The following is a 72,089-nucleotide window of genomic DNA, read 5'->3' on the forward strand; positions in this document are numbered from 1 at the left end:
GCAGCAACAGGACGCACAGGACTCGGGGAACACACAGGAGGCTTGGTGCGTGGTGTAGGCACTGGTGGTACTGGGCTGGAGCGGAGAGGTGGCGCCGGAAATACCGGACCGTGCAGGCTTACTGGCCCCCTTGAGCACTGAGCCTGCCCAACCTTACCCGGGTTGATGCTCCCCGTCGCCCGACCAGTACGGGGAGGTGGAATAACCCGCACCGGCCTATGTGGGCGAACCGGGAACACCATGCGTAAGGCTGGTGCCATGTACGCCGGCCCGAGAAGACGCACTGGTAGCCGGATGCGTTGGGCCGGCTTCATGACATCTGGCTCAACGCTCACTCTAACCCGGCCGATACGTGGAGCTGGAATGTACCGAACCGGGCTATGCCTGCGTACAGGAGACACCATGCGCTCTACTGCGTAACACGGTGTCTGCCCGTACTCTCGCTCTCCACGGTAAGTCCAGGGAGTAGGCGCAGGTCTCCTACCTGACTTCGCCACACTCCCTTTAAGCCCCCCCCAAGAAATTTTTGGGTAGTACCCACGGGCTTCCAGCCTCGACTCCGTGCTGCCTCCTCATACCACCTCCTCTCGGCTTTAGCTGCCTCCAGCTCTTCACGAGGGCGGCGATATTCTCCCGGTTGTGCCCAAGGACCCTTTCCAGCCAGTATCTCCTCCCATGTCCATGAATCCTTTGGAGCTGGGTCCTGTTGCCGCTTGACACGCTGCTTGGTCCTATTATGGTGGGTTTTTCTGTCACGGTCGTCTATGTCGTCCAAGTATGACCAAGGCGCAGCGTGTCCAAGAAACATGACTTTATTAAATAAACGTTATCGAACTACAAACAAAAGACGACTCAATGAAGTCCACGGTACACTGACCAAAAGGAACAAAAACCCACCACTCCCACAGGAAAACATACAAATAAATATGGCTCCCAATCAGAGATAACGAGCCGACAGCTGCCACTCGTTACCTCCGATTGGGAGTCATTGACCAAACCTAGAAATGAACGTGACAGAAATGCAAACATAGAAATACACCCAAAACCCAACAAAACAAAATACACCCTGGCTCAAATACAAAAGTCCCGGAGCCAGAGTGTCACACTGATGTTTCCTTTCTTTTAGTTTGCTCCTTTTCGAGCTGACCGTTTTCTTGCAGAAGTTCATGGCAAATGTTTTATGGGCTACACATTCCCCACTTCTCTCTCTCTCTCATCTGCACACGCTCACACACACACACACACACACACACACACTCACTCAAACAGGTCCCATAAGCTAGCTAGGTTAATGGGCACACATCCCCCACTTCTCTCTCTCTACCATGCCACATATCCACTCATTCTCTTACACACACTTGGCTTTAGTACACTAGCTAGCTACAGTACCATTCAAAAGTTTGGACACACCTACTCATTCACGAGCAATGGACATTAGACCGGTGGAATTTTGTCCTTTGGTCTGGAGTCCAAATTTGAGATTTTTGGTTCCAACCGCTGTGTCTTTGTGAGACGCGGTGTGGGTGAACGGATGATCTCCGTATGTGTATTTCCCACCGTAAAGCATGGAGGAGGAGGTGTGATGGTGTGGGGGTGCTTTGCTGGTGACACTGTCTGTGATTTATTTAGAATTCAAGGCACACTTAACCAGCATGGTTACAACAGCATTCTGCAGCTATACTCCTTCCCATCTGGTTTGGGCTTAGTGGGACTATAATTTATTTTTCAACAATGAGCCAACACACCTCCAGGCTGTATAAGGGCTATTTTACCAAGAAGTAGAGTGATGGAGTGCTGCATCAGATGACCTGGCCTCCACAATCCCCCAACTTCAACCAAATTGAGATGGTTTGGGATGAGTCGGACCGCAGAGTGAAGGAAAAGCAGCCAGCAAGTGCTCAGCATATGTGGGAATTCCTTCAAGACTGTTGGAAAAGCATTCCAGGTGAAGCTTGTTGAGAGAATGCCAAGAGTGTTCAAAGCTGTCATCAAGGCAAAGGGTGGCTATTTGAAGAATCTCAAATATAAAATATATTTTGATTTGTTTAAAGTTTTTTTGGTTACTACATGATTCCATATGTTTTATTTAATAATTTTGATGTCTTCACTATTATTCTACAATGTAGAAAATAGTTTTTTAAAAATAAGAAAAACCCTTGAATGAGTAGGTGTTCTAAAACTTTTGACCGGTAGTGTATATATTTCTTAATTCCATTATTTAACTTTTAAATGTGTGTATTGTTGTGAATTGTTCGAAACTACTGCATTGTTGGAGGTAGGAACACAAGCATTTCGCTACACCCGCAATAACATCTGCTAAATAAATTATGTGTATGTGACCAATACAATTTGATTTGATTTAATATCCACCTGAATTTCCCTAGATGCTCCAACTCCACCAACTGTAAGGAGTTTTTTTTTTTAGATCATTCCACACGAGATGCGCAAAAAAACAGATTTACCTAACTCGGTGGAGATTGAAGGGATCTCCAGGAATAGCCATCCCTGAGTCCGGGTCTTGTAACTTACACAGTGGGGAGAACAAGTATTTGATACTCTGCCAATTTTGCAGGTTTTCCTACCTACAAAGCATGTAGAGGTCTGTAATTTTTATCATAGGTACACTTCAACTGTGAGAGACAGAATCTAAAACAAAAATCCAGAAAATCACATTGTATGATTTTTAAGTAATTAATTTGCATTTTATTGCATGACATAAGTATTTGATACATCAGAAAAGCAGAACTTAATATTTAGTACAGAAACCTTTGTTTGTAATTACAGAAATCATAAGTTTCCTGTAGGTCTTGACCAGGTTTGCACACACTGCAGCAGGGATTTTGGCCCACTCCTCCATACAGACCTTCTCCAGATCCTTCAGGTTTCGGGGCTGTCGCTGGCCAATACGGACTTTCAGCTCCCTCCAAAGATTTTCTATTGGGTTCAGGTCTGGAGACTTGCTAGGCCACTCCAGGACCTTGAGATGCTTCTTACGGAGCCACTCCTTAGTTGCCCTGGCTGTGTGTTTCGGGTCATTGTCATGCTGGAAGACCCAGCCACGACCCATCTTCAATGCTCTTACTGAGGGAAGGAGGTTGTTGGCCAAGATCTCGCGATACATGGCCCCATCCATCCTCCCCTCAATACAGTGCAGTCGTCCTGTCCCCTTTGCAGAAAAGCATCCCCAAAGAATGATGTTTCCACCTCCATGCTTCACGGTTGGGATGGTGTTCTTGGGGTTGTACTCAACCTTCTTCTTCCTCCAAACACGGCGAGTGGAGTTTAGACCAAAAAGCTCTATTTTTGTCTCATCAGACCACATGACCTTCTCCCATTCCTCCTCTGGATCATCCAGATGGTCATTGGCAAACTTCAGACGGGCCTGGACATGCGCTGGCTTGAGCAGGGGGACCTTGCGTGCGCTGCAGGATTTTAATCCATGACGGCGTAGTGTGTTACTAATGGTTTTCTTTGAGACTGTGGTCCCAGCTCTCTTCAGGTCATTGACCAGGTCCTGCCGTGTAGTTCTGGGCTGATCCCTCACCTTCCTCATGATCATTGATGCCCCACGAGGTGAGATCTTGCATGGAGCCCCAGACCGAGGGTGATTGACCGTCATCTTGAACTTCTTCCATTTTCTAATAATTGCGCCAACAGTTGTTGCCTTCTCACCAAGCTGCTTGCCTATTGTCCTGTAGCCCATCCCAGCCTTGTGCAGGTCTACAATTTTATCCCTGATGTCCTTACACAGCTCTCTGGTCTTGGCCATTGTGGAGAGATTGGAGTCTGTTTGATTGAGTTTATACAGGTAACGAGTTCAAACAGGTGCAGTTAATACAGGTAATGAGTGGAGAACAGGAGGGCTTCTTAAAGAAAAACTAACAGTTCTGTGAGAGCCGGAATTCTTACTGGTTGGTAGGTGATCAAATATTTATGTCATGCAGTAAAATGCAAATGAATTACTTAAAAATCATACAATGTGATTTTCTGGATTGTTGTTTTAGATTCCGTCTCTCACAGTTGAAGTGTACCTATGATAAAAATTACAGACCTCTACATGCTTTGTAAGTAGGAAAACCTGCAAAATCGGCAGTGTATCAAATACTTGTTCTCCCCACTGTACGTCTGAAGGTTTACAGTAAGGTAAGGTATGGCTGAAGTTTATGCAAGAGGGTTTTATAGACAAAAAGAGCGCAATGCATCGATCTACTAGACTTCAAAGAGGGCCACCCTGCTTTCTGTTAGAAAATGTAGATTAAGTACCAATTTCAGTTCAACAAAGGCTTTCTGCAAGGCATCTGCTACGTCGTCGTCGGGTGAGGTTGTGTCTCTCTCTGGCGGGAGGTAAGCTTGGCTTATATGGCTTATATGGTGTCGAGTAAAGCTTAAACCTATGTATTTAGATTGTAGTTAGGTATTGTAGGTAGTTATCGTGGGTTATTGTATGTAATTATTATGTAATTATTGTAGGTAAGTATTGTATTCGGCTGAGCCCGGTGAAGCACGAAGCTAGCTAACCCACTACCTGGACTAGCTAGCGGGTAGCTACTGGTAACTATTAGCACCTGTGGATAGTTGTTTCACGCCTGAGAGTACCTGTAATTACGCCAGCTAGCTGCCTACAATAATTACATACAATAATGCCTACCATTCAGCTGTTTTTCTAACCTCATTCTCTGAAGCGTTAACGTTACGTAGTAAGTAGCTACTGTGCTCGAAATGTAGCTAGCTTGTTGCTACCTGGATAGCTACTAAACAATAGCTGGAACGACCTAGCGAACAGACACAAACTGGCTGAGTCAATTCAGTGGCTAGCTTTGCACTTGGCTAGCTAACAGTAGCTGCTAGGGGTAAGTTATAACCTACATTTGTGTTTTGTTTTTACATACTGGTAGCCAGAGTCGTTCAAGGGAATTCGGGACATGGGTGACTAGTTAACGTTAGCTTGGCTCTCTCTGTGTGTTCGTGCCGTGGGAGGACGGGTTTCTTCGTTGGCAGAAAGCAATGGCTAGCTAGTATGCTAACTATTGTAGCTAACTAACTGGCTGAATAAGTTGACGACGGACTCGCTCAAGCTGTTGGGACTAACCCACAACGTTAGACACGGACACGAATGATCTGCTTGGCGTGTTGACACACTGGTGGTTTGTTGTGGCCGAGTATTGGTGCTAAACCGTGTTGTTGGAGGCCGACATGCTAGTTGGCTGTGGCGTCATATGACTAGGTGCCCTGGACGGTTTTCACGGAAGAATACTGTACCAAGTTAGCTAACTGAATAAACTAAGTTAGTCTATTCCTAGAAAACATTGAACCGCTGTAGTTTACAACAATTATACAGTAGTTTCTGAGGTGGAAGTTGGGAGAGTTATATTTGGGTGTTTCAGTGAAATGTAAGTGAGGGAGGCCCCGCTCTCTCGCTTTCCCAGATGTTTAGTTCATTTCATTTCGAACTCCTTTGCATTATTGTAGCCATTTTCTGTAGCCTGTCAACTATGCCTCTGTCTATCCCTGTTCTCTCCTCTCCGCACAGGCTATACAAACGCCTCACACCGCGTGGCTGCTGCCTCTCTAACCTGGTGGTCCCTGCACGCACGACCCACTTGGAGTTCCAGGACTCCGGCAGCCTCTGGAACTGCCGTTCTGCGGCCAACAAGGCAGAGTTCATCTCAGCCTATGCTACCCTCCAGTCCCTCGACTTCTTGGCGCTGACGGAAACATGGATTACCACTGAAAACACTGCTACTCCTACTGCTCTCTCCTCGTCTGACCATGTGTTCTCACATACCCCGAGAGTATCTGGTCAGCGGGGTGGTGGCACAGGAATCCTCATCTCTCCCAAGTGGACATTCTCTCTTTTTCCCCTGACCCATCTGTCTATCTCCTCATTTGAATTCCATGCTGTCACAGTCACTAGCCCATTCAAGCTTAACATCCTTGTCATTTATCGCCCTCCAGGTTCCCTTGGAGAGTTCATCAATGAGCTTGACGCCTTGATAAGTTCCTTTCCTGAGGATGGCTCACCCCTCACAGTTCTGGGTGACTTTAACCTCCCTACGTCTAACTTTGACTCATTTCTCTCTGCCTCCTTCTTTCCACTCCTCTCCTCTTTTGACCTCACCCTCTCACCGTCCCCCCCTACTCACAAGGCAGGCAATACGCTTGACCTCATCTTTACTAGATGCTGTTCTTCTACTAATCTCACTGCAACTCCCCTCCATGTCTCTGACCACTACTTTGTATCCTTTTCTCTCTCACTCTCCTCCAACACTACTCACTCTGCCCCTACTCAGATGGTAATGCACCGTCGCAACCTTCGCTCTCTCTCTCCCGCTACTCTCTCCTCTTCCATCCTATCATCTCTTCCCTCTGCTCAATCCTTCTCCCTCCAATCTCCTGATTCTGCCTCCTCAACCCTCCTCTCCTCCCTTTCTGCATCCTTTGACTCTCTATGTCCACTATCCTCCCGGCCGGCTCGGTCCTCCCCTCCTGCTCCGTGGCTTGACAACTCATTGCGAGCTCACAGGGCTCCGGGCAGCCGAACGGAAATGGAGGAAAACTAGACTCCCAGCGGACCTGGCATCTTTTCACTCCCTCCTCTCTACATTTTCTTCCTCTGTTTCTGCTGCTAAAGCCACTTTCTACCACTCTAAATTCCAAGCATCTGCCTCTAACCCTAGGAAGCTCTTTGCCACCTTCTCCTCCCTGTTGAATCCCCCCCCCCCCCCCCCTCCCTCTCTGTGGATGACTTCGTCAACCATTTTGAAAAGAAGGTTGACGACAGCTGATCCTCGTTTGTTAAGTCAAATGACACTGCTGGTCCTGCTCACACTGCCCTACCCTATGCTTTAACTTCTTTCTCCCCTCTCTCTCCAGAGGAAATCTTGCGACCTGTGACGGCCGGCCGCCCAACAACCTGCCCGCTTGACCCTATCCCCTCCTCTCTTCTCCAGACCATCTCCGGTGACCTTCTCCCTTACCTCACCTCGCTCATCAACTCATCATTGACCGCTGGCTATGTCCCTTCCGTCTTCAAGAGAGCGAGAGTTGCACCCCTTATCAAAAAACCTACACTCGATCCCTCTGATGTCAACAACTACAGACCAGTATCCCTTCTTTCTTTTCTCTCCAAAACTCTTGAGCGTGCCGTCTTTAGCCAACTCTCTTGCTATCTCTCTCAGAATGACCTTCCTGATCCAAACCAGTCAGGTTTCAAGACTGGTCATTTAACTGAGACTGCTCTTCTCTGTGTCACGGAGGCTCTCCGCACTGCTAAAGCTAACTCTCTCTCCTCTGCTCTTGTCCTTCTAGACATCTTGTCCTTGATGTTCCAAGATGGCGTAGCAGTGCGGTCGCTTTTATTTCATCGTCCTGTGTAAATATCCCGGGTTTTTTTTGTTTGTTTTTTGTCTATTTTGTATATATTTCTCAATTTTTTTACTTTCATTCTTTAACTAAATATACTTTCCTGCAACCCGCCTCACCCAACGTGGAAAGGATTCTATTATTTCTTTATAACTTTCATCAATAACCGTAAGCTGAAACGAGTGTAGCCGCAATCTGAATGGCTACCTGCTATTAGTCAACGTTAGCGTCTTCACCACTGTCCGTGGCCTACACTATCCACCAGCCAGCTCTAGCTCTAGTCTGGACAATTCGTCGGCCAGTCTGCACAGCGTGCTATCGACCCAGCGTGCTATCGACCCAGAGCTTATTGGACTTTCTGCCGGAATCACTGGACCCTAGCGCCGGATCATCACAACCAGCTAGCTAGCTGCAACCTGTTGTTGGCTGATTACCATTGCCCTATAGCAAGCACCAGTTAGCCTTGAGCTAGCCTCAGGCCCATCTCCCGGCTATCTACCTCTCTGTCAACCGGACGGGACCTCCTAGTGTTGACACTGAGCCCCGCCGACCCAACACGACTGGTTTGCCGACGAAATAGTCTGATGTGGTTTCAACAGGCTTCCCGTTGCGACGACCACGAAGATCCATCTGCCAGCCCCGGCCCGCTAGCACACGCAAACTACAACTGTGCTCCCTGCTAGCTGTGCTGAAGCACCAATTTGAACTGCTCTCGGACTCACATATTGCTGTTCACTGGACCTTATGATCACTCAGCTGCACAGCTGATGCCTGCTGGACTGTTCCTTTACACGGTACCCTGTCCTGTTTATTCTGTTTAGTCTTAGCCCAAACGTTATCGCTATTTCCAGTTGTGTCTTAGCTCTCTCTAATAACACCTGTGACTGCTTTATGCCTCTCTCCCATGTCAATTATGCCTTGCCTATTGCTGTTTGGGTTAGTTCTTATTATACAATTTCACTGTAGAACCCCTAGTCCCTCTCAAACTGCCTCATATAGTTCCTTTGTTCCACCCCCTATACACGCCGAGACCGGCTCAATCGATGCCTCCAATGACGCTATCTCTTTCATTGTTACCCAACGCTTAGGGTTACCTGAACTGTACTCATATCCTTCCATATCCTTTTCTGTACATAATGCCCTGAATCTTTTCTACAACGCCCGGAGAACTGCCCCCTTTATTCTATGTACCCAACGCACTAGAAGACCAGTTCTTAAAGCCTTTAGTCGTATCCTTATTCTAGTCCTCCTCTGTTCCTCTGGTGATGTAAAGGCTAACCCGGGCCCTGCAGCCCCCAGTATCACTCCTACTCCCCAGGAGCTATCATTTGTTGACTTCTGTAACCGTAAAAGTCTTGGTTTTCTGCACATAAATATCAGAAGCCTCCTTCCTAAGTTTGAGTTATTCACTGCGTTAGCACACTCCGCCAACCCTGATGTTCTAGCAGTGTCTGAATCCTGGCTTAGGAAGGCCACCAAAAATTCTGAAATTTCCATCCCCAACTATAACATTTTCCGTCTAGATAGAACTGCCAAAGGGGGTGGAGTTGCAATCTACTGTAGAGTTAGCCTGCAGAGCTCCATCATACTATCCAGGTCTGTGCCCAAACAGTTTGAGCTTCTACTTCTAAAAATCCACCTTTCCAGAAATAAATCTCTCACTGTTGCCGCTTGCTACAGACCCCCCTCAGCCCCCAGCTGTGCCCTGGACACCATATGTGAATTGATTGCCCCCCATCTATCCTCGGAGTTCGTACTGCTTGGTGACCTAAATTGGGATATGCTTAACACCCCGGCCATCCTACAATCTAAACTAGATGCCCTCAATCTCACACAAATTATCAACAAACCTACCAGGTACAACCCTAAATCCGTAAACATGGGTACCCTCATAGACATCATCCTGACTAACTTACCCTCTAAATACACCTCTGTCTTCAACCAGGATCTCAGCGATCACTGCCTTATTGCCTGCGTCCGTAACGGGTCCGCGGTCAAACGACCACCCCTCATCACTGTCAAACGCTCCCAAAAACACTTCAGCGAGCAGGCCTTCCTAATTGACCTGGCCCAGGTATCCTGGATGGATATAGATCTCATTCCGTCAGTAGAGGATGCCTGGTTGTTCTTTAAAAGTAATTTCCTCTCAATCTTAAATAGACATGCCCCATTCAAAAAATACAGAACTAAGAACAGATATAGCCCCTGGTTCTCCTCAGACTTGACTGCCCTTGACCAGCACAAAAACATCCTGTGGCGTACTGCATTAGCATCAAATAGCCCCCGCGATATGCAACTTTTTAGGGAAGTTAGGAACCAATATACACAAGCAGTTAGGAAAGCAAAGGCTAACTTTTTCAAACAAAAATTTGCATCCTGTAGCACTAACTCCAAACAGTTTTGGGACACTGTAAAGTCCATGGAAAATAAGAGCACTTCCTCCCAGCTGCCCACTGCACTGAGGCTAGGAATCACTATCACCACCGATAAATCTACAATAATCGAGAATTTCAACAAGCATTTTGCTACGGCTGGCCATGCTTTCCACCTGGCTACCACTACCCCGGCCACCAGCTCTGCACCCTCCGCTGCAACTTGCCCATGCCCCCCCCGCTTCTCCTTCACACAAATCCAGACAGCTGATGTTCTAAAAGAGCTGCAAAATCTGGACCCCTACAAATCATCTGGGCTAGACAATCTGGACCCTTTCTTTCTAAAACTAGCCGCCGAAATTGTCGCAACCCCTATTACTAGCCTGTTCAACCTCTCTTTCGTAACGTCTGAGATCCCCAGAGATTGGAAAGCTGCCGCGGTCATCCCCCTCTTCAAAGGGGGTAACACTCTAGATCCAAACTGTTACAGACCCATATCCATCCTGCCCTGCCTTTCAAAAGTTTTTGAAAGCCAAGTCAACAAACAGATCACCGACCATTTCGAATCCCACCGTACCTTCTCCGCTATGCAATCCGGTTTCCGAGCTGGTCATGGGTGCACTTCAGCCACGCTCAAGGTCCTAAACGATATTATAACCGCGATCGATAATAGACAGTACTGTGCAGCCGTTTTCATTGACCTGGCCAAGGCTTTCGACTCTGTCAACCACCGCATTCTTATTGGCAGACTAAATAGCCTTGGTTTCTCAAATGACTGCCTCGCCTGGTTCACCAACTACTTCTCAGATAGAGTTCAATGTGTCAAATCGGAGGGCCTGTTGTCTGGACCTATGGCAGTCTCTATGGGGGTGCCACAGGGTTCAATTCTTGGGCCGACTCTTTTCTCTGTGTATATCAATGACGTCGCTCTTGCTGCTGGTGACTCTCAGATCCACCTCTACGCAGACAACACCATTTTGTATACATCTGGCCCTTCATTGGACACTGTGTTAACAAACCTCCAAACGAGCTTCAATTCCATACAACATTCCTTCAGTAGCCTCCAACTGCTCTTAAACACTAGTGAAACTAAATGCATGCTCTTCAACCGAACGCTGCTTGCACCCGCCCACCCGACTAGAATCACTACTCTCGACGGGTCTGACCTAGAGTACGTGGACAACTACAAATATCTAGGTGTCTGGTTAGACTGTAAACTCTCCTTCCAGACTCACATTAAGAATCTCCAATCCAAAATTAAATCTAGAATCGGTTTCCTATTTCGCAACAAAGCCTCCTTCACTCATGCTGCCAAACATGCCCTCGTAAAACTGACTATCCTACCGATCCTTGACTTCGGCGATGTCATTTGCAAAATAGTCTCCAACACTCTACTCAGCAAATTGGATGTAGTCTATCACAGTGCCATCCGTTTTGTCTCCAAAGCCCCATATAATACCCACCACTGTGACCTGTACGCTCTTGTTGGCTGGTCCTCACTACATATTCGTCGCCAAACCCACTGGCTCCAAGCCATCTATAAATCACTGCTAGGCAAATCCCCGCCTTATCTTAGCTCATTGGTCACCATAGCAACACCCACCCGTAGTCTGCGCTCCAGCGGGTATATCTCACTGGTCATCCCCAAAGCCAACACCTCCTTTGGCCGCAATTCCTTCCAGTTCTCTGCTGCCAATGACTGGAACAAATTGCAAAAATCTCTGAAGCTGGAGACACTTATCTCCCTCACTAACTTTAAGCATCAGTTGTCAGAGCACCTTACCGATCACTGCACCTGTACACAGCCCATCTGAAATTAGCCCGCCCAACTACCTCATCCCTATATTGTTATTTATTTTGCTCATTTGTACCCCAGTATCTCTATTTGCACATCATCTCTTGCACATCTATCATTCCAGTGTTAATACTAATTGTAATTATTTTGCACTATAGCCTATTTTATTGCCTTACCTCCATAACTTGCTAAATTTGCACACTGTATATTATATGTATTTCTGTTGTATTTTTGACTTTGTTTTGTTTTACCCCATATGTAACTCTGTGTTGTTGTTTTTATCGCACTGCTTTGCTTTATCTTGGCCAGGTCGCAGTTGTAAATGAGAAATTGTTCTCCACTGGTTTACCTGGTTAAATAAAGGTGAAATAAAATAAAAATAAAATAGACCTGTCTGCTGCCTTTGGTACTGTGAACCATCAGATCCTCCTCTCCACCCTCTCCGAGTTGGGCATCTCCGGCGCGGCTCACTCTTGGATTGCGTCCTACTTGACCGGTCGCTCCTACCAAGTGGCGTGGCGAGAATCTGTCTCCGCACCACCTGCTCTCACCACTGGTGTCCCCCAGGGCTCAGTTCTAGGCCCTCTCCTATTCTCGCTATACACCAAGTCACTTGGCTCTGTCATATCCTCACATGGCCTCTCCTATCATTGCTACGCAGACGACACACAACTAATCTTCTCCTTTCCCCCTTCTGATAAGCAGGTGGCGAATCGCATCTCTGCATGTCTGGCAGACATATCAGTGTGGATGACGGATCACCACCTCAAGCTGAACCTCGGCAAGACGGAGCTGCTCTTCCTCCCGGGGAAGGACTGCCCGTTCCATGATCTCGCCATCACGGTTGACAACTCTGTTGTGTCCTCCTCCCAGAGTGCGAAGAGCCTTGGCGTGACCCTGGACAACACCCTGTCGTTCTCCGCTAACATCAAGGCGGTGACCCGATCCTGTAGGTTCATGCTCTACAACATTTGGAGAGTACGACCATGCCTTACACAGGAAGCGGCACAGGTCCTAATCCAGGCACTTGTCATCTCCCGTCTGGATTACTGCAACTCGCTGTTGGCTGGGCTCCCTGCCTGTGCCATTAAACCCCTACAACTCATCCAGAATGCCGAAGCCCGTCTGGTGTTCAACCTTCCCAAATTCTCTCACATCACCCCGCTCCTCCGCACACTCCACTGGCTTCCAGTTGAAGCTCGCATCTGCTACAAGACCATGGTGCTTGCCTACGGAGCTGTGAGGGGAACGGCACCTCCGTACCTTCAGGCTCTGATCAGTCCCTACACCCAAACGAGGGCATTGCGTTCATCCACCTCTGGCCTGCTGGCCCCCCTACCTCTGCGGAAGCACAGTTCCTGCTCAGCCCAGTCAAAACTGTTCGCTGCTCTGGCACCCAAATGGTGGAACAAGCTCCCTCACGACGCCAGGACAGCGCAGTCACTCACCACCTTCCGGAGACACTTGAAACCCCACCTCTTTAAGGAATACCTGGGATAGGATAAAGTAATCCTTCTACCCCCCCTTACCCCACCCCAAAGAAAGAAAAAAAAAATTGTAAAGTGGTTATCCCACTGGCTATAAGGTGAATGTACCAATTTGTAAGTCAGTCTGGATAAGAGACGTAAATGTAAATGTAAATGCAATAAAGGCAGACTGAAGCTCTGATAGAGCCTGGTCAGATGTGGGGGCAATAACATACACCACAGTGTCATCTGCATACAAGTGAAAGTTACATTTAACACCATCTGTCCTTTAAATAATCTCCAAACCAGTTACACACAGCCTGGTCCAGACCAATTGATGAAAGCCTCTGAAAAAGTAATGAGTTGTCCACAGTGTCAAATGCTGTAGACAGGTCAATAAAAAGGACCACACAGTGATCCTTCTTATCCAAACAATTAAGAACATTTTAAAACCAAAGAAATAGCAGAGATGGTGCTATGACTTGGTCTAAAATCCCTGCAACAGATAAATTAGTATTTTGGCTTATGGCCACATCTATAACCAAAAGCTCTAAGTTTGGGGGGATAGTGATATTCAGAGAACATGATGCCACACGAGTTGATTTCACATACATGATGCCACCCCTCCCCCCTTTTTCAGTCTGTCACACCTGAATATGTTGTAATCACCCATGTCAATTTCCTCATCTGGGATTAAGCCATTTAGCCAGGTCTTTGTGAGAACCAAAATATCAGGTCTTGTGTCATGCACCCAGATAAAGAAAGTCCATCTTTGACATCAAACTCCAGACGCTGACATGTAACAGACCAAGCCCTGGCAGGGTCGTGTTTCAGAGGACGCATGGCTCTCGACCTTCGCCTCTCCTGAGTCCGTAGGGGAGTTGCAGTGATGGGACAAGACTGTAACTACCAATTGGATATCACGAAAAAGGGGTAAAAGTACAATATATATATAACAGTCCAAGCCCACTACGCAATTAGAAAACAGCTGGGGTATCCATATTTATGTTTTTTAAAATAATAACATTGGACGAGCTTACCACAGTGGGCTGCCCAATTGGGCTAACAGTAACAGAGCTAACAGTGGAATTATACTTTATCGTCACAAGATTATTACTGACACTAACCCTGGGAATATGGTTATCTGTAGCAGTACGATGATAACGCTGTGAAATAGTGGGAATGGGAGGAATTACTTGTGCAGGGGTTGAGTTGTTTTTGAGTCAATGTTTTATAAGAGCCTCCTCTATGTTGGCCTATAACTTTTGCCCCTTTCCTATTTGGATGCAAACCATCCCTCTTGTAGAATTGGGGCCTCTCCCAAAAGTGGTCAAAATTGTCAATGTACTCCAAATCCATTGAGTACCGAGTCAGGTACACGTGACAAGATGTGTATTGAACGCACAGCGGTGCGAGTCACCTCAAGATAAAAACGTCATATTTAATATCAGTAAGTTAGACTAAATATTAGCACTTCATATACTCGTGAATAATAACATTCAATCTGGATAATAACACAAAACCAATCATAAGGCTAGAAAAAAAAATCATTGACAAATATTACAACAACAAGCAACACTCAAACATGACAGAGGGTAAACAAGGAGAATCAATCTCCAAGAGAAAACACGACTCCTCAACGGATACAGATGATTTATGCTTTTCCCCACTGGGACTGGTAAGTGTGGAAAGCGATCTGTTGAAGTCGATAAATGACAAACTGGGCATACTAGAGTTGGTCAGTAAGGATGTAAAGGAGTTGAAGGCAAGTCTTGAAATGAGTGACGAAAAAGCTGCGATAATGGAGAAAGATACAAAAAAGCTAAAAGGGACAGTCACTAAGATAGAAACGGACATTAAGGAATTTAAAAGGGAGAACAACTTTCTGAGAGAAGCCTTACTAGACATACAGACTAGATCGATGAGAGAAAATCTAGTACTTACGGGTATCCAAGAAAAAGAAGGAGAGGTTACCGAAAAAATTGTGAAGGACTTCAAACTTACAGCGCTTCAAATCCCACTCGATGCTGTCGATAAAATCCAACTCGAACGTGTACACCGTTTTGGACAAAGAGGATAGAGATATGAGTGTCCAATCATTTCCAAATTTGCTTTCTTTAAGGATAAAGTAATGGTTAAAAGCCTAGGTAAAAGACTTGCTGGCACGAAAATAGGCATGAACTATCAGTGTCCGAGGGAGATTGCAGAACGGTGCAAAGTTCTGTACCCAATCTTCATTTACAAAATAGCTTCCAACACTCTACTCAGCAAATTGGATGTAGTCTATCACAGTGCCATCCGTTTTGTCACCAAAGCCCCATATACTACGCACCATTGTGACCTGTAAGCTCTCTTTGGCTGGCCCTCACTACATATTCGTCGCCAAACCCACTGGCTCCAGGTCATCTATAAATCACTCATCTCTCTCCCTCTCCTTCCTCTCTCTCCTCCATCCCTCCTTCACCCTCTCCCCTCTCTCCCCATTTCCTTCCCTCCCCCTCCTTCCTCTCTCCCACAGACCGACAGGCCGGAAGGCAGGCAGACAGGCAGTTAGGCAGACAGACACAGGCAGTTTCAAGTCAATTAAAACAAAATTACTAATATCCTCATCAGACTTCATTCAAGAATTCATAACAAGGCTCTTAGTTTCTAGAACTTCAAATTTCATATGCTGGGTCATGACGGTCCCCCGGTGACCAAAATGTATAATTGAGGAAGATTAAACCTTTTTGACCCTTCAAAACAGCCCCTATGACCCCCAATTAAGTAACTTCCTGTTATCAGACAGAGGCCGACAGACAAACAGACACAGACAGGCAGACAGGCAGGCAGTTAGGCAGGCAAGCAGGCCGACAGGCAGAAAGGCAGACAGACAGGCAGGCAGAGAGATACAGATGTGACCAATATCCTCTTCAGAAATCGTTCAAGAATTCATAAAAAGGCTCTTAGTTTATAGAACTGCAAAACCATTGTGTCCAATGAATGTCAAAAATGCTTTTGGGTTGATTGACTTCAAATTTCATATGCCGGGTCATTTGTATTTGTATTTATTATGGATACCCTTCCTGGGGTCCAGCAAAATTAAGGCAGTTATACAATTTAAAAAACATGACAATACATTCACAGGTTTCACAACACACTGTGTGCTCTCAGGCCCCTACTCCACCACTACCACATATCTACAATACAAAATCCATGTGTACGTGTGTGTATAGTGTCAATACCACTCATAAATACAAGTAGTGATGAAGTCAATCTCTCCTCCACTTTGAGCCAGGAGAGATTGACATGCATATTATTAATGTTAGCTCTCTGTGTACATCCAAGGGCCAGCTGTGCTGCCCTGTTCTGAGCCAATTACAATTTTCCTAAGTCCCTCTTTGTGGCACCTGACCAAACGACTGAACAGTAGTCCAGGTGCGACAAAAGTAGAAAATGTAGGACCTGCCTTGTTGATAGTACTGTTAAGAAGGTAGAGCAGCACTTTATAATGGACAGACTTCTCCCCATCTTAGCTACTGTTGTATCAATATGTTTTGACCATGACGGTTTACAATCCAGGGTTACTCCAAGCAGTTTAGTCACCTCAACTTGCTCAATTTCCACATGATTTATTACGAGATTTAGTTGAGGTTTAGGGTTCAGTGAATGATGTGTCCCAAATACAATGCTTTTAGTTTTAGAAATATTTAGGACTAACTTATTCCTTGCCACCCACTCTGAAACTAACTTTGTTAAGTGTTGCAGTCATTTCAGTCGCTGTAGTAGCTGACGTGTACAGTTTTGAGTCATCTGCATACATAGACACACTGGCTTTACTCAAAGCCAGTGTAATTTCATTAGTAAAGATTGAAAAGGGTAAGGGGCATAGACAGCTGCCCTTCGGAATTCCTGATTCTACCTGGATTATGTTGGAGAGGCTTCCATTAAAGAACACCCTCTGTGTTCTGTTAGACAGGTAACTCTTCATCCACAATATAGCAGGGGGTGTAAAAGCCATAACACATATGTTTTTCCAGCGGCAGACTATGATCGATAATGTCAAAAGCCGCACTGAAGTCTAACAAATCAGCCCCCACAGTCTTTATATCATCAATTTCTCTCAGCCAATCATCAGTCATTTGTGTAAGTGCTGTGCTTGTTGAATGTCCTTCCCTATAAGCGTGCTGAAAGTCTGTTGTCAATTTGTTTACTGTAAAACAGCATTGTACCTGGTCAAACACAATTTTTCAAAAAGTTTACTAAGGGTTGGTAACAGGCTGATTGGTTGGCTATTTGAGCCAGTAAGGGGGCTTTACTATTCTTAGGTAGCGGAATGGCTTTTGCTTCCCTCCAGGCCTGTGGGCACACACTTTCTAGTAGGCTTAAATTGAAAATACGGGAAATAGGAGTGGCAATATCGTCCGCTATTATTATTGTCAGACCCCGGTGGCTTATCATTGTTGATAGACAACAATAATTTTTTCACGTCTTCCACACTCACTTTATGGAATTTAAAATTACAATGCTTGTCTTTCATAATTTGGTCAGATATACTTGGATGTGTAGTGTCAGCGTTTGTTGCTGGCATGTCCTGCCTAAGTTTGCTAATCTTGCCAATGAAAAAAATCATTAAAGTAGTTGGAAATATCAGTTGGTTTTGTGATGAATGAGCCATCTGATTCAATGAATGATGGAGCTGAGTTTCCCCTTTTTCCCAAAATGTCATTTAAGGTGCTCCAAAGCTTTTTACTATCATTGTCTAAGTCATTTATCTTTGTTTCATAGTGTAGTTTGTTCTTCTTTTTATTCAGTTTAGTCACATGATTTCTCAATTTGCAATACGTTTGCCAATCGGTTGTGCAGCCAGACTTATTTGCCATTCCTTTTGCCTCATCCCTCTCAACCTTACACATTTTCAATTCCTCATCAATCCACAGTTATTTAACAGTTTTTACAATCAGTGTTTCTTAATGGGTGCATGCTTATTAGTGACTGGAATAAGCAATTTCATAAATGTGTCAAGTGCAGCGTCTGTTTGCTCCTCATTACACACCACGGACCAACATACATTCTTTACATCAACAACACAGGAATCACTACAAAACGTATTGAATGACCTCTTATACACTATAATAGGCCCAGCCATAATATAGTAGATATGACTACTATATTATGATCACTACATCCGATGGATCTGGATACTGCTTTCAAGCTAATTTCTGCAGCATTAGTAAATAAGTGATCAATACATGTTGATTTCATTCCTGTGCTGTTTGTAACTACCCTGGTAGGTTGACTGATAACCTGAACCAGGTTGCAGGCACTGGTTACAGATTGAAGCTTTTTCTTGAGTGGGCAGCTTGATGAAAGCCAGTCAATATTTAAATCACCCAGAAAATATACCTCTCTGTTGATATCACATATATTATCAAGCATTTCACACATGTTATCCAGATACTGACTGTTAGCACTTGGTGGTCAATAGCAGCTTCCCAGAAGAATGGGCTTTAGGTGAGGCAGATTAACCTGTAGCCATATTACTTCAACAGTATTTAACATGGGATCCTCTCTAAGCTTTACAGGAATGTGGTTCTGAATATAAACAGCAACACCTCCACCATTGGCATTTCTGTATTTTCTGTAAATGTTATAACCTTGTATTGCTACCACTGTATCATCAAATGTATTATCTAAGTGAGTTTCAGAGAGTCAGAATATGAATGTCATCTGTTACTAGCAAATTATTGATTTCATTAACCTTGTTTCATATGTTAACGTGGGCTATTTTGAGCACTTTTCTTCTGGGATGCTTACTTGTTTTCATTGCTTTACTGGGAAGCTTAGCAGAAGTAGATATGCTCATGTTATTTATGTTTGTGCAGGGTGAGCTGCACACAGACGACTTCCTACTAGGGCACACCGCCTCAGTGCTAACAGTATACATCTGGTTCATAGGCCCATGATTATTTAATACAAGATCTGTAGGATCAGCAGAGGCATTCAGGGCAGTTAGAGGGACATAAATTAGGTTACTTACATTGTGTCTACCAATGCCCCTGGTATAATGTACATATGTTGAAGCATCATGACAACTCAGCTTCACAATGGTAGGAATTAACTGACCTGGGCTTGGGTCATTGATTGTCTCAACGCAGCCTTATAATGCTGTGAAAGGATCCAGGAACCCAAATGATTTGGGTGGATCCCATCCTCCTTATAAAACGTGTTTTGTTTCCAAAAGGTATCAAAATTGTCAACCAAAGTTACTCCCATTGAGCTGCATTAATCACGTAGCCAGTTGTGAAGAGCAATAATCCTGCTAAAGCGTTCAATGCCACGATTCAGAGAGGGCACAGGGCCAGATATGATGTGTCTTTTATTAGTGTCTAGCAGAGAGTCAATCAGCTCTTTAAAATCCAGAGCTGCCCTTCATAATGTAATTAAAACATGGACTACGATAGAATAGATTTTTATATCCTGACGAAGTACATTCGGGAGCAGCTTAGTAATGTCATTACTCGAGCTCCGGGAAAGGACATTGTTTATGCACCAGGAACACTCACATTTCTTACCACGGAGCTGCCCAAAGTCATGGCTGGCGAGAAGGATGAGGAAATCCACCCACTCCCACGCTTCACAGGATTCAGAGAACCCTTTATGGACGGGCGAGAGGCATAATAAATTGAGCCCGTTGCTCCCAGCGCCTGTTGCAGGCCTCCGACAGATGGAGAAGCCCCGCTCGATCCAGAGCAGGGACGGATGGTTGCCGACGTCGACTTTGAGATCGTAGGAGTAGGCATGCGGCCGCAGCCCCAGCGACGAAGGTGCAGAAAGGTCAGGCTCCAGGACGGCAAAAATATTCGTTGTTTGTATCTCCGGGCCTCTCGTTGGGAGTGTAGACTGCTTTGCGGGAGGCCGCTGTTTTCGGCTCGTGACATGTGAGCATTGTTGATTGTCATTCTCCTCTTGATGTGCTCCTTCGACTCCGCTATCAGATGTGGGAGCTCCGGGCAACACCGGCCAGTTGGATAACTACAAATGAGAAGGCGGAGATGCATCCAACAAGCGCGAATGCCGTCCAGCCACCGGTGTGGAAAAGGTAAACATTCCACTCTGCGTTTTCCCCAGTTTCTTACGTATGCTGGCGACCTGCGTGATCAAGGAAGCCACCTCAAGCCTATAATCCTTGGCAAGCAAACAATTGCCACATTGGAACTCTGAGTGATCCGGTTTGTCCCAAAACAAAGCGTAGTAGATACAGCTCCGACAGTGCTGGAACAGTTCATTTATTTCTCCAGATAAAGAAGGCTCCATTGTAAAACTCATCTGGGACTATCTTCATTATTTTGATGGCTAGCAGCTTAGCAGCTCTGTCAAGCAGGCTTCAACCTGTCTGTTAAGCGGGATGCCGGGACAAGAAATAGCGGTCCTAGCTGTTAAAGGCTAACCGTGTCGCGGAATCCACGCAAAAACAAGTTTGGTATTTATATTTAACAATAACAAACCGATTGTTCCCATTATACAATGTTCAGCTGCGCACTCTGATGACGTCCCCCGGTCACAAATATGTCAAATCTGGGAAGATTTAAACTTTTGTAACTCTTTGAAACCAGTCCTATGACCATGTGTGCTGACTTTCTGGATAAGTTGCAAAACAACTAGACACCTGGCAACAGGGGAGCGCCAAGAGGCTGGGACCAGCCTGAGCGCCAGCGATAGGTTGGGCAAGTCTAAACCACGCTCAACCTCTACCCTGATAGGCCCAGCAGAGAGCGGGAACTAAAACTGTCAGGGTATTTAAGGAAGAATTTGTAATGAGGAAGCCAGTTCTCTCTCTGCCCTGCGTGGTATTTCAGTGAGCCCGTATACGAACCATCATACTTATCATACATACATTTTGCATATAATAAATTTAGCTTGGATTGAATATCTCTTGATTATGTTTTCTCTTATTCCAATACCAGATTGGAATTACGCAATTTCTAACAATTGGTGACCTCCGACTGTGATCTGGTAGCGGAACTTCGCTGGAATTAATCCAGCCCATTGGACATCGCTGTCGTCGAACGGTGTGTTTCACAAAGTGCCCGGGCTTCTAAAAACAGGTAAGCAGACACCTATTGTTATGTAACTAAAGTTCTGCACATTGGCTTTATCCAAATTAATTTTGTGAAGCACCTGTTTGATGTTAGTGAACTCTATTACGCTATAAATAACGATTATAGAATAATAATTCTATTTTATAAAATTACCTTGCAAATGTTTGATAATTATGATGGTTAAACCCATGGGATAAGTGAATTAACTGTGTAATAGAGGAGGCTGTGTGCCCATAGACGAGGCTGTGTGCCCATATAGAGGAGGCTGTGTGCCCATATAGAGGAGGCTGTGTGCCCATATAGAGGAGGCTGTGTGCCCATATAGAGGAGGCTGTGTGCCCATATAGAGGAGGCTGTGTGCCCATATAGAGGAGGCTGTGTGCCCATAAAGAAGAGGCTGTGTGCCCATAGACGAGGCTGTGTGCCCATAAAGAAGAGGCTGTGTGCCCATAGACGAGGCTGTGTGCCCATATAGAGGAGGCTGTGTGCCCATAGATGAGGCTGTGTGCCCATAAAGAAGAGGCTGTGTGCCCATAGAGGATGCTGTGTGCCCATATAGACGAGGCTGTGTGCCCATATAGAGGAGGCTGTGTGCCCATAGACGAGGCTGTGTGCCCATAAAGAAGAGGCTGTGTGCCCAGAGAGGAGGCTGTGGGCCCATAGACGAGGCTGTGTGCCCATAAAGAAGAGGCTGTGTGCCCATAGAGGAGGCTGTGTGCCCATAGAGGAGGCTGTGTGCCCCATTGTATGCCGTTGTTGATTGTGTGTTACAAGACATTTTAGTTGTGAAGACGTAGAATTACGATTGTGTATCGAGGGCAAGTGAGCCATTTGTGACTATGTGACATGTTTGTCTGTATGACAGGATTATGACTGAGTGTTGTGAGTGAGTGTGTTAACTGTGTAATAATTCTGATTGTGAGGTAATTGTATATTACTTTTGCTGTGCGATAAGTTGTGTAACAATTGCATATTACTCTCTATTGTGTGATAATTGACCACCATTTTTGGCTTAAAACACCAAAGAGTAATTGTATGGAAACAAATAATGACCAATATAGATAGGAGATAAAAGTTTAATGTTGGACAAACGTTGACAAACACACACCCATAGACATAATAAATACTCAAAAATTGTTTCTAGAATCTAAAATACAACTGTAATCCTGTATTATAAATAAAATAACGTTTTGGAGTCAGTGAGGTTTTAATTAAAGTTAACAATAAAATACTAAGATCCCAAAACCATCAAATAGACATGACAGATAAAGTAATTAAAGTGTTGAAATCCACCCTCGAGATAAATGGGGGAAAAGACGGGAAGGAATGGAAGAGGAGAGGAGAAAAATTATACCGAGAATGGATAGAAGATGGATGCATAATGGCAAAGGATGGAATCCCAGAAGAAGGATAGTAGGCGATGTTGAATTTGACAATGTAAAGGTAAAGATAATGAATAACTAGTATGACTAAACTGAAACGTTTGAACTGATATTACTGAACTGTAACGTTTGATGTTTAACATAGCATAATACTGGTTTTAAATAATTATGTTGAGGCAATTTGGTTTATTATTTGATTTAACGTTTGATGTTTGACCCTGCAAAATACTGGTTAAACAATTAGACTGAAATAATTCGGTTTATCGTTGAAATATAAATATGCACCGACTTTAACTAATTAGGTGGGAATAATTTGATTTAAATAAATAGACTAAAGTACTTTAAATAACGGCAGAATATTGGAAACGCTAAAACGAAAAACAGACAAAGCCTGTTCCCACTGGACACAGAAGGGAGAGCCGCGAGGGGAGGGGCTGGAGACAGCGAGAGTGTGGCTTTTGGAGTCAGGAAAGAATGGGAGTTGGCTAAAAACACCACGAAGCGATTGTTTGAGAGGTGCCTGTGGGTTTCTGACGATATATACGTATGAACTTGCTCACCCGAACGTAGACGTACATCATGGATGAGAAAGTAGAGAATATTTACATTTGCATTTTTGGTAATTTGGCAGACGCTCTGGTCCAGAGCGACTTATGGGAGCAATTGGGGTTGAGTGCCTTGCTCAGGGGCACATCGGTAGATTTTTCGCCTGGTCGGCTCGGGGATTGGAACCGGCGACCTCTCGGTTGTTGGCGCGGCACTATTGGTCACTAAGCTGCCTGCTGCCCCATATGAGTTTAAGGTTGTGCCGTTGTTTGATCATGTGATAAGGTTTAATGGGTAATCGGACCATAACTAATGTGGTTATGGAAGTAATGTATAAATAGTGGAGAGCCAATAGGGGGCTCCATTGAGCTATTATGGTTTATTTGGCATTTCAATGGCATAAGGTGAAATCTGTATGTATGAGGGGAATTCGATTATGTATTATTATAGTATTATGGACACTCGTAATAAATAAACTGAACCAAACAAGACGTTACTACACCAATAGAGGATGGTTAATGTTGTTACGTTAGTTTTTAAACCCGATGATAGAGGTAAATGCAGAACGCTGTTTGAGAGTGTGTTTTATTTGTATTTTTGAGACGAAAGGGCTGGCTAGACGGCGAGTGATGACGTGGCTGGTTGTGCGACATGGAAGTGGTTGTTTGGCGTACTTTGAAAGCATCGCGGAATGTGTGGAGTGACTGGTGATGTATGTAGAGGGTCCCTGGTTCGAACACAGGTAGGGACAGTGGGTAAAGCTTTCGCATTGGGGCTATAGACCTAGATTACTACGTGGATTGAGAGATGTGGAAGGTTGAATAAGATGGCTTGAGTGGAAGTGTTCTAGAAGGGTCTGAGGATGTGTTGCAGGGTCCCCGCGCCTCCCCCGTTGTGTAGGAAGGAGCAAGGGGGGGGGGAAGGGGTGAGAGACAGTACATAGTTCAAAAATGATAGGGATGTGAATTAAATGTGTGCTGGTAAATTATAGCCAGTGTTGTTTTATTAATTAGGGCCTAATCAGAGAGAACAGGAATTAGATTGAAACAAACAATTATTGATGGGTTAGGACTGGGGATATCTGTATCATGTTTTGTGTGTACTACCATCTTTAGATTATAACCAGGAGAAAGAGATTGGCTCATCTCATTGGAATGCTGCCCAGGGCTAGGGGGAGCAGTAGTGAAGTTAGGCAGTATTTAGGTCATAAAAGTGAGCTACCAAATTAAGTGAGGCCTGGCTATTTGTGGTTGTTGTTTTTCAAATTGGGTTTTTCAAACAAAAAACAACACACCTAGTATGATGCTTATAAAGCCTTGTTGTTTACATTTTGGGGTTTTCAGCAGGTCAAGGGTGATAGGTCTTAGAGGAGCACGCACAGTGAATTTTATGGAGTTTTTTAGGTTTTGGCTGAGTTTGGGGTATATATGATTTCTTATGAGAATGAATGTCATGAGGACTTAATGAACACTTGGGATAACTAACATTTATGAAATATTTAGAATAATGGTAATGTTTAGTATACTATGGGATGGAACAGTTCGTTGAATGATTTCAATGGCCTCTGAACTCTGTTTTAACTTTCTGGTGTTAATTAATCATCCACACTAGTAAATTCTAAAGGCATGAGAGGAGGACTTTAAGATAGTTTATTTTACTAAGTTGAGGGTAATTTATAATACTGTGAAAAGTGTGAAGAAGATTATAATTTGGTAATAATATATATGATTTGAACCATAAAATAACAGAAGAGAGAGTGGAGGGATGGCAATTGGATAATGAATTACCAATAGTATCTAAGTGATTGTTTAGGTAGGTGGTAATATTGACACATGGGCAAATCATGTGTCAAAAGGGGGATGGTAGGGGATGGAAGGATTAAATAATAAATATATACGAAGGAGAGGACAAAATACTTAAAACAACCCCAACAAGAATAGAAATTGAGAGCTGAACATGTATGTGTGAAGATAGTTTATTAACCACACCCGTATGTCAGAGGTTTTGTGCCCCACAGGTGAACTAAAGGAGAAGGTGACCCACTCTATCTAACCAGGAGACTGGTGAGCATCCAGTCCCTAAAGAAGAACAACTGGAAGCAGGCCTGTTGGGAAGGGCCCTACCAAGTCCTATTGGTCACTGCCTTTGCCAGCAGAATAGCAGAGAGATCCACCTGGGTGCATGTCACACACTGCAAAAAGGTAAACCCAGCTACACCTGACGAACAAACACAGAGTTAGGAGAAAGAACCGATCACCACTAGGGCTCGGGGGTTGGCTCCTTAACGAAGATTCCCTTACCCTGTCTGATCATCCCTGTGTGAGTTCGATAGAAGGTGAAGCAATGGGTTGGCCTCTGGCGTCTGACATGTTCTCAGGGCGAGGGTGGGGATTCACAGGTCTCCTGACGGTAGGTAGCTGTCTGATTGTGGGGGCCATATTCCTAACACACTCAAACCCTCCTGATCCGCCAGAAGTAGTTAACCTAACACAAGTTGATAAAATAATACCTGAGCACAGTCTACGAAGGCATAGGAGACAGCTAGATGTAGGGAAAGGGGAAGTACTAGGGACTTTAGGGAAGGACATCACCTTTAAAGGTCTTTACGGACGAGTTGGGGACTACTGGCTGGTAGTATCGTAAAGGATGGGAGATATATACAGTGGGGAGAAGAAGTATTTGATACACTGCCGATTTTGCAGGTTTTCCTACTTACAAAGCATGTAGAGGTCTGTAATTTTTATCATAGATACACTTCAACTGTGAGAGACGGAATCTAAAACAAAAATCCAGAAAATCACGTTGTATGATTTTTAAGTAATTAATTTGCATTTTATTGCATGACATAAGTATTTGATACATCAGAAAAGCAAAACTCAATATTTGGTACAGAAACCTTTGTTTGCAATTACAGAGATCATACGTTTCCTGTAGGTCTTGACCAGGTTTGCAAACACTGCAGCAGGGATTTTGGCCCACTCCTCCATACATACCTTCTCCAGATCCTTCAGGTTTCGGGGCTGTCGTTGGGCAATACGGACCTTCAGCTCCCTCCAAAGATGTTCTATTGGGTTCAGGCCTGGAGACTGGCTAGGCCACTCCAGGACCTTGAGATGCTTCTTATGGAGCCACGCCTTAGTTGCCCTGGCTGTGTGTTTCGGGTCGTTGTCATGCTGGAAGACCCAGCCAAAACCCATCTTCAATGCTCTTACTGAGGGAAGGAGGTTGTTGGCCAAGATCTCGCGATACATGGCCCCATCCATCCTCCCCTCAATACGGTGCAGTCATCCTGTCCCCTTTGCAGAAAAGCATCCCCAAAGAATGATGTTTCCACCTCCATGCTTCACGGTTGGGATGGTGTTCTTGGGGTTGTACTCATCCTTCTTCTTCCTCCAAACACGGCGAGTGGAGTTTAGACCAAAAAGCTCTATTTTAGTCTCATCAGACCACATGACCTTCTCCCATTCCTCCTCTGGATCATCCAGATGGTCATTGGCAAAGTTCAGACGGGCCTGGACATGCGCTGGCTTGAGCAGGGGGACCTTGCGTGCGCTGCAGGATTTTAATCCATGACGGCGTAGTGTGTTACTAATGGTTTTCTTTGAGACTGTGGTCCCAGCTCTCTTCAGGTCATTGACCAGGTCCTGCCGTGTAGTTCTGGGCTGATCCCTCACCTTCCTCATGATCATTGATGCCCCACGAGGTGAGATCTTGCATGGAGCCCCAGACCGAGGGTGATTGACCGTCATCTTGAACTTCTTCCATTTTCTAATAATTGCGCCAACAGTTGTTGCCTTCTCACCAAGCTGCTTGCCTACTGTCCTGTAGCCCATCCCAGCCTTGTGCAGGTCTACAATTTTCTCCCTGATGTCCTTACACAGCTCTCTGGTCTTGGCCATTGTGGAGAGGTTGGAGTCTGTTTGATTGAGTGTGTGGACAGGTGTCTTTTATACAGGTAACGAGTTCAAACAGGTGCAGTTAATACAGGTAATGAGTGGAGAACAGGAGGGCGTCTTCAAGAAAAACTAACAGGTCTGTGAGAGCCGGAATTCTTACTGGTTGGTAGGTGATCAAATACTTATGTCATGCAATAACATGCAAATGAATTACTTAAAACTAATACAATGTGATTTTCTGGATTTTTGTTTTAGATTCCGTCTCTCACAGTTGAAGTGTACCTATGGTAAAAATTACAGACCTCTACATGCTTTGTAAGTAGGAAAACCTGCAAAGTCGGCAGTGTATCAAATACTTGTTCTCCCCACTGTATGTATGTCACCATGTACATCCTGGGACTATGTAGTTGCTCATACCAAGCGGGGGGGGGGGGGGGGGGGGATATGTAAATCTCCGTACACAGTTTAAGGACAGGTGTAGTATTGTGAAAGTAGGGAATTACCAGAAATCGCAGTGCGACCCATATAAGGGTAGGTACTGTCTGAAAGTCTGAATTACACTAAAACAGGTTACAGACCTGACAAGTGAGATATCCTCTTCAACTGGGGCACCCTATAGAGTAAACCTCTTTGAGGGAGGTAGTGAGACCGGGGCTGTGGTGAAGATAGTGCAAACTATAGACCTGAAGGAAGTAGTACAGGTGGAGACGGGGTATAGAAATCTTAACCTGTGGTTGGAATGGATTCAGTATACGGCAAGAACTATGTCTAAAGAGGACTGTTATGCCCGTGGGACAGCCAAACCAAGGTTAACAACTACTCTGTGCCCCTTGACAGGCTTTAACTCTCTGTCAGGTTTATCCTCCATGATTAAATTGTTCAAGCCACCTGGGAATGTGGTGAAGGAGTCTTGTAGTAACTTGCACTATCTGTATCCCCCGATAACAAAGTCACCCCGACCTAGGTTGCCTTCGTTTGAAGTGTCAGGGGATTCTTATTATTGTTTTTCTAGGACTAATAAGATAGGATACAGGGTAGGACATCTTAGCTCCTGCTCCCACACAGAGAATGTCACAACTAAAGAGACCATGACTAATCTCTCCTCTTTGTTGCAGCCAGAGGATTTTAGGAACCAAAACCAGGCCTGTGCTGACATCTGATGGTTGTGTGGTGATAACTGATTGTGAACTCACCTACATACGCAAACAATCAAACGTGTCAGAGACTGGTGAGTTGTCACGTAGAAAGTGGGACCTCCTCCCGGGATGAAAGGATATATATATTGATGGGATAGGAGTACCTCGAGGGGTTCCAGAATAATTCAAAGCTAGGAATCAGATCACAGCTGGGTTTGAATCAAGTATTTTCTGGTGGTCAACAATTAATAAAAACGCAGATCGGATAAATTATATTTACTATAACCAGCAAAGATTTATAAACCACACTCGTGATGCAATAAAGGGATTAGCTGAGCAGACAGCGGCAACTAGCTTAATGGCATGGCAGAATATAATAGCTTTAGATATGCTTTTGGCTGAGCAGGGCGGAGTTTGTGTTCTGTTTGGATCTATGTGCTGTACTTTCATCTCCAACAATACAGCACCGGACGGGTCCATGACCAAAGCGCTTCAGGGACTCACCACGCTGGCGAACGAACTGGCTGAGAACTCTGGTATTGATAGCTCCCTAAACGGTTGGTTTGATAACATATTTGGTAAATGGAAAACTATTGTTATAACTATTCTGGGTGAAGTTATAGCTTCTATGGGTATACTTGTTCTTTGTGGATGTTGTCTTATTCCCTGTGTCCGAGGGTTGGTGAGAAAAGGAGATGGAGAAGGCGGTTTCCCAACAGATGGTGAGATACGGCCCAATCCCGGACTCCAACCTAAGGAATGAAGGATATGACCTACCAGGCTTGGTGGAGTGACACCCTAGAGGGTGTCTAAAGGGGGCCAACATTCACTTCCCTGTTTGTGTTTTATGTTTTAATAATCTTGTGTTTTGTGTTCTATTAATCCTGTGTTTTATGCTTTATTAATCAAGTTAACCATTGTGATTGTTTATTCCTCCTGATGTAAAGGTAAAGGATTCCTGGGTGGCTGGTAGCCAACTCAGTACATGTTAGGTGTAGGGGAGGATGGAAGGTTTTTAACATTTATTTTCTTTTATAATAAAATTTTAGTGTGAATCAATTTGTGTTATGCTGTTATCCTCATGCTTACTTATGTGTTGTTCAACTATGTTATTTGGAGTGACACCATAATGGGTGTCAAAAGGGGGAATCCTAAATTCCCTGAAATTTTTTATATTGGGTTTTCTTATTTTGGGTTCACACCCAGTGGGTGTGAAAAGGGGGATTGTGGGGTTCTATTTTCTTGTAACTACATGTGATGACTAGCTTAGAAAGAATGCATTAATGATTAAACATAAAAGGTTTGTACTGTACTGATATAAATTGTTTCACATAACAAGCTGTGATTCATGTGAGGAACGTTAGGGGGTAGGATGAGATAAGAACTTGTATTTCTCACAGACACATACACACTGCCTCTTTGTTGTCTGTGAACGGTCCAAGGACGTGTACTGCAAAAAAGTGCTGACTTTCTGGATAAGTTGCAAAACAACTTGACACCTGGCAACAGGGGAGCGCCAAGAGGCTGGGACCAGCCTGAGCGCCAGCGATAGGTTGGGCAAGTATAAACCACGCTCAACCTCTACCCTGATAGGCCCAGCAGAGAGCGGGAACTAAAACTGTCAGGGTATTTAAGGAAGAATTTGTAATGAGGAAGCCAGTTCTCTGTCTGCCCTGCGTGGTATTTCAGTGAGCCTGTATACGAACCGTCATACTTATCATACATACATTTTGCATATAATAAATTTAGCTTGGATTGAATATCTCTTGATTATGTTTTCTCTTATTCCAATACCATATTTGAATTACGCAATTTCTAACACTAGCTCAATCGCAGTCAACGGGGGCATCATGGTTATGTGAGGGCTGTAGGTAATGTTTTTCTGTGGCACAAGGTTTTCACTCTGAAGAGTTAATTTCACGTGGTCAGATGTGTTCATCGGGAGCCACTGTTCCGTTCTAGCCTCTGTTCCGTTCTAGCCTCAACCGTTCTGCCGATGTCACTCAAAAGCACATTAACTCTAGGTCATGCTTCAGGTGAGGCCTAGCTTTCTGCCATGTAGTGGGGGAGGGACAATTAATTGTTAATTGGATTAAGGTTAGGGTTATGTCTCCCAGCTAAACCCTATCCCTAGTTTCATGTCCACATCCTGGCGCAACCCTAAACCTCAAACCTAGATTCATATCAACTCCCGGCTCAACCCTAAACCTAGCCCGCAACCCTAACCCTAGCTTCATATCAACTCCTGGCACAACACTAACCTTAACCCTCGCTTCAACCTACACATCTAGAAATAACACTAACTTCTTGTCCACATCCCGGCTCAATCCTAACTCCAATAGCTGAGCCAAGATGTGGATGGCTATGGTTAATGTTGAGCCTGGATGCGGACATGAAACTAGGGTTAGGTTTAGGCTTGAGTTTAGAGTTTGTCTTTCTGTCTTTCTGTCTGCCTGCCTGTCTGTCTGTGAGTTTATATGTCTGTCTGCCTGCCTTTCTGTGGATAGACTGTTCTCTCTGCTACCGCACGGCAAGCGGAATCGGAGTGCCAAGTCTAGGTCCAAAAGGCTCCTAACAGCTTCTACCCCCAAGCAATAAGACTGCTGAACAATTAATCAAACGGCCACCCGGACTATTTACATGACACCCCCCCACCCCTTTTTGATTTTACACTGCTTCTACTCACTGTTTACCCCTACCTACATGTACAAATACCTCGACTAACCTGTACCCCTGCAGATTGACTTGGTACTGGTACCCCCTGTATATAGCCTCGGTATTGTTATTGTATTGTGTTACTTTTTACTTTAGTTTATTCAGTAAATATTTTCTTAACTCTATTTCTTGAACTGCATTGTTGGTTAAGGGCTTGTAAGTAAGCATTTCACGGTAACCTGTTGTATTCGGCGCATGTGACAAATAAAATTTGATTTGATTTGATATGTCTGTCTGCCTGCCTGTCTGTCTGTATGTCTGACTCTCTGTCTGTCTGAGTGGATATGTCTGTCTGTCTGACTCTTGCACCAATTTACCAATTGCAGCTCTATGACCAACTTTTTTTGTTGCCTTGAATGCAATGTATTGACTTATGCACCAACACCCTTGATGCATATCTATGCATCAATATCCTGTCTGTGGAGGTGGGAATGTGGAGGTGGGAGAGAGAGGGAGATACATAGATTAGAGAGAGGGGGAAAGAAGGAGGGTGATAGAATGGAGGGGGAGAAGGGAGAGAGAGGGAGTGGGTGAAGGAGGGAGGAGGAAAATGAGAGGGAGACGAGAAAGAGATAGAAGAGAGAGAGAGGAGGGTGTCATGTCTGTTATGCCTTTCTCTGTGTCCATATTGTGAAGACACTTATGTGTCAACCCTGTGAAGCTCATCTTTCCCAGTCTACTGCAATGTGTTGAGAAATCCGTCAGCAACTGACATTTAACCTTTTGGCAAAAACGTGCAAGGATGACATTTTCAGGCTGATAATCAGCTGATTTTTGGAGAAATCTATATTTGATCAGAATTTGACCGAAGTCATGTTGGAAAAGCGTTCGGAAAAGAGCATGAGCAGGAGTGAAGCCACTGTCCACATAAGACGGTAAAGACCTACATCATACCGAGTCCTATTGTTTTTGAAAAATATTTTGGCACTCTGAAGAAAGCCTTATCATCTGACCATATCCTGTCATTTCTTTACTCAGTATCAACAAAATAAATGTATCACTTATACCGCACGCAGGCTTTTAGCATAGCCGCTTTTCCACCCCTGCTGGCTTACCCCTACTAGCTAACACTAGCAGCCTTGAAAGACATCACTATTAGCAGTTCAGCACATCAGCATTTCTTGTACTGTTGCACAAAATCAAGATAAACCTTTATAGTACAAACGTCTACAACCAAACTGGCTAAAACTCTGTTGTTAGCCGATGGTAGCTACATCCATCGCCACATGCTAACCTGAGTGCTACTACTAGCAGCAGTAAATCAAGGTATAATAGCTAAAACAAACATTGGCTACCATGATATCCTGCAAGTTATATAGACCAATAAAGATCAGGCAGTTCAGCAAAAATAAAGACATTTATTAAAGAAATAAACAATTACATTAATCCAATTGGTATTTGACCATTCATTTCTGCAAAAAAGTGCAGTATTCTGTTGATGGAGTTGTTGTAGCTAGCTTGCTTATTCCATCCCCATCACCATGCTAGATCCGTGTGAGTGGATCAGTTCATTTTGCATGGTCTGGTGCACTTAGATAGCTGTCGATCTTCATTTTTATATTATCTACTAGCAACATAACAGTGGTCCCAGGTAGCTCAGTTGGTAGAGCATGGTGCTTGCAACACCAGGGTTGTGGGTTTGTTTCCCATGGGGGACCATTATGAAAAATGTATGCTCTAACTAACTGTAAGTCGCTCTGGATAAGAGCGTCTGCAAAATTTCTAAAATAACATGACAAAACCCTTTGGGCACTTTAGTACCTACTTACCTGATTCACATCCATCACCAAAACTGCTGTGGTGCTGTAACACTGGTAGTGTCAGTGGACTTGGAGCCTACATTGACTGTGGGCACAGAACTGTTTTTTAGCCTCAGCTTCATACAGAATCTACTCTTCCACTGTTGGTAGCCATAGCAATCGTTTGGGACAAAGTGAGGCCCGCATATGAATGAAGCTCCTAGGGTTCCCCTGACCCAGTCTGCCCGAAGCAGTACGACTTTCTTCCCATTTCGACCAAACATGCATTCCGGTAAACAGCGCACTGCCACCACCACCACGCCGTTCCTCTTTGATGTCAAAGCCGCAATGTATTGTTGGTATTTGAGTCTTTGATAAACGTAATTCAAATTGCAAAAATAATGTGTTATTATTTATTTTTGATAAACTTTTGCATAAAATACCGTTTAGATGGAATATCAGTCTATGTTGTTAGATTTGTGGAAATATATCGTGCAACCTGTCCTTTAAAACTCTCAACAGTAAGTTAGGCCAGGTATACGTAGAGTAGAATGTTGATTCTCGGTTCATTCTGTAAATATCTAATGTAAAGGCATATACATTTTAGTCATTTAGCAGACGCTCTTATCCAGAGCGACTTACAGTTAGTGAGTGCATACATTATTTTTTAAATATATATTTTTCATACTGGCCCCCCGTGGGAATCGAACCCACAACCCTGGCATTGCAAACGCCATGCTCTACCAACTGAGCTACATCCCTGCCGGCCATTTCCTCCCCTACCCTGGACGACGCTGGGCCAATTGTGCGCCGTCGCATGGGTCTCCCGGTCGCGGCCGGCCGGCTACGTTTTTGACTAAGGCTGGGATTCAATCAGCGGGTAACGCATTTCGAATTGAATCAGTTCCGTGGTTGCTATGGCACTTTGAGGTAGCTCTGTAAATATTGTACATATTTGGTTATTTTGAAGTGTTTCTTTTTTAGCAAAACATTTTGTAAATTTAAAAAAAATGTGTTTTATTGTTCTAGGTTTTGTTCACTTACATCTGGTTGTCTTGACTCACATAGTTGCATGACTGAGATGAAAAGTCATTTGTTTGTCACTTTGGCATGATAACTAGCTAGCTGGCTATTTGGATTTAAATAATGCAGCAACTGCTTTTTTGTTTCATCTGCTGGGAACGACAACAACAACTGCATGCAGTGTCCAGTGATGAGTGTTCCTAACCACTGTAAATGTGTGGTGGCTTTTGAGCACTTTTTCAGCAGCCATGTCATCACCCAATGGATCGCCAATGGAGGACCAGTACCTGCAGAGGACCAGCTCCTGTGGAGTAACTGAATGTTGGAGAAGCAGGTGTGCAGGTGTGGTGCATTGACGAAGAATAGCTAACATTTTTTCAAGATAATTTAAAGTATCCAATTGGATACGTTAAATTATCTTGAGAAAATGTTAGCTATTTTCATAAATTGAACAGGTTAGTTAGCTACCTATCCAGTACTGAAATTAGAGCTGGCTGGCTATATGGTACCCACCGATACTGTGCAGCTGGCATGTAAAAACAGTAGCTAGCAAGCTTAGCTAATGTTAGCTAGATGCGTCGTCACTAGCAAGATAGCTAACGTTAGCTAGCCTATTTGTAGCCCTCAACTACCTAGCTAGCTAGATAGCTAGCTGAGTTCCAGTTTATTGGCTCGTTATTTGAGAGCTATCTTGTTTAAACACCGAATGACCACATGTTGCTCTAGCTAGATTTCCCTGCCTCGGGCATGCATTGGTATCTCGCCAGTACACATGGATGAATGCAAATTTCAGTCATGTACAAGCAAAGACAACCCTCGTTAATATTTCTTTACCCCCTGCCGATGATGGCTCCATAGCCTGCCATAACTGAGCAAGGAAGTTACTGAGCTGGGGCTATGAGTTTATCCAAAATTGTACTATCTAGCTAGTTCTAGCATAAACAATAGCCTACATTTGTCGACATGTAGCTAATCACTGCAATTTGACAGTTATTTTCATCTGCTAGCTATCTAGCTACCAGGTTTGAACGAGTTGTCTGCTTGCTTGCTAGTAGCTAATCTTAAAACACAAAAGCAACAACCTCTGTTTAAAATATATTATTTTATTATCTATTAATAAGTGAAAATTCACGGGTTATCATTGCTGGTTGTTTATTGCGAACAGTGTTGAATGTGGCCAAATGTAATGGAGGTACTGGCTCACTACCGCCATCTGCTGGAAGATTTTAACAGCATTAAAACATGAGTATGACACTTTACTACAATCTAAAGCAGAATTTATAATGCATTGCACAAGAGTAATATACTATTCTGAGGGGGAGAAAGCTAGTAGACTTTTGGCTGCAAGGCTTAAACAAAATGAGGCCTTTTCTTGTATCAATACAATTCAAACACCATCTGGTAAGATATCACATGACCCGGCAGAAATTAATGATATGTTTAGGCAGTTTTATTCCCAATTTTATATGTCAGCGGCGGACCCTGATCAAATGCCTTCTGGAACATGTGAACTTTCATGTGCCTTAATAACAAACTTGTATGCCATCTGTAAGTACGAATACAATTGTTAAATTACGAGTTGGTTTAGCCACAGAAAAAGACAGGAAGCTTTCCGCTAGCCATGATTGGCTGAGATAATGGGTGGGCTGGACATGCCGAGAGATGAGTTCAGATTGGTCTGCCATGTAGCGCACTTCTGTCTATAACATGAGCTGGTCAGTATGTGTAGGTCATCCTTTCTAATGTTGCTTTTTTGAAAGATACCACGTAGTAACAGAGGGAGAAGCGTCCATCCATGTATACGGGAAGATAGTCTAGCTAGCTACATTTTCAGATATTACACGTTTCTAATTTTGTCTGAAAGTCGTTTTCATTGCAAGTTAAAGCGCACTGTTAGCTAGCTAGCTAATGTTAACTGGCAGGCAAGCTAGCTAACATTAACGTTACGTGTATCTGTGTAGTAATATTATTCGTATCTCAGAGCCATTTGCGTTGCTAGTTATAGCCTAATGTTAGCTAGCTAACATTGGTTCATGATGTCACTGCGGCAACTGTCGATAGACATAGCTGGTAAATTCGCTCTGGCTATCTACTCCGATTTCAGAGCACTCGTCTGAGTGTGCCAGAGTGCAGAATAACTGATAAATTGACCAACGCTCAACACCCGTTGAATATGGCCGGTGTCAGTAAACTTTGGCAGAAAAGCGTAATTAAATTGTTGCCAGCAGCACAGTTGCAGTCACCAACGCTCTGGATAACATAAAAACAGCCTAACCAGCTCTGCTAGGGCTAGTAAAATGGTCAGAGTGAGCTGTTCTCCCATTTGTGTCTGGAAGTAGCTAGCAAGTTAGTTAGCTTGGATGCTTGACTGCTGTTGTTAGGTCAGAACAGTCAACCCTACTCCTTGGCCGGAGCGTCCACTGTGCGCTCTGAACGCTCCGCGAGCGAAACGCTCTGAATTTACGAACTGACAATCTGACAACGCTCTGAGTTTCTGAACGCCCAGAGCAGTGTGCGTTTACGAACACACACATTTATAAACCAGCCTTTAGTCTTGAAATCTTTGGTTGTTAAATACATTGAAGAGTTCTCCAGTATGTGTACCAACACATTCAAGGGCCATTTTCTCAAAAGTGAGGTTACAAGTTTATCAACTTTCAAAGCAAAATTATTTTCCCATTGTTCCTCAACTGTAGTGTATGATATACAATTTTCTAGCTCTGAGTCTCTACTTTTATCCAATGTAAAAAACACAATTTCAAATTTTGCTACATAAGACCGAATCGAGCCGGTCGGTCACATATATACTTCCATAAATGTTTTCAACTGGGGACCTTCAGACGAGTCTTGTGAGGCCTGTGAGAGTCTTACCTTTCCACAGAGGGGTCATATCAGTGTGTTGACCAAACAGACGTTTTTGTGAGAAGACCGATTTTCGGGATGTCTCATGGTCTGACAAACATCGCTCTAGCTCTGTCACCTTTCACTGCAGATGCTGAAGTGCGACATCGACGGATTTCTATGGGGATTTTTTTATTATGCTAATTAGATGTCCATTAACAAAGAGACACACACCCCCTCCTCTGAGCTTCCTCGACGCAGCCGATATGTCCTGCCTAAAAACCAGCTAGATTTATATTTACCATGTCCTTGTTCAGCCACGACTCTGAGAAACATAGGATATTACAGTTCTTCAGATCACATTGACAGGAGAGTCTCGAACAGAGATCATCCAGTTTGTTCTCCAGTTATTGCACGTTCAGCAATAGAACAGAGGGTAGAGGCAATTTACCCACTCTCCAACATAGTCTTGTCAGGTATCCCGCACGCCGGCCTCTATAGCGCCATCTCCTCCTTCTTCGAGTGTCTAGGATTTGGGCCTGGTGCGGGATAATCAATATGTCTTTCGCCTCCGACTCATTGAAGTAGAAGTCCTTGTCCAAATCGAGGTTAGTGATAGCTGTTCTGATGTCCAGAAGCTCTTTTCGGTGATAGGAAACGATGGCGAAAACATTATGTAAAAAATAAAGTTTAGATCAGCGCAAAGAAATACTCAAATAGCACAATTGGTCAAGCCCATTAAACATCTGCCATTCCCTCCGGCGCTATTCTATCAAGGGATGCAGCTGAGATGGTACTTTTTCCTGTCTTAATCCAGATATATTTGTATTTTGGAAACAGTTCCTGGTTAAGACGCCCATTGACACGCCCACTCTTTGACTGGAAGGAGAGTGAGTGCATTCATTTGTTTGAGAGTGAATTGTTTGTTGTAGAAAGATATGTTTAACAGGCTAGAGTCTATTTTGTTTAATAAAAAAAAAATGTTTGGGGTGTATTTACCGACAGCCTGTATATGTCCGTAAAAAGAAATGTTTTACTCTGCTTGTAAATCGTTATCTCTGCAACATGGAATGAGTTCCTATGTCTCTTCTCATGGAGGCTTCCCCGTTCAGAGGAAAAATTTAGCATTTTGTGTGCTGCAGGAGCTGTATTTACTGTGCTCTCTTCCGGGACATTGTTGACAAACCGAAGTTCCGATGCAACAATTGTTTACTCGTGGAGGACTATAGAGAAGAAGTGGCTACTCTTAGCAACCAGATTAAGAACTTGCACAATATACTGGGGAAAGTACCCCCGCCTACCTTCTCCTTCTCTACACAACAGGCTGGACGCTGTTCCGATGTGTTAAGAGTATCACCGCCAAGTAAACACTCATTGACTGCATGGCCAATGCCTTCCAGGGACCCCTCCCTGAAGAAGTCTCCCACTTTCCTGGAAAATGGAGTAGGACCGTCGCTTCTGGTAGATTTAGTGGATGATACTGTCACCATTCCTGCTGCCCAACCATGGAAGTGCGTCACCCGCCATAGGCGGACCAGCTTCGCCCTCCTGGCTTTGGAGGTTCCAGCACCATCGTCTCCGGTTCAGACTCCTTCCCAGGGGGATTCTGCCTCGGATTCTGCCTTGGACTTGGATCACTGGACCTTGAGGGAGTCTGACGCTTTGGCTCCTCGATCAGCCACAATGGGTTTTGCAGCTGGATCTGAAATCCCGCAGCCATGGCATTGGACTGATTCATGTTAATGCTAGACGTTTGATTTCGAAAATTGATATTATTGAAATTCTAGTTTCTCAAACCGATGTTGACATTCTGGTAAAATCTGAAACTTGGTTAAATAAGACTCTGCCAGATACTGATGTGTCTCTGGTTATAAGATTTATAGATCTGATAGAGTTGGCAGAGGTGGGGGTGTCACCATATGTACCAAGAATAATTGTAAATGTTTCTGTATCTTTTTCCACCTTTGTCCTTAAGCATTTTGAACGTCTAATCCTTAATGTGGGCTTTGGTAATAATATCCAGCTAACGCTAGTGGGAATTTAACATCCCCTCCCCGTATGATGCATTTTGCATCATATGATGCAAAATGCATCATACAGGGATGTATTTTGAAAGTTGCATATCTTGAAAAGTTGAGTGCTGACAAGCAAAACATTTTGGGACAATGTCAACCACGGACTAATAAAACAAATACCAAAATATAGTTTTGGGGTGGAATTTTCCTTTAATGCTGATAACGGAAATTTGCAGAATGATTTGGAGAATGGTAGTCAAGGATTTTCTTTTCTACAACTTACAGAAAAATATGTCCTTGATGCCCTGCTAGCTATAGACACGCAGATGTCCACAGGGGCCGACAAACTGGTGTGCACCGCCCCTCATAGCTGGCTCAATAACCCACATTTTAAATGTAACAATGATATTGGGAAATATTCCAAAAGTATTGAAGGCCGCGCCATAAGGGTGGGGACACTAGTGTTCTTGATAATTATCGTCCCATTTCTAGGCTTTCTTGTCTAGCTAAGATTCTTGAATCTTTGGTAAATCTACAACTTTGTTCCTTTTTATCTGAGAATTGTGTCAATCTGGGTTTAGACCAGGGCACAGTACTATTTCTGCAACAACATTAGTTCTAAATGATATTGTCAATGCTTTAGATGCCAAAATGAATTGTGCTGCCTTGTTCGTGGACTTGTCAAAGGCTATTTTATTGAGTAAGTTGTTCTCAATAGGCCCGGGCACTGACGCATGTATGTGGTTTCAGAACTATCGCAGTAATAGAACTAAGGCTATTGTGACAGAGGGTGCCAAATCTGAATTCCTTGAAGTGCATAAAAGGGTACACCAGGGTTTGATTCTGGGGCCACTATTGTTTGCGCTGTATATAAATAACATTGGAAATACTGTGATAAATTGTACTGTTCATTTTTATGCTTATGATACAGTATTGTACTGTGCTACACAATCTGTAAACCAAGCCTTTTCACATTTGCGGTCTGATTACAAGCGCTACAGAAGCCACTCTTGTATCTTAAATTAGTACTTAATGCAAACAAAACAAAATACATGCTATTTTCTAGGTACCATAACTTAGACTTTTAAGTGGCCTTGAAATTACTAGCCTGACCGGAACACAAATTGAAGAGTTCCCTCTTATAAATACTGCATCTTGGTATCTGGCTAGATGATAAATTGAGCTGGTAAAGAAATTGAAGATCAAAATGTGATTATTTTATAGAAGTAAAGCATATCTGTCTTTTGATATTAGAAAGGTAGTCGTGCAGGCCACATTTATGTCTGTTTTAAGTCGCTCTGGATAAGAGCATCTGCTAAATGACATAAATGTATAGGGATATAATCTTCATGCATGCAGCAGTTTCCACACTTAAATCTCTAGATTCTGTTTCCATTGTGCACTTAGATTAATTACTGGTGATACTTTTAGAACTCACCATTGTGTATTGTATCAAAAGGTGGGTTGGGCCTCCCTGTATGTAAGAAGATAGCAGCATTCCTTTTTGTTTATTTACAAAGCGCTTCCTGCAGAAACTTCTGATGTATCCGACAACACTCGTCAAGGTCAAAACAGTAGAATATAGTACAAGAGCACAAGATTGGATAGTGCTAGAGGTTCCAAGGGTGGCTTCTGATTTAGGGAGAGCTGCTTTTGGTTTATGCTGCACAGATGTGGAATGTTTTGCAGGGGAGGCTCAGGCTTGATTGCCTGTTGCCCTTTAGGCAATTTAAAACATTAGTGGAAAATGCTCTAAGTGAAGATTGTGTTTAGTAATTTAGTATTTTTTTTGTGTTTTGTATTGATGTGTGTGTTTGTATTATGCAGGGCTCATTTGAAAAAGAGACTTGGTCTCAATATGACACCCTGTTAAAATAAAGGTTAATAAAATAAATAAATAAGATGAAGTGAAGATGAGAGTTTATCAATGATTCTAATATTTGGCTTAACACAAAAGCTGTGATATAGGGTGATAGTTGTTTAGGTGGCTAGGGTGAACCCTTGTGAAGAGGAAGTACATGTGCTGCTTTCTATACTTAAGGAATAATCCCATAAATAAGTGTTAAATAAAAAATATGGGCTTCTTAAAAAAAAGGGCATTATGCATAGATTAAACAGAAACATCAGATGACAGACTTTCTACACATCCTGTTCTATTGTTTTTTGTTTTATAAACTTTCAATTCTGTCTCTCTTTTAAGTCTAATTTGGTTGGTGTGGTGGCATCGATGGTATTGTGATGAAGGCGGCCGCTTTCCCAGGCAAGGCTGTGATTCACAGTGATTTAATTGCAATAATGTATGAAATAAGTCGCAGGCGGGAATGTTAACTCTGAGCTCTGCCAGCCTCGACAGAGATCAATGCACCTAACCTCAATTCAAGAAAACATTCTTTAATGGATCCCCCCGGGACCTGCGCTGAGCGTCTTTCGCTGACTTATTTATTTATAAAAAAAATTGTGCGACTGTGCCACAACACTTTTTAATTATCAGCCTGAGGATTGCCAGGCCGGTGGGAGAGGACCATTTTTTAAAATCTTGTCACGCCAAACAATGCAATTGTATCACATCCTATCCATTTCGACGACTGGCACTGTTTGTTGTCATCATTAGGACATGTTTCGTTTGACAGCATGGTCAGCATGGTCTGATCTCTTCTTGACTTTCAGGTTTAGTGCATGCTATAGCCACAATGTTTTGAGAGGAATATCCTGTAGATAATATCCAATCTTTATCCCATTAATTTCTAAAGTGTAACAATTATGCATGAGCAGTAGAATTAGAATGATTACATTCTCTGTATGTTTTTTCTCAATGCAAAAACACAAAAACTGTCTCTCTCAAAAAACAGGTATCTGTGTGCCTTTGCGAATTTTTGGGCCCCAGTTCTTCTTCAGTATGTCATTTGATGGCATTCTCTTTTTAGTTCAATTCATTTTACTCTTTTGTTTTCTCCATCTTCAGATTCCCATGTGAAAAACAAAGGGAACTACAGGCACTACAATGTCCCCAAGCATGTGCATTGCTATGTTATTTTGTCAGACAACCCTACCATACTGCTGTGATAAAATACAAAAACATTATTCTATCACAAGAACAATATTTTATTAGGTTTAGTGTTGGGAATTTGTAAATATTATATTGTTTGCCGAGGTCTCATTCACTGTTGCTTTGTACAGTGGGGGAAAAAAGTATTTAGTCAGCCACCAATTGTGCAAGTTCTCCCACTTAAAAAGATGTGAGAGGCCTGTAATTTTCATCATAGGTACACGTCAACTATGACAGACAAATTGAGAATTTTTTTCCAGAAAATCACATTGTAGGATTTTTTATGAATTTATTTGCAAATTATGGTTGAATATAAGTATTTGGTCACCTACAAACAAGCAAGATCTCTGGCCCTCACAGACCTGTAACTTCTTCTTTAAGAGGCTCCTCTGTCCTCCACTCGTTACCTGTATTAATGGCACCTGTTTGAACTTGTTATCAGTATAAAAGACACCTGTCCACAACCTCAAACAGTCACACTCCAAACTCCACTATGGCCAAGACCAAAGAGCTGTCAAAGGACACCAGAAACAAAATTGTAGACCTGCACCAGGTTGGGAAGACTGAATCTGCAATAGGTAAGCAGCTTGGTTTGAAGAAATCAACTGTGGGAGCAATTATTAGGAAATGGAAGACATACAAGACCACTGATAATCTCCCTCGATCTGGGGCTCCACGCAAGATCTCACCCCGTGGGGTCAAAATGATCACAAGAACGGTGAGCAAAAATCCCAGAACCACACGGGGGGACCTAGAGAATGACCTGCAGAGAGCTGGGACCAAAGTAACAAAGCCTACCATCAGTAACACACTACGCCGCCAGGGACTCAAATCTTGCATTGCCAGACGTGTCCCCCTGCTTAAGCCAGTACATGTCCAGGCCCGTCTGAAGTTTGCTAGAGTGCATTTGGATGATCCAGAAGAGGATTGGGAGAATGTCATATGGTCAGATGAAACCAAAATATAACTTTTTGGTAAAAACTCAACTCGTCGTGTTTGGAGGACAAAGAATGCTGAGTTGCATCCAAAGAACACCATACCTACTGTGAAGCATGGGGGTGGAAACATCATGCTTTGGGGCGGTTTTTCTGCAAAGGGACCAGGACGACTGATCCGTGTAAAGGAAAGAATGAATGGGGCCATGTATCGTGAGATTTTGAGTGAAAACCTCCTTCCATCAGCAAGGGCATTGAAGATGAAACGTGGCTGGGTCTTTCAGCATGACAATGATCCCAAACCCACCGCCCGGGCAACGAAGGAGTGGCTTCGTAAGAAGCATTTCAAGGTCCTGGAGTGGCCTAGCCAGTCTCCAGATCTCAACCCCATAGAAAATCTTTGGAGGGAGTTGAAAGTCCGTGTTGCCCAGCGACAGCCCCAAAACATCACTGCTCTAGAGGAGATCTGCATGGAGGAATGGGCCAAAAATACCAGCAACAGTGTATGAAAACCTTGTGAAGACTTACAGAAAACTTTTGACCTGTGTCATTGCCAACAAAGGGTATATAACAAAGTATTGAGAAACTTTTGTTATTGACCAAATACTTATTTTCCACCATAATTTGCAAATAAATTCATAAAAAATCCTACAATGTGATTTTCTGGAATTTTTTTCCTCATTTTGTCTGTCATAGTTGACGTGTACCTATGATGAAAATTACAGGCCTCTCTCATGTTTTTTAAGTGGGAGAACTTGCACAATTGGTGGCTGACTAAATACTTTTTTCCCCCAATGTATATTGTTCTATAGCTAGTAGTGACGGGTTCTTAAAAGTTAATAAAAAAGTTGTAAGTGACAAAATACTTGTAGAGATGCCATATGAGCGATTTGGCCCTATTATTGAAAAGCTAGAAGTGCTAGTATTAGAGTTTGCAGCTGCACTAGGTTCTCAATACATGACGTTTAATGTGCCATAGTATATCTCAAATCAACGGTTAGACATGCAGTTTGTCATCATCACTGGGGCTTTCCATTGGGGCCCTCAGATGTCGCCACAAGACATTTTCTCCTTCATCGCGCTTGGGGGAAAAGGTGGGAGAAAGTGGCGAGGATGTGTCAGTGTGCTCTTTATTATTATTATTGTGGGGGCGGTACCATTGGTTAAAGCTCAATGCTACATTCAAATATCCCTACCATCATATTTAAGCCAATATGACACCAATGTCGATGAAAATTTGTAAATCAACTTCATTGGAGGTACATGAGCTGTCCGGCCGTTACCGAGAACCAAATTCCGGATTTTTAACAAGGTCCTTAGGGATTGAGTTTTCAGAGTATGTTCTGCGATCACCTAGCTCAAATTCTAGAAGTCGGTTTAAAACGAGACTATAGCATCCATAAAGTGACCATTGGACTTGAAAAATGTCAGATTGTTGGGAGATCAGGAGAGACCTGGTCAGTCAATTACTAATATACTAATACTAATACTCTACATCAAATTTTCAGGATTAGCATCATGGCAGCAACATTAAGATGTCCGGTTTTCCGATTTTGCAATGATAACTACATCAGGGAAAAATCTACACTAAACAGAATTACCACTTTATATAGTATAAATAATATTATAAGGTAGAGCACATTGAGAAATGGCTATGTTTTTAATATGTAATTGTACAGTATGTTATTATGACTGGTGCTATGCTTAAGTGTTTATTGGTTCTTACAGATCCTATCACGGTTTTCCAGTTTGCTTGAGATGTATTCCTGGATGATGGGGCCCCGTGTAGCTCAGTTGGTAGAGCATGGCGCTTGCAACGCCAGGGTTGTGGGTTCATTTCCCACGGGGAGCCAGTATGAAAATGTATGCACTCACTAACTGTAAGTCGCTCTGGATAAGAGCGTCTGCTAAAATGACAAAAATGTCAAATGTAAAAAATTATATGGCCTAGCCCTAGTGGCTTATAACCTCATGTGTCTTACTAGTAGCACCCTCTAGTGGCTTAATGCCTTGTGTCTTATCCTAGTAGCACCCTCTAGTGGCTTAATGCCTTGTGCCTTATCCTAGTAGCACCCTCTAGTGGCTTATAACCTCATGTGTCTTATTAGTACCACCCTCTAGTGGCTTAATGCCTCGTGTCTTATCCTAGTAGCACCCTCTAGTGGCTTAATGCCTCGTGTCTTATCCTGGTAGCACCCTCTAGTGGGTTAATGCCTCGTGTCTTATCCTAGTAGCACCCTCTAGTGGCGTAATGCCTTGTGTCTTATCCTAGTAGCACCCTCTAGTGGCTTAATGCCTCGTGTCTTATCCTAGTGGCACCCTCTAATGGCTTAATGCCTCGTGTCTTATCCTAGTAGCACCCTCTAGTGGCTTAGTGCCTCGTGTCTTATTCTAGTAGCACCATCTAGTGGCTTAATACCTTGTGTCTTATCCTAGTGGCACCCTCTAGTGGCTTAATGCCTCGTGTCTTATCCTAGTTCTGTGAAACCATAACGCTATGTGCTGTGCCCAGCACATAGCGTCTTACTATCTTTTGATAATAAATACAAATGATTTGGTCATTCAGAGTTTGTGACTGTTTACCCATGCAACAGAACATAGCTGCCAATGCAATTCACTATATATGGAATACATATTGGACTGTAGAGGAAAACGTTTACTACCTGTATCAGTTAAAGTGAGTTGGAAAATACTCAGTAGGGTCTATACTAACCAAATATGTTTTGTTTTGGAGGGGGGTTGTGTCATACGGACTGTTGCAATACACTGTAGTTGACTGTCTACTACCTGTGTCAGCTAAAGTGGGGTGGAAAAGACTCAGTAGGGTGAGTTTGAACAAAAATCTAAGTCATAGGAAGTGTTGCTGGACTTTTATTGTGGTCAAACAGCTTAAGAATACAACACAATATGTTTATTAAAGAAGTCGAGACGCAAGTACATTTTGTTAAAATAAGCATACTTTATTCATAAGAAATATCACAATGAAGTCAATTATTCAAATTGATCATCAAAAGTTATACAGAAGTTTAAAATTGTATTGCCACATGCACAAGTACAGTGAAATGCTTACTTGCTGTCTCTTTCCCAATAACGCAGTCAGTAGTCAAATTAATACAAGAAACTAAGTTTTAAGTGAAATATTAGCTTTTGTCTGAAGCTGAAAAAGACAGGAAATTCTAAAGCTAATTTGACCTATGCGCTAACAAGGCTTTTCAGCATAAGCAGCTTGACTACTGCTAGAGTACTGTAGCTTTATTAATTTAATGTACTTTAACAACAGCTGTACTCACATTGGATGGGTTGATTAGGATTCAAACCTTCTCTCAAACAGCCTAACACATATATGTTTTTTTATAGTCATTTAGCAGACGCTCTTATCCAGAGCGACTTACATGAGCAATTAGGGTTAAGTGCCTTGCTCAAGGGCACATCGACAGATTTTTCACCTAGTCGGCTCGGGGATTAGAACCAGCGACCTTTCGGTTGTTGGCACAACACTCTTAACCACTAAGCTACCTGCCGCCCATACTCTTAGAGTAGATTTACCCCATTAATGCACTTGGTAATGTAAATGTGCTTTTTCATATAAGACATCATCCCATTCCACCCATTTAAACATAATGGGTAGGTTTTTACCGGACACAGATTAAGCCTAGTCCTAGAATAAAAAGCAATATCAATGGAAAGTCTCCAGCAAAATATATTTCTAGTCCAGGACTAGGTGTAATCTGTGTCCTCGAAACCGCTCCTTAACCCTACATTTGACCAAGCCTAATACATAAGCCTACTGAAACAAGGTAGTTGACAAGTTTTGAACATACTGTATTTTGAAGCTATATATTGTTTATGTTCATGTTATAAACAATGTAGTAATGCAACCTTATATATTGGGTTATGATAGGGTAAAACGGTTGTGCTCTTTAGACATTTATAATTTTGTAATGATGTCATGTCATAGTATTGTGTGGACCAGGGGAGAGTTAGTGGATAAGTGGTTTGGTGCCACAGAGTCTACATTCCGTTATGTCAAAGGAGATTACTGATGTTTATGATAGCATGATTGATGGACAGGATATACTGACAGGGGTAAAGAGTAATAACATCAGAATAATGGGAGTGCCCATGATGGGTACCAGATGTTCGTGGAGAGACTTGTAACAGAGTGTATATATAGAGAGAGTGGTTCTTTGTTCTGGAGTTAGGAAGTTGGAAGAGGCAGGGCTATATCTGTTATAACTAACCATGGTACATATTAAATATCTAATATGAACTCCCCATCAAAAGTGTCTAAGTACATCCTTACATTCGTAATCACTTGATACCCTAGAAACTCATCATAACAAAATGATAGTATTTAAACGGTTAATCTGTGATTGCTTTATAAAATATAACCCATCCAATGTGAGTACATCTGTTGTTGAAGTACAGTAGCACAATAAAGCTACAGTACTCTAGCAGTAGTCAAGCTGCTTATTTTTATGCTGAAAAGCCTTGTTAGTGCATAGGTCAAATTAGCTTTTGAATTTCCTGTCTTTGACCTTCAGACAAAAACCCTTTCCTGCAGTCAAATGACCTAGTGACCTAGTGGCTTCATGGGTTGAATGTTACAAAAAAAAATCATAATTTCATAATTAATAAACTTTTTTAGTTATTTCTTTTGCCGAAAATCAGGTATGTCAAACAGTTTTGTTATATTTCAGTCTTCTGTGATATATATAAAGTGTAATATTGGGATGCAAACTCAAAATTGAATACATTTCAACTCTATATAAGACATGGTACATGTGTCTTCTTTTTTTAAAGTCCAGAACCATGTGTGTGAAGTGTATACCTTTGTTTCAAAGTAGATTTGTTTAAGTCTACCAAGAAACATTCTGTGTGACCTTGATTTAGCCCACTGCAGTAAAAGGTTAAAACATTGTTTAAAAAAAATAATTTCCAGGTTTTTTTCCTGGAAAGGTCTGATAATAGCACAAGTCCTACCACCAAACATGATTACTGCGCATTATAACTATTTGAAATAGCATAAAACAACATGGCTGTCAATGACAGCCTAAAGTAGTTGGTACAGCTCTTTAACAGTTTAAGTTACAGACACTGGACTAGACCAACTGCAAAAAAATCTTACATAAAAATATAAACGCAACATGTAAAGTGTTGGTCCCCTGTTTCATGAACAGAAATAAAAGATCCCAGAAATGTTCCATACGCACAAAAAGCTTATTTCTCTCCAATGTTGTGCACAAATTTGTTTACATCCCTGTTAGTGAGCATTTCTCCTTTGCCAAGATAATCCATCCACCTGACAGGTGTGGCATATCAAGAAGCTGATTAAACAGCTTTACACAGGTGCACCTTGTGCCGGGGACATTAAAAGGCCTCTCTAAAATGTGTAGTTTTGTCACACAACACAATGCCACAGATGTCTCGTTTTGAGGGAGCGTGCAATTGGCATGCTGACTGCAGGAATGTCCACCAGAGCTGTTGCCAGAGAATGTAATGTTCATTTCTCTACCATAAGCCGCCTCCAACATCGTTTTAGAGAATTTGGCAGTACATCCAACCGGCTTCAAAACCGCAGGCCCCACGTGTAACCATGCCAGCCCAGGACCTCCACATCCGGCTTCTTCACATGCGGGATTGTCTGAGACCAGCCACCCAGACAACTGATGAATCTGAGTAGTTTTTCTGTCTGTAATAAAGCCCTTTTGTGTAGAAAAACTGATTCTGATTGGCAGGTCCTGGCCTATGCCCTGCCCAGTGATGTGAAATCCATAGATTAGGGCCTAATTATTTTTTTTCAATTGACTGATTTCATTGTATGAACTGTAACTCAGTAAAATCGTTGAAATTGTTGCATGTTGCATTAATTTTTTTGTTTAGTATAGTCTATGAATTATATAATGATATAAATGAGCATACATGTGCATAAAAGGAATACCTTTACCACAGTACCTAACTTCCCCCATGATGAATTTTGGGAATATCTTGCCGGGCCGAACAATGCCATTTACCTGTTTATTTGTTTATTCTTCCTGGGGTCCACAAAAAACACAAAACATGACAAGTAACAAAACATTGATACACTGATAGACAGTCAAACAAATTTAAATTCAACAATATAGAAACAATACAACAACAAAAATAATTTTTGTTAGAGTGTCTGTGTGTGCATGAGTTCCTCACAGTCCCGCCGTTCCATTAAATTTTATTTAATCAGTTTTTTAGCTGTTTGGATCATGGATGCTGATTTTTATTTCACCAGAAGACATAGTCCAGACAAAAATCTGGTTCTTAGTTCATAAAGTTCTTGTCACTTGCTAGCCATCTAGCTAACTTCAGCTAACTCAGTCACGTCAAACATTGCCCCTGGAATGACAGTACACTAGCTGCATTTTGGTGTTTTAGCTTTTTTTCTATTGGCATTTACTTGAATATATCCATTGTAATGACGTTGATGTGTGATTTGTCCTGGCTCAGAAAAAGTTGTCTCATCTCATCTGGGCACCGTTCACTTTCTATGTATATGGTACAGAGATAAAAATTAAAAAGTGAAACATTGGTTGGCAAGCATGTAAAAATCAAATCAAATTTTATAGGTCACATACACATATTTAGCAGATGTTATTGCGGGTGTAGCGAAATGCTTGTGTTCCTAGCTCCAACAGTGCAGTAGTATCTAACAATTCACAACAATACACTCAAATCTAAAAGTAAAAAGAATGGAATTAACAAATATATAATAGTCAATGAACATATTTTGTTTAAAAAAATGTGTGTGTACATTTTCCCCCTTTTTTCCCCAATTTCGTGATATCCAATTAGTAGTTAAAGTCTTGTTCCATCGCTGCAACTCCTGTACGGACTCGGGAGAGGCAAAGGTCGAGGGCCATGCGACCTCCGAAAGACGACCCTGCCAAGCCGCACTGCTTCTTCAAACACAACACTTAACAAAGAGCTGCAGTTAGTTTCAGAATGGGTGGCAAGGAATAAGTTAGTCCTACCTGGATTAACATTGACGTATACAAAGACACAGTGACTGAGTTCATCAGGAAGTGTATAGAGGATGTTGTTCCCATGGTGACTATTAAAACCAACCCAAACCAGAAACTGTGGATAGATGGCAGCATTCGCTCAAAACTGAAAGCACAAACCACCGCATTTAACCATGGCAAGGTGACTGGGAATATGGTTGAATACAATCAGTGTAGTTATTCCCTCAGTAAGGCAATCAAACATGGAAAACATCAGTACAGAGACAAAGTGGAGTCGCAATTCAACGGCTCAGACACAAGACGAATGTGGCAGGGTCTACAGGCAATCACGGATTACAAAAGGAACACCAGCCACGTCGCGGACACCGACGTTTTGCTCCATGACAAGCTGAACACCTTCTTCGCCCGCTTTGAGGATAACACAGTGCCGACGCGGCCCGCTCCCAAGGACTGTGGGCTTTCGTTCTCCGTGGCCAACGTGAGTCAGACATTTAAGCGTGTTAACCCTCGCAAGGCTGCCTTCCCAGACGGCATCCCTAGCTGCGTCCTCAGAGCATGCAGAGACCAGCTGGCTGGAGTGTTTACAGACATATTCAATCTCTCCCTATCCCAGTCTGCTGTCCCCACTTGCTTCAAGATGTCCACCATTGTTCCAGTACCCAAGAAAGCAAAGGTAACTGAACTGAATTACTACCGCCCCTTAGCACTCACTTCTTTCATCATAAAGTGCTTTGAGAGGCTAGTTAAGGATCATATCAACTCTACCTTACCTGACACCCTAGACCCACTTCAATTTGCATACCGCCCCAATAGATCCACAGACGATGCAATCGCCATCACACTGCACACTGCCCTATCCCATCTGGACAAGAGGTATACCTATGTAAGAATGCTGTTCATGCCAGTTGTACGGTGTTTACTCCGACACATTGGTGCGGCTGGCTTCCGGGTTAAACTGTCATGGTGAAAACATATTTATACAACAGTAGCTAAGATGGGGAGAAGTCTGTCCATAATAAAGCGCTACTCTACCTTCTTAACAGCACTATCAACAAGGCAGGTCCTACAGGCTCTAGTTTTGTCTCCCCTGGACTACTGTTCAGTCGTGTGGTCAGGTGCCACAAAGAGGGACTTAGGAAAATTGCAATAGGCTCAGAACAGGGCAGCACGGCTGGCTCTTGGATGTATACAGAGAGCAAACATTAATAACATGCATGTCAATCTCTCCTCTACCTTGAGCCAGGAGAGATTGACATGCATGTTATTAATGTTTGCTCTCTGTATACATCCAAGAGCCAGCCGTGCTGCCCTGTTCTGAGCCTATTGCAATTTTCCTAAGTCCCTCTTTGTGACTTCATCACTACTTGTATTTGTGAGAGGTATTGACATGTTGAAAGCACCAAGCTGTCTGTTTAAATGACTAGCACACAGCTAGTGATTCATTCACAATTACATCATCATTTAAATAAAGTGAATAATCTTTGTTTCATATTCCTGTTTTTTTTATGCTAAGGAGGTCCAGTAGGTTAATATGAATAGTACAGATGACTGTATTACAATCATGTTGGTAAGGTTGACTTGTTTTGGTCTCATGACTGGTAACTTTAGTGCCACAGACTTGTTCCTCCATTTCCCAAGGGTCGCAGTGCTAGCTGTGCCAATAGAGATCCTGGTTCGAATCCAGGCTCTGTCGTAGCCGGCCGCGACCGGGAGACCCATGGGGCGGCGTACAATTGGCCCAGCGTCGTCCAGGGTAGGGGAGGGGATGGCCGACAGGGATGTAGCTCAGTTGGTAGAGCATGGCGTTTGCAATGCCAGGGTTGTGGGTTCGATTCCCACGTGGGGCCAGTATGAAAAATAAAAATATAATGTATGCACTCACTAACTGTAAGTTGCTCTGGATGAGAGCGTCTGCTAAATGACTAAAATGTAAATCACCTACTGCTTGCATTTCAATAGATAAATTGTTTATGAATTGTCTGACATTATTCATTCTAATCAGACAGGTTTTTTACATGGACGATACATTGGAGATAATATAAGGCAAGTACTGGAAACAATAGAACGCTATGAAAAATCTAGGAAACCAGTCCTGCTATTCATAGCTGACTTTGAAAAGGCTTTTGATAAAGTACGACTGGAGTTTATATATAAATGCCTGGAGCATTTCAATTGTGGAGAATCTCTTATGAAATGGGTTAAAATCATGTATAGTAACCCTAGGTGTAGAATAGTAAATATTGGCTTTTAAACTGTCAAGAGGAATAAAACAAGGTTGTCCACTATAGGTATATCTATTTATTATGGCCATCGAAATGTTAGCTATTAAAATCAGATCCAACAATAATATCAAGGGATTAGAAATCCAGGGCTTAAAAACAAAGGTGTCATTGTACGCTGATGATTCATATTTTCTTTTAAATCCACAACATAGAGGATCTAGATACATTTTCTAACCTCTCTGGATTACAAACAAATTATGATAAATGTACTATATTACGTATTGGATCACTGTGTAGTTTACCAATAAAAAGGTCTGATGGTGATGTGGATATACTCGGAATACATATCCCAAAAGAAAGAAATGATCTCACTCCAATACATTTTAATAGAAAGTTAGCAGAAATAGATAAGATCTTGGAAAAATGACCCTGATGAACTCTTTAGTATTATCCCAGTTTACCTATTTGCTTATGGTCTTGCCTACACCTAGCGAACAGTTTTTTTTAATTACATGAGAAAAAAAGATTCCATTTTATTTGGAACGGCAAGCCAGACAAAATTAAACGGGCTGATTTCTATAATGAATATGAATTCAGAGGACAGAAATGATTAAATATTAAAGCTTCAGTGTCACGATCGTTGAGAGACAGGTCAGACCAAGGTGCAGCGTGATATGCGTACATATTTATTAAGACAAATAAACACTTGACAAAATAACAAAACAACAAAAACGTGAAGTCCTATGGGCTATACACACAATAAGCCCAACAGGAACACAAACAAGATCCCACAACTAAGGTAGGCAACCAGGCTACCTAAGTATGATCCCCAATCAGAGACAACGAGCGACAGCTGCCTCTGATTGGGAATCACACCCGGCCAAACATAGAAATATAAAACTAGATCTAAACATAGATATACAATCACATAGATCTCAACTGAAACTCACACCCTGACCCAACCAACAAGAGTTCTCTAGATCAGGGTGTGACATTCAGTCATACAAAAGTTAAACTTAAATCTGAACTGTTTCTCTAGCAAAGTAGTAAGATTTAATCCTCCAGAAATGACAGAACAAATAATGCAACAAATATTCAGTCTCCCGAGTGGTGCAGTGGTCTAAGGCACTGCATCGCAGTGCTAGCTGTGCCACTAGAGATCCTGGTTCGAATCCAGGCTCTGCTGTAGCCGGCCGCAACCGGGAGAAATATGGGGCGGTGCACAATTGGCCCAGGGTAGGGGAGGGAATGGCAGGCAGTGAGGTAGCTCAGTTGATAGAGCATGGTGTTTGCAACGCCAGGGTTGTGGGTTCGTTTCCCACGGGGGGCCAGTATGAAAATAATAATGTAAGTCGCTCTGGATAAGAGCGTCAGCTAAATTACGTAAATGTAATATTGTGGTTAAACTCAAATATATTAATTGCAAAAAAAACATGATTTTTGGGGAAAATTTTTTTTTAAGGAATAATCTTCGGAAATTATATCCTAGGTAGAACTGGTGGAGTTATGTCGCACATGCAGCAAACAAAAACATATGGAAATGTCTGCTCTACCCAAAATTACAACCAAATAATTGCAGCATTACCGCAAAAATGGAAGAGGAAAGTGCAAGGGGGAAAAAATAAGGAACTTGTCTGTCAGCCCTGCATTAAAGACATAACTGGTTAAAGAAAATTGTGATTAATAAAAAAGTATACCAGTTTCATTTAAGGACCAAAGGATTGACAGCCGTCCCATATAGATTGCAAAATAGTTGGGAAGAGATTTTTGACGTACCTATTCCATGGAAAATGGTTTATGAACTGACATGCAAAACGACGCCGGATTCAAAATGTAGAATTGTTCAATTTAAATTATTATACAAAGTTCTTGCTACCAATATAATGTTATTTATAAGGGGAATACAATCTTCCCTGCTCTGCAGATCTTGCTGTGAAGAGACAGAATCATTAGATCATTTGTTTTGGTACTTTCCATTTGTAGCTTGTTTTTGATCACAGGTCCAGGAATGGCTGAAGGATTGCAATATTTACCTGGAGCTAACCCTGCAGATAGCACAACTGGGTGATCTGAAAAGTCATAGTCAATCGATCAATAATATAATAATACTTTTAGCAAAAATGTTTATTTTCAATTTACAATCTGTAGAAACAATGAGAATAGAAGGGTTCAGAACTTTTGTGAAACATCACAGTACAGTTGAAAAATATATGGCAAATAGAAATCCAATATGGATGGTGTTAAGAGAGAGATGGGAGCTGAAGGTTGGGACTAATAACAACTAATAACAACCAAAATGGTCATGGCTAGAAGGAATCCATCTTTTGTCAAATTAACGTCAAAAGTAAAATAAATGTTTTGCATTTTAGCTAACCTTAAACCTAATTATCCTAACCTGCTGCATAAATTCTTCTAACATGCTACGAAAAGTCACATCTGACGTTAATTTGACAAAAGCTGGATACCTTCTAGCTATGACCGCTAAGATGCTGCAACATCAGTCAACAGCCATCTTAGTGCAGAACAACATTGCCTGGACACTTATACAGTGGGGAAAAAAAGTATTTAGTCAGCCACCAATTGTGCAAGTTCTCCCACTTAAAAAGATGAGAGAGGCCTGTAATTTTCATCATAGGTACACGTCAACTATGACAGACAAATTGAGGAAAAAAAATCCAGAAAATCACATTGTAGGATTTTTTATGAATTTATTTGCAAATTATGGTGGAAAATAAGTATTTGGTCACCTACAAACAAGCAAGATTTCTGGCTCTCACAGACCTGTAACTTCTTCTTTAAGAGGCTCCTCTGTCCTCCACTCGTTACCTGTATTAATGGCACCTGTTTGAACTTGTTATCAGTATAAAAGACACCTGTCCACAACCTCAAACAGTCACACTCCAAACTCCACTATGGCCAAGACCAAAGAGCTGTCAAAGGACACCAGAAACAAAATTGTAGACCTGCACCAGGCTGGGAAGACTGAATCTGCAATAGGTAAGCAGCTTGGTTTGAAGAAATCAACTGTGGGAGCAATTATTAGGAAATGGAAGACATACAAGACCACTGATAATCTCCCTCGATCTGGGGCTCCACGCAAGATCTCACCCCGTGGGGTCAAAATGATCACAAGAACGGTGAGCAAAAATCCCAGAACCACACGGGGGGACCTAGTGAATGACCTGCAGAGAGCTGGGTCCAAAGTAACAAAGCCTACCATCAGTAACACACTACGCCGCCAGGGACTCAAATCCTGCAGTTCCAGACGTGTCCCCCTGCTTAAGCCAGTACATGTCCAGGCCCGTCTGAAGTTTGCTAGAGTGCATTTGGATGATCAAGAAGAGGATTGGGAGAATGTCATATGGTCAGATGAAACCAAAATATAACTTTTTGGTAAAAACTCAACTCGTCGTGTTTGGAGGACAAAGAATGCTGAGTTGCATCCAAAGAACACTATACCTACTGTGAAGCATGGGGGTGGAAACATCATGCTTTGGGGCTGTTTTTCTGCAAAGGGACCAGAACGACTGATCCGTGTAAAGGAAAGAATGAATGGGGCCATGTATCGTGAGATTTTGAGTGAAAACCTCCTTCCATCAGCAAGGGCATTGAAGATGAAACGTGGCTGGGTCTTTCAGCATGACAATGATCCCAAACCCACCGCCCGGGCAACGAAGGAGTGGCTTCGTAAGAAGCATTTTAAGGTCCTGGAGTGGCCTAGCCTGTCTCCAGATCTCAACCCCATAGAAAATCTTTGGAGGGAGTTGAAAGTCTGTGTTGCCCAGCGACAGCCCCAAAACATCACTGCTCTAGAGGAGGTCTGCATGGAGGAATGGGCCAAAATACCAGCAACAGTGTGTGAAAACCTTGTGAAGACTTACAGAAAACGTTTGACCTGTGTCATTGCCAACAAAGAGTATATAACAAAGTATTGAGAAACTTTTGTTATTGACCAAATACTTATTTTCCACCATAATTTGCAAATAAATTCATTAAAAATCCTACAATGTGATTTTTCTGGATTTTCTTTTCTCATTTTGCCTGTCATAGTTGACGTGTACCTATGATGAAAATTACAGGCCTCTCTCATCTTTTTAAGTGGGAGAACTTGCACAATTGGTGGCTGACTAAATACTTTTTTTCCCCACTGTATGTATGACTTTGTGATGAGACTCCAAATAATATTGGCGATATGGCCAACGAGTAACTAATTCCGACGATCAAGGTAAGAATAGACATAGCTATAACGTTTTACTTCTGTTTGATGAAACTGTCATGGCATTATGCTGTTATGTAATTTTAGAGCTAGCTACGGTGGAGAGGTTGGTTTGACGCAACAAAATGAACATTTGTAGCTGATCTGAGCCCGTTAAATAGTTAATCTGCCTTGAATTTGATTGTGAGATAATTGAACAAAATAATGTATGTTGAGGGTCAATGTTGTCAAGTTACAACGAGTTAGCTAGCCATCTAGCATACTTGTGCCATAGCTGGGCAACTCAGACAAGACATGAACCCGAGATCCTGGCTAGCAAGCTAGTTAGCTAGCAACTGACATTACAACGTCAAATAATGAAACAGATACCATTTCAATAATGTAGGCTATCTGGCCTGAATTCAATTTTGAATATGTCTTAGGATATGGCTGAGAATTAAAAAAATATATTGAGCATCAATGTTGTGTGAATATAATGCTAGCTAGCTAAAAACTTGTGTAGCTAGCTAGCTACTGTGGCTAGGAGACAAGAGAGGGGCTAGGTTTCAGTTTTGCGTCACAGCTCGGTACATAGAGCATATAGATTTCCAATGAGGACATGCTGCATTTCTCACTTTGAATGAGACTGTATGATCTGTAATCCTAATTCTGTCAATCTTTTTATGTTTGTCCTTCAACAAACAAACAGCTGTAATGTAACAACAGCCCAAGTGCTGGAAAAAAAAGTGTTCGCGAGGAATGTCCAGAACATTCTGGTGTCTCATTCGTTACGCAGGTGAAGACAGTTGTGCCTGGATCCAGGTTGGATATAATATCTTTAGCGAATTGATGTTGATCATCTGTTGTTGTCTGCTTGAGATTTAACAGAGAAAGCATCAAGGTAATAAGTTCATGTTTTAATGTTTTTGTGCCTCGGATTGGACGAGTCTACTGTGCGCAATTGTGTAGGATAGACTATTGCACAACACCCATCGCTCTTCCTATTAATTATTCAGGATATAATGACAACAAATTACATAGCCTACTGGGCTTCTTCACAATATGATCTGGTAATGAAATAACATGAAAAATACATTTTGTTTTCCATGTTACACCTGCAATTTTAAACAAGTAGTCTACTTGAACTTGAATTTTGAGCTCAGAAATTAAAGTACTGGAATATGCCTATGTGAAAATCAGACATTTCCTCAATTTGATGCATGAAAAGTCCTTGTAATTATTGTAGCCACATCTCTCAATTTTTGTGAGAGATGTGGCTACCTTAGTTTGTTTCCCGCCGCTGTTGCGGTAAAACCACATGCGGTTATTATGAGGAAGAAAACATCTAATGCTGGCTTCAACATGGCTTTCCATACAAATCCATTAATTAAAAGAATAACCCGATTTTTGGTCGCTTTCTCATTATAAAAACAGCGATGGTGAGATTCAAATGGTGAGATTAATGCTACCGCTATTCATGGATTTATTATGTGTGCCTGCGTTAGCCACACAGGCTACAGAACAATCGCCTCATTATTCTCATATATTTTAGAATGTAAAAGTAATTTGAATATCAATGCCATTACCAGTATCAGTGGTAATGGGCTACTTTTATTTTGTTTAATTTTTACACCTTTTGCATATTTGTTGGTCTTTATTAGGCCCTATATGTACAATTATATAAATTATACAATTGTATAATATTGAGATCCTTGAAAATTACAATTAAGTGCTTGAAAAAGTCTCTGAAAGTCCTTGAATTTGACTTGCCAATGTCTGTATGAACCCTGCTTCAAGGATGTATAGTCCTAGGCCTATGTTGTTGTATAGATGGAGTTATGGGCCGATTTGCATACAGTACATTCGAAAAGTATTCAGACCCCTTGACTTTTTCCACATTTTGTTACTTTACAGACTTTTTCTAAAATGTATTGAATTGTTTTTCCTCATCAATCCACACACAATACTGCATAATGTTTTTTTTAATTGTTGCACATTTATAAAAATAATAAAACAGATATCAAATATACATAAGTATTCAGACCCTTTACTCAGTACTTTGTTGAAGCACCTTTGGCAGCGATTACAGCCTCAAGTCTTCTTGGGTATGACGCTACAAGCTTGGCACACCTGTATTTGGGGAGTTTCTCCCATTCTTCTTTGCAGATCCTCTCAAGCTCTGTCAGGGTGAATGGGGAGCGTCACTGCACAGCTATTTTCAGGTCTCTCCAGAGATGTTCGATCGGGTTCAAGTCCGGGCTCTGGCTGGGCCACTCAAGGACATTCAGATACTTGTCCCAAAGCCACTCCTGCATTGTCTTGGTTGTGTGCTTAGGATTGGTGTCCTGTTGGAAGGTGAACCTGGCCTCTTCACACTTCTTGAAGGCCTGGCAGGGGTGGGTGTGGAGCCAGAGACAGCAGCAGGGGTCAGACTGGAGGAACCAGTTCCTACGTTTGAATGGAGGTCTCTTTGGAGTTGGCTCCTAGAGGTCATCTCTACCACTATTGAGGATTTTAAAAAATCTGTTATTTTAGCAGGGGGTGAGCCCTGCATCAATACTTTTATGAATGAGCCCTGCATCAATACATCAAATACACAACACATATCTGGGTGATTCGGCAACTTCGGGCACTTTGGCCCTGCAAGCTTTCAGAAATTAAAACTTATTCAAACACTATTTTACCAGCACAATAATTGTCTTTGATTTGTCTAGAAACAATATCTGATAATGGCTGCGATAGTACTATTCAGGAATGTATATATTTTTGTCATTTTTCCCAGACAGCCATAGACAAATGTCATTTCCATCATGTCATTAAACATCCATTCTAGTTTAAAATGAAATATCGTATAATTGATTTAAAACACATTTCTTATACATTTGTACATGAACTTGTATTTAATATTATTTGTAATGATTTTTATGGTTTTCCTAATATTAATAATTCAACACAATGCCTGAATGTATAAACTTGCCTTGGTGACAGCTGAAAACATTTATTTATCATGAAAAATAAGATATTTCCACCCAACCTTTTTGTGAGATTATGATAACAACCATATGATTTCCCTATCTAAAACAAATAAGTCAATGTCAATTATACATAATATACTCATTTACCTCAAAAATATGGGTTGTGATGGAAATTACAAGGTATGGTAGAAATCCATGTAAAAAAATATATATATGAAAACAATATTTTATTGCAAACATTATGAACAACAACCACAACATTTAATTAATATGAGACAAAGTAAGATTACAAAACACTGAAACTAGCACCTTTTCAACATGAGAACAATGTTTTGTCCTTGACTACACTTAAATGCAACAACTAGAACTTCCAGCACCTATATATTGAGGGAAGAGTTAATTGAGAGCTACACGTTTTATTTAATGTATGATTTTATGTCCTGCTTTGTATGTACTGTATAGTGAGTTTCCAAGGGTATCTAAGGCATAGAAAGAGAGCTACGTTCCTCCCACACCAAGGCATCCAGCTCCACGTGCCTTTTGGTCACTGGATGGGGCTCAGGGACAAGTCCAAGCACATGCTGTGGTCTGTACCATATTATGTCATCTCTCATCGGCCAAAAAAAATGGTTGGAGCCAACGCGACTCAGGGTTTTCACAAGAGCACCACTCTCTGTGTGAACGTCTTGCACGATGCCAGGGTAAACGTCCTGATCACACTCCACCACACATCACTTTCCGATCAATGCTTCACTTAGATCTTCAATGGGCTGGACGGTGCTCTGAGATGTGTTGGCTTTTCCATCTTGGTCTGCATGTGGGATGAAACGGCTGCAGAGATGTGGAAAGGAACAGAAGCAACTGAGTATCCTCCAAGTTATCTCTCCTGGACTGTCGTTGACGATCTGGAAACACAGGAAATTCAAAAAGTTATGCACATTCGAATTATGTAATGATAGCAGAGTCTAGTGATACATAGTGTAGTGATAATATGTTTGTATACAAATGTGAGATTTTACATAAAATAACCCACAACTATTACCTGTTGGATCATTGTCCCACGGATTGTCTCCACGTGATCCGGTGGGAAGGCCTCCATGCTCTCTATCTCCTCCTCTGAAAAATAGAAGAGCTTGATAGCTGACTGATCTTTTGACAGTTCCTCAAATACAGATCTTCCATTTGGGAGGTCCTGGCCTTGTACCACAATTGCATCTGCTTTTCTTTTTACAGCTGCTCCTACCCCATCAGCTAGGCCTTTTCCATGTCTGGCTTCTAGGAAATTCCGTGTGACTCTCTGGAAGCTCAATTCAAAGGGAAGGGTGGAGAGATAGTATAAATTATTTTTAGACCTATACTGGGTTGTAGGCCCATCACTCACAAAGTGTACAGCAGTAGCCGATGGGCAGAGCTCAAGGTCACCAGCGTTTTTGAGAGATGGGCCCAGATAGCAGACAGGTCATGCCGCATAGAAGAGCTCAGTGAGCAAAGTGAAACTGTATCATTTGTGGTATATCCAACACAGGTGTGGAGGGTCACCTGCTTGTGAGAATCGCCAAAGTGAACTGCCTGGATTTCACTGGTGTATTTACACAGGTAGTTCTCTGCAAAGTCAATATGCACGATGAGCTCCTCTTTCCCCAGATTCTCTTTTAATTCTCTCAGTTTGGAGTATTGGTGTCGAATGTTGTACATGTGTTTCCCCAACTTATCTTTCAATCCTTTGGAGAAGTCCTCCAGTAGAATCTGCAGTGTGCCACACACCTTTTCTTTTACTGTCAAATGTACAGTGAACTTCTCCATGTTTCCCACTTGGTTTTTCTTCTCTCTCTCTTCAGCTTTGTTTTTCCACTCAAACCACCATGTCTGCTCACCAGCATCAAAGTCAGATGTTTTAAGCTCTTTTGCTTGACAAAGGGAGCACTCTGTGGACATGCACTCTTTCTTCAGGTTCTGACAGCACAAAGACTCAATAAGGTTCTCAATATTGCTGCAGCTGATCACTTTGTGAAACTGTAGTTTGTCCGCCATGAACTGGAGGTTGGCGTGGATTTTGCAGAGGCATGTGTCCCTATCTTGGACTGCTGGCTTGACAACCCAAAAAGGAAGTATTTTGCAGAATTCATGGTAGGAAATTTGAATCTCTTAAACTTCTGATAAAGGTTCTGAATTGTGCCATTCAAGAAGCACTTCTGCTTTTTCTTCTTGTTCTTCGTTAGTGTGTCCTTTTTCCCTGTTGTTGCTCTACTGTTGTCATCACGTTCATAGAATCTAGTGATTTTCTCTTCTGTGGCTATGCTAATTCTGTTACCCTGATTTTTCCTGAAGTATTGAAGACTTGATGGCCTGTTTTCATTTGCCCATATTGCTTTTGCTGAAAATCCAAATTCTCTGTTTGCAGCTTTGACCAGGCCATACTTTCTCAGGATGTTGCCTCCGAGCCGTTTTGAAGCCACTTGTTTGTCCTTGGCACTGTGCATTTTTTTATACTTTTGCTTTAACTCAGCAATGATGGCATTTTGAAACAATAAACTCCTTCTCAAGTTCTTCGGAGTTCCCTTCATTTGCTGTTTTGTCTTTGTCTTTTTTCATCAGTCGATCATACCTTTATGTTTCCATGGTAACTAAATTAACATTCTCTTGAAAAAACGTTATTAATGAGGAATTTGTCCTCAGTGGTGGAAATGACACCACTACCAAAGGACAGGTATATTTTGTGTAAAAAAAATAAAAATATAAAGGGCTCACTCACAATAAATATTGATATAGATTTTATTTCATTGACTCTTTCTGTAGTAGATAACATTATATAATGTGTAATTATTCATGTTTTCTCACAGAAAAACATAGTAGAAGCTCAAAAGTCTGGGTCAGGGACAAGGGCAAAACAGTGAAATTGAGGTATAAAATGCATCTGAAAAGTAGCTAAAATACTTGATAGAGAGGTGTTTAAAAAAGTTGGGTGATTGTAGTGTGAAGTTAACATATAAAGAATAAAAACGTACAATAATAAAAAAGTGCCCGTAGTTGCAGAATCACCCATCAATAAACATACAGTGAGGGAAAAAAGTATTTGATCCCCTGCTGATTTTGTACGTTTGCCCACTGACAAAGAAATGATCAGTCTATAATTTTAATGGTAGGTTTATATGAACAGTAAGAGACAGAATAACAATAAAAAAATCCAGAAAAACACATGTCAAAAATGTTATAAATTGATTTGCATTTTAATGAGGGAAATAAGTATTTGACCCCCTCTCAATCAGAAAGATTTCTGGCTCCCAGGTGTCTTTTATACAGGTAACGAGCTGAGATTAGGAGCACAATCTTAAAGGGAGTGCTCCTAATCTCAGTTTGTTACCTGTATAAAAGACACCTGTCCACAGAAGCAATCAATCAATCAGATTCCAAACTCTCCACCATGGCCAAGACCAAAGAGCTCTCCAAGGATGTCAAGGACAAGATTGTAGACCTACACAAGGCTGGAATAGGCTACAAGACCATCGCCAAGCAGCTTGGTGAGAATGTGACAACAGTTGGTGCGATTATTCGCAAATGGAAGAAACACAAAATAACGGTCTATCTCCCTCGGCCTGGGGCTCCATGCAAGATCTCACCTCGTGGAGTTGCAATAATCATGAGAACGGTGAGGAATCAGCCCAGAACTACACGGGAGGATCTTGTCAATGATCTCAAGGCAGCTGGGACCATAGTCACCAAGAAAACAATTAGTAACACACTACACGGTGAAGGACTGAAATCCTGCAGCGCCCGCAAGGTCCCCCTGCTCAAGAAAGCACATATACAGGCCCGTCTGAAGTTTGCCAATGAACATCTGAATGATTCAGAGGAGAACTGGGTGAAAGTGTTGTGGTCAGATGAGACCAAAATGGAGCTCTTTGGCATCATCTCAAGTCGCCGTGTTTGGAGGAGGAGGAATGCTGCCTATGACCCCAAGAACACCATCCCCACCGTCAAACATGGAGGTGGAAACATTATGCTTTGGGGGTGTTTTTCTGCTAAGGGGACAGGACAACTTCACCGCATCAAAGGGACGATGGACGGGCCATGTACCGTCAAATCTTGGGTGAGAACCTCCTTCCCTCAGCCAGGGCATTGAAAATGGGTCGTGTATGGGTATTCCAGCATGACAATGACCCAAAACACACGGCCAAGGCAACAAAGGAGTGGCTCAAGAAGAAGCACATTAAGGTCCTGGAGTGGCCTAGCCAGTCTCCAGACCTTAATCCCATAGAAAATCTGTGGAGGGAGCTGAAGGTTCGAGTTGCCAAACGTCAGCCTCGAAACCTTAATGACTTGGAGAAGATCTGCAAAGAGGAGTGGAACAAAATTCCTCCTGAGATGTGTGCAATCCTGGTGGCCAACTACAAGAAACATCTGACCTCAGTGATTGCCAACAAGGGTTTTGCCACCAGGTACTAAGTCATGTTATGCAGAGGGGTCAAATACTTATTTCCCTCATTAAAATGCAAATCAATTGATAAAATTTTTGACATGCGTTTTTCTGGATTTATTTGTTGTTATTCTGTCTCTCACTGTTCAAATAAACCTACCATTAAAATTATAGACTGATCATGTCTTTGTCAGTGGGCAAACGTACAAAATCAGCAGGGGATCAAATACTTTTTTCCCTCACTGTATATATTATATAGAGTAGGGGAACACAATCACTATAATGAAATATGTGGACCAATAGGCAATAAGACACTGAAAAACCACAGCCACAGCATGTCATATCCAACATAACATACACAAAGGCTATGCTAATATACACTGCTCAAAAAAATAAAGGGAACACTTAAACAACACATCCTAGATCTGAATGAATGAAATAATCTTATTAAATACTTTTTTTCTTTACATAGTTGAATGTGCTGACAACAAAATCACACAAAAATTATCAATGGAAATCCAATGTATCAACCCATGGAGGTCTGGATTTGGAGTCACCCTCAAAATTAAAGTGGAGAACCACACTACAGGCTGATCCAACTTTGATGTAATTTCCGTAAAACAAGTCAAAATGAGGCTCAGTAGTGTGTGTAACCTCCACGTGCCTGTATGACCTCCCTACAATGCCTGGGCATGCTCCTGATGAGGTGGCGGATGGTGTCCTGAGGGATCTCCTCCCAGACCTGGACTAAAGCATCCGCCAACTCCTGGACAGTCTGTGGTGCAATGTGGCGTTGGTGGATGGAGCGAGACATGATATCCCAGATGTGCTCAATTGGATTCAGGTCTGGGGAAGGGGCGGGCCAGTCCATAGCATCAATGCCTTCCTCTTGCAGGAACTGCTGACACACTCCAGGCACATGAGGTCTAGCATTGTCTTGCATTAGGAGGAACCCAGGGCCAACCGCACCAGCATATGGTCTCACAAGGGGTCTGAGGATCTCATCTCGGTACCTAATGGCAGTCAGGCTACCTCTGGCGAGCACATGGAGGGCTGTGCGGCCCCCCAAAGAAATGCCACCCCACACCATGACTGACCCACCGCCAAACCGGTCATGCTGGAGGATGTTGCAGGCAGCAGAACGTTCTCCACGGCGTCTCCAGACTCTGTCACGTCTGTCACATGTGCTCAGTGTGAACCTGCTTTCATCTGTGAAGAGCACAGGGCGCCAGTGGCGAATTTGCCAATCTTGGTGTTCTCTGGCAAATGCCAAACGTCCTGCACGGTGTTGGGCTGTAAGCACAACCCCCACCTCTGGACGTCGGGCCCTCATACCACCCTCATGGAGTCTGTTTCTGACCGTTTGAGCAGACACATGCACATTTGTGGCCTGCTGGAGGTCATTTTGCAGGGCTCTGGCAGTGCTCCTCCTGCTCTTCCTTGCACAAAGGCGGAGGTAGCGGTCCTGCTGCTGGGTTGTTGCCCTCCTACGGCCTCCTCCATGTCTCCTGATGTACTGGCCTGTCTCCTGGTAGCGCCTCCATGCTCTGGACACTACGCTGACAGACACAGCAAACCTTCTTGCCACAGCTCGCATTGATGTGCCATCCTGGATGAGCTGCACTACCTGAGCCACTTGTGTGGGTTGTAGACTCCGTCTCATGCTACCACTAGAGTGAAAGCACCGCATTCAAAAGTGACCAAAACATCAGCCAGGAAGCATAGGAACTGAGAAGTGGTCTGTGGTCACCACCTGCAGAACCACTTCTTTATTGGGGGTGTCTTGCTAATTGCCTATAATTTCCACCTGTTGTCTATTCCATTTGCACAACAGCATGTGACATTTATTGTCAATCAGTGTTGCTTCCTAAGTGGACAGTTTGATTTCACAGAAGTGTGATTGACTTGGAGTTACATTGTGTTGTTTAAGTGTTCCCTTTATTTTTTTGAGCAGTGTATATATATATATATATATATATATATATATATATATATAGAGAGAGAGAGAGAGAGAGATATATATATATATATATATATATATATATATATATATATATATATATATATATATATATACAGTGCCTTCTGGGAAATATTCAGACCACATTACTTTTTCCACAATTTGCTACGTTACAGCCTTATTCTAAAATTGATTAAATTGTTTTTTTTCCCCCCTCATCAATCTACACCCCATACTGACGAAGCAAAAACAGGTTTTTTGACATTTTTACTAATAAAAAAAATGAAATATGACATTTACATTAGTATTCAGACCCTTTACTTAGTACTTTGTTGAAGCACCTTTGGCAGTGATTACAGCCTTGATTCTTCTTGGGTATGACGCTACAAGTTTGGCACACCTGTATTTGGGGAGTTTCTCCCATTCTTCTCTGCAGATCCTCTCAAGCTCTGTCAGGTTGGATGGGGAGTGTCGCTGAACAGATACACTACCGTTCAAAGGTTTGGGGTCACTTAGAAATGTCCTTGTTTTCGAAAGAAAAGCAATTGTTTTGTCCATTAAAATAACATCAAATTGATCCGAAATACAGTGTAGACATTGTTAATGTTGTAAATGGCTATTGTAGCTGGAAATGGCTGATTTTTAATGGAATATCTACATAGGCGTAGAGAGGCCCATTATCAGCAACCATCAGTCCTGTGTTCCAATGGAACGTTGTGTTTGCTAATCAACGTTTTTCATTTGAAAAGGCTAATTCATCATTAGAAACCTTCTACGCAGAGTTGCAAAGAAAAAGCCATATCTCAGACTGCCCATCTTAATCTTTACTTTTTATTGGCCAGTCTGAGATATGGCTTTTTCTTTGCAACTCTGCCTAGAAGGTCAGCATCCCGGGGTCGCCTCTTGACTGTTGACGTTGAGACTGGTGTTTTGCGGGTACAATTTAATGAAGCTGCCAGTTGAGGACCTGTGAGGCGCCTGTTTCTCAAACTAGACACTCTAATGTATTTGTCCTCTTGCTCAGTTGTGCACCCGGGCCTCCCACTCCTCTTTCTATTCTGGTTAGAGCCAGTTTGCGCTGTTCTGTGAAGGGAGTAGGACAGTCATGGTCAAAAGTTTTGAGAATGACACAAGTATTGGTCTTCACAAAGTTCGCTGCTTCAGTGTTATGAGATATTTTTGTCAGATGTTACTACGGTATACTTACTACTATAATTACAAGCATTCCATAAGTATCAAATGCTTTTATTGACAATTACATTACGTTTATGCAAAGAGTCAATATTTGCAGTGTTGACCCTTCTTTTTCAAGACCACTGCAATCCGCCCAGGCATGCTGTCAATTAACTACTGGGCCACATCCTGACTGATGGCATTCCATTCTTGCATAATCAATGCTTGGAGTTTGTCAGAATTTGTGGGTTTTTGTTTGTCCTCCCGCCTCTTGAGGATCGACCACAAGTTCTCAATGAGATTAAGGTTTGGGGAGTTTCCTGGCCATGAACCCAAAATGTCGATGTTTTGTTCCCCGAGACACTTAGTTATCACTTTTGCCTTATGCAAAAAGGCATTGGTCATCACCAAACTGTTCTTGGATGGTTGGGAGAAGTTGCTCTCGGAGGATGTGTTGGTACCATTCTTTATTCATGGCTGTGTTCTTCGGCAAAATTGTGAGCGAGCCCACTCCCTTGGCTGAGCAGCAACCCCACACATGAATGGTCTCAGGATGCTTTACTGTTGGCATGACACAGGACTGATGGTAGCGCTCACCTTGTCTTCTCCGGACAAGCATTTTTCCGGATGCCCCAAACAATCGGAAAGGGGATTCATCAGAGAAAATGACTTTACCCCAGTCCTCAGCAGTCCAATCCCTGTACCTTTTGCAGAATATCAGTCTGTCCCTGATGTTTTTCCTGGAGAGAAGTGGCTTCTTTGCTGCCCTTCTTGACACCAGGCCATCCTCCAAAAGTATTCGCCTCACTGTGCGTGCAGATGCACTCACACCTGCCTGCTGCCATTCCTGAGCAAGCTCTGCACTGGTGGTGCCCCGATCCCGCGGCTGAATCAACTTTAGGAGACGGTCCTGGCACTTGCTGGACTTTCTTGGGCGCCCTGAAGCCTTCTTCACAACAATTGAACCTCTCTCTTTGAAGTTCTTGATGATCCGATAAATGGTTGATTTAGGTGCAATCTTACTAGCAGCAATATCCTTGCCTGTGAAGCCCTTTTTGTGCAAAGCAATGATGACGGCACGTGTTTCCTTGCAGGTAACCATGGTTGTCAGTTGGTAGATCATGGCGCTATCAACGCCAGGGTTGTGGTTTCGTTTCCCACGGGGGGGCAGTATGAAAATGTATGCACTCACTAACTGTAAGTCGCTCAAATGTAAAAATGAAGAATGATTTCAAAACCACCCTCCTTTTAAAGCTTCCAGTCTGACTCAATCAGCATGACAGCGTGATCTCCAGCCTTGTCCTCGTCAACACTCTCACCTGTGTTAACGAGAGAATCAATGACATGATGGCAGCTGGTCCTTTTGTGGCAGGGCTGAAATGCAGTGGAAATGTTTTTTGGGGGATTAAGTTCATTTTCATGGCAAAGAGGGACTTTGCAATTAATAGCAATTCATCTGATCACTCTTCATGACATTCTGGAGTATATGCAAATCGCCATCATCAACACTGAGGTGACAGACTTAGTATTTGTGTAATTCTCAAAACTTTTGACCACGACTGTACACATCATTGTACGAGATCTTCAGTTTCTTGGCAATTTCTCGCAATGAATAGCCTTCATTTCTCAGAACAACGAGTTTCAGAAGAAAAGTTATTGGTTTCTGGCCATTTTGAGCCTGTAATCGAACCCACAATTGCTGATGCTCCAGATACTCAACTAGTCTCAAGAAGGCCAGTTTTATTGCTTCTTTAATCAGCACAACCGTTTTCAGCTGTGCTAACATAATTGCAAAAGGGTTTTCTAATGATCAATTAGCCTTTTAAAATTATAAACTTGGATTAGCAAACACAACGTGCCATTGGAACACAGGACTGATGGTTGCTGATAACAGGCCTCTGTACGCCTACATTAACAATGTCTACACTGTATTTCTGATAAATTTGATGTTATTTTAATTGACAAAATAATTGCTTTATTTTCGAAAACAAGGACATTTCTAAGTGACCCCAAACTTTTGAACTGTAGTGTATGTTCAGGTCTCTCCAGAGATGTTCGATCGGAATCAAGTCCGGGCTCTGGCTGGGCCACTCAAGGACATTCAGAGACTTGTCCCGAAGCCATTTGCGTTGTCATGGCTGTGTGCTTAGGGTCGTTGAGCTGTTGGAAGGTGAACCTTCGCCCGAGTCTGAGGTACCAGGTTTCCTCCAGACGTGACGCTTGGCATTCAGGACAAATAGTTGAATCTTGGTTTCATCAGACCAGAGAATCTTGTTTCTCATGGTCTGAGAGTCTTTAGTTGCCTTTTGGCAAACTCCAAGTGGGCTGTCATGTGCCTTTTACTGAAGAGTGGCTTCTGTCTGGCCACTCTACCATAAAGGCCTGACAGGTGGAGTGCTGCAGAGTTGGTTGTCCTTCTGGAAGGTTCTCCCATCTCTACAGAGGAACTCTAGAGCTCTGTCAGAGTGACAATCCGGTTCTTGGTCAGTTTCCTGACCAAGGCCCTTCTCCCCCAATTGCTCAGTTTGGCCAGGGGGCCTGCTCTAGGAAGAGTCTTGGTGGTTTCAAACTTCTACCATTTAAGAATGACGGAGGCCACTGTGTTCTTGGGGACCTTCAATGCTGCAGACATTTTTTCGTACCCTTCCCAAGACCTGTGCCTCGACACAATCCTGTCTCGGAGCTCTACGGACAATTCCTTCGACCTCATGGCTTGGTTTTTGCTCTGACATGCACAGTCAACTGTGGGACCTTATATCGACAGGTGTGTGCCTTTCCAAATCATATACAGTGGGGAAAAAAAGTATTTAGTCAGCCACCAATTGTGCAAGTTCTCCCACTTAAAAAGATGAGAGAGGCCTGTAATTTTCGTCATAGGTACACGTCAACTATGACAGACAAAATGAGAAAAAAGAATCCAGAAAATCACATTGTAGGATTTTTAATGAATTTATTTGCAAATTATGGTGGAAAATAAGTATTTGGTCACCTACAAACAAGCAAGATTTCTGGCTCTCACAGACCTGTAACTTCTTCTTTAAGAGGCTCCTCTGTCCTCCACTCGTTACCTGTATTAATGGCACCTGTTTGAACTTGTTATCAGTATAAAAGACCCCTGTCCACAACCTCAAACAGTCACACTCCAAACTCCACTATGGCCAAGACCAAAGAGCTGTCAAAGGACACCAGAAACAAAATTGTAGATCTGCACCAGGCTGGGAAGACTGAATCTGCAATAGGTAAGCAGCTTGGTTTGAAGAAATCAACTGTGGGAGCAATTATTAGGAAATGGACGACATACAAGTCCACTGATAATCTCCCTCGATCTGGGGAGATCTCACCCCGTGGGGTCAAAATGATCACAAGAATGGTGAGCAAAAATCCCAGAACCACACGGGGGGACCTAGTGAATGACCTGCAGAGAGCTGGGACCAAAGTAACGAAGCCTACCATCAGTAACACACTACGCCGCCAGGGACTCAAATCCTGCAGTGCAAGACGTGTCCCCCTGCTTAAGCCAGTACATGTCCAGGCCTGTCTGAAGTTTGCTAGAGTGCATTTGGATGATCCAGAAGAGGATTGGGAGAATGTCATATGGTCAGATGAAACCAAAATAGAACTTTTTGGTAAAAACTCAACTCGTCGTGTTTGGAGGACAAAGAATGCTGACTTGCATCCAAAGAACACCATACCTACTGTGAAGCATGGGGGTGGAAACATCATGCTTTGGGGCTGTTTTTCTGCAAAGGGACCAGGACGACTGATCCGTGTAAAGGAAAGAATGAATGGGGCCATGTATCGTGAGATTTTGAGTGAAAACCTCCTTCCATCAGTAAGGGCATTGAAGATGAAACTTGGCTGGGTCTTTCAGCATGACAATGATCCCAAACACACCGCCCGGGCAACGAAGGAGTGGCTTCGTAAGAAGCATTTCAAGGTCCTGGAGTGGCCTAGCCAGTCTCCAGATCTCAACCCCATAGAAAATCTTTGGAGGGAGTTGAAAGTCTGTGTTGCCCAGCGACAGCCCCAAAACATCACTGCTCTAGAGGAGATCTGCATGGAGAAATGGGCCAAAATACCAGCAACAGTGTGTGAAAACCTTGTGAAGACTTACAGAAAACGTTTGACCTGTGTCATTGCCAACAAAGGGTATATAACAAAGTATTGAGAAACTTTTGTTATTGACCAAATACTTATTTTCCACCATAATTCGCAAATAAATTCATAAAAAATCCTACAATGTGATTTTCTGGATTTTTTTTTCTCATTTTGTCTGTCATAGTTGACGTGTACCTATGATGAAAATTACAGGCCTGTCTCATCTTTTTAAGTGGGAGAACTTGCACAATTGGTGGCTGACTAAATACTTTTTTTCCCCACTGTATGCTGAGCACTTGTTGCCTGCTTTTCCTTCACTCTGCGGTCCAACTCATCCCAAACCATCTCAATTGGTCGGGTGATTGTGGAGGCCAGGTCATCTGATGCAGCACTCCATCACTCTCCTTCTTGGTCAAATAGCCCTTACACAGCCCGGAGGTGTGTTGGGTCATTGTCCTGTTGAAAACAAATTATAGTCCCACTAAGCGCAAACCAGATGGGCTGGTGTATCGCTGCAGAATGCTGTGGTAGCCATGCTGGTTAAGTGTGCCTTGAATTCTAAATAAATCAATGAGAGTGTAACAAGGAAAGCACCCCCACACCATCACACCCCCTCCTCCATGCTTCATGGTGGGAACCACACATGCAGAGATCATCCGTTCACCTACTCTGCGTCTCACAAAGACACAGAGGTTGGAACCAAAAATCTCACATTTGGACTCATCAGACCAAAGGTCAGATTTCCACCGCTCTAATGTCCATTGCTCGTGTTTCTTGGCCCAAGCAAGTCTCTTCTTCTTATTGGTGTCCTTTAGTAGTTGTTTCTTTGCAGTAATTCGACCATGAAAGCCTGATTCACGCAGTCTCCTCTGAACAGTTGATGTTGAGATGTGTCTGTTACTTGAACTCTGTGAAGCATTTATTTGGGCAGCAATTTCTGAGGCTGGTAACTCTAATGAACTTATCCTCTGCAGCAGAGGTAACTCTGGGTCTTCCTTTCCTGTGGCAGTCTGTCACGATCGTCATTCATAGAGGAGGACCAAGGCGCAGCGTTGAATGCGAACATTATATTTATTAGAATGATCACACGATCAAAACAACAAAACGAAACGTGACGTCCCTGGTTACATAAACAAACCAACACGGAACAAGAAACCACAAATAATGAATGCCTAACGGCTACCTAAGTATGACTCCCAATCAGAGACAACGAGCTACAGCCGTCTCTGATTGGGAGCCACCCTGGCCAACATAGATATACAACAACTAGAACATAAACAAATGAAAACTCACACCCTGGCTCAACATACTAGAGTCCCCAGAGCCAGGGCGTGACACAGTCCTCATGAGAGCCAGTTTCATCATAGCACTTGATTTTTTTTGCGTCTTCACTTGAAGAAACGTTCAAAGTTCTTGAAATGTTCCGGATTGAATGACCTTCATGTCTTAAAATAATGATGGACTGTTGTTTCTCTTTGCTTATTTGAGCTGTTCTTGCCATAATATGGACTTGGTCTTTTACCAAATAGGGCTCTCTTCTGTATACCACCCCTACCTTGTCACAACACAACTGATTGGCTCAAACGCATTAAGAAGGAAAGAAATTAACGTAAACTACCGCGCGTCCAGTTTGCTTTCACCCTTAGAATGAACACTGTTGCGCACAGCTCTAGCATGATGGCTGTTTGTCGTACAAAGGGCGTTCAC

Source organism: Coregonus lavaretus (genome assembly GCF_964263955.1).
Source record: "Coregonus lavaretus genome assembly, chromosome: 6".
NCBI classification, from domain to species: Eukaryota; Metazoa; Chordata; class Actinopteri; order Salmoniformes; family Salmonidae; genus Coregonus; species Coregonus lavaretus.